General features: G+C 44.7%; 1 protein-coding gene across 1 annotated transcript; it reads right to left on the bottom strand.

Annotated features, from left to right (window-relative positions):
* Nucleotides 1-12,587: 12,587 nt before the first annotated feature.
* Nucleotides 12,588-44,617, bottom strand: LOC130472630 (flavin-containing monooxygenase 5-like). Its single transcript, XM_056844006.1, has 8 exons — nucleotides 44,461-44,617; nucleotides 29,893-30,081; nucleotides 25,475-25,637; nucleotides 20,253-20,395; nucleotides 18,369-18,568; nucleotides 16,279-16,631; nucleotides 13,716-13,788; nucleotides 12,588-12,936 (listed from the first exon to the last, which is right to left on the bottom strand). Exons 1-8 carry the CDS (start codon nucleotides 44,593-44,595, stop codon nucleotides 12,588-12,590), a joined length of 1,605 nt encoding a protein of 534 aa, XP_056699984.1. The 5' UTR covers nucleotides 44,596-44,617.
* Nucleotides 44,618-72,089: the final 27,472 nt, after the last annotated feature.

Here is a 72,089-nt window from a genome sequence, read left to right as displayed (position 1 = left end):
AATTCCCAAGAGGAAAAGATAAGCTCCGGCTGTCTCCAGCTACCCTGACCGTCCCCCGAGCGAAGGAATTCTTATGTAAACAGGAGGAGACGAAGGAACGAGAGAGAGTGGCCAAGAGGAGACTAAAGGAGGCTTATGCTGATTTGGATGACGGGTTTTATGGCCTGCCAAAGCGATTGACTCTACCAGGAGGCAACCAAGAAATCTACACGGGTGAGAAATGGAGGGGGAGGAAGGAGATTCCCCGAGAAATTTCCCTGGGAGAATGGCACTGGAGTTTTATGGAGGGGGGAAAGCCCAGCCATAGAGTCTATGCTAGACAACGGGAAAGGGAGTGGAGCCCCCCCCCCACTGTGGAGAAAGTAGAATGCCCCGGCCCAGAGACTGCCTGACTCTTGAGGAGGAACAGTACTGTACCTTGGCCCGAGCGGAGCAGAGCCCGGAGGAGAGATGAGTGGGCAGACCGGAGCAGAGCCCGGAGGAGAGATGAGTGGGCAGACCGGGAGGAGGATTATAATTCCATGAGACGTTTGAGGCCGAGGAGGGTCCAATGGAGAGATGATTTGGTGTCTGAAGGTGAGGAAGATTTCTCCCCATATAGAGCCAGACTCCAGAGGGACTCCCTTGCCACTTGGAGAGCTAACAAAGATCTGTTGCCCTCATATCAGGACGGTATGGATATTGTGGCCTATTTTGTGCTTTTTGAGAGGGCTTGTCTGGACTTTTCAATCCCTACCAGACACTGGATGTGGGTGCTGAGAGCCCAAATATCTGGACATCTACTGGACCTTATGGGATCCCTGGAAGGGCTGGAGGAGTAGAAGAAGGGGAGGGGCCTTGGCTCAGTGGTAGAGCATCTGCTTGGCATGCAGAAGGTCCCAGGATCAATCCCTGGCATCTCCAGTTAAAGGGACCAGACAGGTAGGTGGTGTGAGAGACCTGCCTGAGACCCTGGAGAGCCGCTGCTGGTCTGAGTAGACAAGACTGACTTTTTTTTAATAGAATTTTTATTGACTTTTTAAAATAAAGAAATTACAGGGGGGGAAATAGAAAGCAAAAGGATTTTAAGCAAAGTTAAAATAAGTTAACAGAAAAAAACAAAAAATAATATAGAATTAAAAGTAAAAGTCCCCTTCCCTCCCTTGTGTTATGTGCCCACCCACCCCCCATTGTGACTTCCGGAGAAGTACCCCTTAACTTTATATCATCCACTGTATATTTAGTTTCCCTTTACTACAATATTTTATTTACAACTCTTTCACAATCTTCATAAAATCAATCTTTGCCGTGTTAGCCCAGTGTACAAAGCCCTTATGCCAGTCTTTTTTAAACTCTTCTACATCATTTCCACGTAGACTATTAGTTAATTTGGCCATTTGTACAAAATATAATACTTTGTCTCGCCAATCCTTTAAATGAAGCCTAGTTTCTCCCTTCCAGGTTTTAGCTAGTGTTATTCTTACAGCCGCAAAACTATAATGACGGATCATCTTATCTGCTTTCTCCATTTCTTTTGGTAATAGGCCTAATAGGCAGGATTCCGGTTTCCGTTTTATGTTCCCGTAAATCAAATTGTTAGTTTCTCTTATAACCTTTTTCCAAAAATTTTTAACTAAATTGCAGGCTCACCAGGCGTGGAAAAATGTGCCTTTTTGTTCTTTATATCTCCAACATTTGTCTGAAATGGATTTGTCCAGTATCTCTGGAGTTATATACCATCTGTAAAACATCTTATACATATTCTCTCTTATACTACTAGCAATTGTAAATTTAAATTCTTTTTTCCAAAGTCTTTCCCAATCTTCCAGATGAATATTATGTCCTATATCTACTGCCCATGTGTCAGCGAGGACATCCAGTCACCCCGGATGAAACCCTTTTTGCCAGCCCCTGAATGGCACCCCAAACCCGTGGCTGCCACCTCAATTATGGTTCAGGGGGAACAGCACTTTGAGATCTCCAAGATCTTAGATTCCCGGGTACAGAGGAGTCAGCTGGAGTACCTCGTGTACTGGAAACACCTGAACTCCAGCCACGACGAATGGGTATCTGCTGTGCACGTGAACCCTGGTAGCTGAATTCCATAGGAATTGCCCCGTCAAACCGAGGGCCCTGGGGGGAGGTCTTAAGGGAGGCGAGGTGTCAGCGAGGACATCCAGTCACCCCGGATGAACAAGATAGTCCCTTGCCAGAACAGAATGGAGTGTAGGCGAGCTCTGTCCCCCCCCCCCCGTTTTCGTCCAGCCATTCACTGGTTAATTTCAAATGTAGGTCTCTCAACGGGAAATTACCAACTGACGGACTTCCGGTGGTGCCGCTGGAGAGAGCACTCCATTTCCCCAGGCTGTCCTGGGAGAAATCCAAGTTTGCGTTATTTCTGGGGTACATAGATACCCCAATCCGACCCTTGCAAGTGGGTTGGAAAGCAGGAACTCCCTGCAGCCCGCAAACGCGGTTTGACCTCCTAGGTACTCTGAGGGGGCTTTTTTAAGCCCCTCGGAGTCCTGGACGCCGGTCCTGCGAGGGCACTAGGGAAGGACATCGCCAAAACGCAACTCTGGCCTCAAGCTCTACCCTCCACCACCTTATTACCAGCATAAGGACTACATAAAGAAAAGAACCTCACCTCTTGACACCCAAGTGAGTACAAAGAACTCTGCGTCTACTTACTGGAATATTTGAACAGACGGGGGGCTGATAAGAACATTTCTGAGACCCCCATTCCTCCTTAATTCGAACTGAAAAAGTTTGATCTGAGTTAGTCATCGGGATTAGCGACAGGACCTTTATCAAATTGATCAGCCTAAACCATAACAAAGAGTCGGAAGGATACCTTTTAGATTGACAAGAACTATCACCAATGAGAAGGTCCGAGGGAAGGGGAGGATGATCTTTCTTCCTGATTTTCCGGCGAAAAGAATTTCCTGCCACGTTTGTAGTAAGGGAGCGCCTGGAACGGAAGACTCTCTGTAACACCCTCTCTATCATCGGAACTAAAACAACAGGAAGTAGCTGTGGGACTGAATATGCGTCGCACTCGAGTTACATTGAAATCATTCCTGAAGGAATAACCATCGAGAAGAGGCGGTAGAAGGTCCGCAGCACTTGCAACTTCCGGTATACTTCCTGATTAACCCGACCTAGAGCGACCGAAAAAACTCACTGGTATTTTAAAACTTTAAAATGCAATTTTAAAGCCAATTTCGACTCTTTTCAACCCGAAAAAATTATTAGGCTGATGTTTGAATTATCATCTTTTAATCAGCACCTTAAAGGCCCTGTCTGTGGACATGTATTTTACCAGCTTTTTTTGAATGTAAATGTCTCGACCCCGCTCTGGCTCACTACATAGCCCTGCCTATACTAAACTAAGGGACTCTTTACAAACCTCGACCATGGAAAAAAAGCTACAGGATATGCTAACTAAACAAACTGAGGCAACAAATAAACAGTTTGAACAGATGTCTACACAGATGGCACAGCTGACTTCTATGATGACAAATCTTGGTCAAGCATCCCAAGCTATTAATCAGAAGTTGGATGTGGTCACTGGAGACTTGAAAGAAGTAAAAACTCAAATGACTGTTATGAAGACAGATATGCAAGCGATGGATGTATCAATTAAGAAAGTGATGGATGAGCACAAGGACACAAAGAAAAAATTAACAAGCCAAGAAAAACAGATTGAAACAATACAAACTGATCAGATGGCGGCAAAAAATCAAATGGCAATGATGGAGATGAGAGTGAGAGAGACCAATCTTCGTATACGCAACTTTCCAGATATGATGGGAGACAATAAAGAAACTGCAATACCAAACTTGGCCTACTTATTTCAGATAGATGAACAAGAATTAAAACAAGCCATTAATAGAATATATAGGATACCATTACCTGCTAGAATGAGAAGATCTAAGCCAAGAGATTTGATGATAGTGTTTTATGACACCAGAGTTAAAGATAAGATTATGAAGATTCATTATGAAAATCCAGTGTCAGCAGGAGACTCCTCTCTTATACTACTGAAGGATATTCCAAGGCATCTACTCTCACAGAGGAATAACTACAAAGACTTTGTGTCAACACTGAAAGCTAATGGTATCAAATACCGTTGGATTATGCCACAAGGTTTGGCTTTCACCTACAAGGAAGTGAAAACGACAATTCTATCTCAAGCAGATGTGGGGAAATTTCTGAGAAAATATAAGATGGACCTTAAAGAATTACCTGGAGAGAAGGAGGAAGAAGAAGAGGAAGAAGAAGAGGTACAGGGTGCAGAAGGAGGTACCAAATTATAGACTTTTTATTTTGCTAAAAAATACTACATTATGGCAAAAGCAATTTCTTGGAATGTAAATGGACTGAATGAGAAAACTAAAAGGGCTAGAATCTTCAAATATCTACAGAAATATAAATACTCCCTAATTTGTCTACAAGAGACCCACATAGCTTCAAAGCATAAAAAATACTTGGAGAAACAGGTGCTTGGACAAGCATTTATTGCTTCAGCCAAAACTAAAACAAAGGGAGTGGTAATCTATGCCCACCCCAATCTTTGTCCAGAATTAGTATATAAAGACAATGAAGGAAGAATTGTAATTATCAGAACTAAAATATTGGGACAAAGGACAATAGTGGTTGGAATTTATGCACCCAATGAAGGGAAAAAATCCTTCTATGAAAAATTACACGATTTGATAGTCCAGCACGCAAAAGACCAAATTTTATTGATGGGCGACTTCAATGGAATTATTCCCCCATCACTGGACAAAAAATCAAAAGCAAAAGACATCAACGATGGATGCTTGCCTAAAACTTTCTTTACCATGGCTTCAGAATTAGAATTACAAGACATTTGGAGAACAATGAATACAACAGCTAAAGAATACACCTTTTATTCAGCAAGACATGATTCACACTCCAGAATCGATATGATATGGGCCAGTAAATCAATTTTCACGCAACTACGTAAAATTCATATCTTACCTAGAACTTTTTCTGATCACAATCCTGTTACTTTTGATTGGAACAATAAACAAGCATTTAGATGGCGAATGAATGATAAACTTTTAAAAGACAACAAGATACAAAAGGAATTACAGGCCTTAATGAAAGACTTTTTTGAAATTAACCTTAATGGGGAAACTTCTTTGAATACAGTTTGGGATGCATTCAAAGCTGTTCTGAGAGGTTTTATGATACAGAAACATTCGGCCTGGAAGAAGACTCAATTGCAATTTACAAACAATATACTTTGGAACTTACAAAATTTGGAGCAGAAATTGGTAACGGTAACACAGGAAGAAGAGAAAAGAGAAATCCAAATAAAGATTTCTGCATCTAAACACCAATTAAATTTGGTAATAATGGAAGAAATGAATAAAAATCTGAAACTTGCTAAACAAAAGTATTTTGAATATGCAAATAAACCAGGAAAATTTTTAGCAACACAACTGAAGGACTCATTCCAAAAGAAGATTATAACAAAAATCCAAACTGTTAAAGGACCAGTTTACTCAACTTCAGAAATTCAGAAAGAATTTGTTTCATTCTACTCTAAGTTATATCAGAAAGAAAATACTCCAAAACAGAAAATAGATAAATTTCTAAACTCAATACAGATGAAAGCTTTGTCAATGACCCAGAGAGAATGTATTGAAGCTCCAGTAACAAGGGAAGAAATACAAGAAGCAATACTGAGACAAAAAACGGATAAAACACCTGGACCAGATGGAATTACTGCATTATTTTATAGAACATTTAGTGACAATTTAGTTGGATTTTTTGGCTCACTTTACAATGCAATTTTGGACGAGGGAACATCCCCGGAGACTTGGTCACATGCATTTATATCATTGATACCCAAAGAAGGAAGAGATCCAGAAAAAACATCTAATTACAGACCTATATCCCTGTTAAATGTGGACTACAAAATTTTTGCTTCGGTTCTGGCATGTAGGATAAAACAATTTATTAAGGATCTTATACACGAGGACCAAGCAGGTTTTATACCAGGAAGACAAATAAAAGACAATGTAAGAATTTTACTAGACTCACTGGAATATTATGACCAGAATATTCAACAAACTGCGGCTTTTGTATTTTTGGATGCAGAAAAAGCCTTTGATATGGTCTCCTGGAACTTTTTGAAACGGATTTTGGTTAAATTGAATTTTGGAGATCGTTTTCAGAAAGGTATATCGGCTATTTATACCTCCCAACAAGCTAAAATTTTGGTTAATGAATCAATGTCAGATAATTGCCAAATCACGAAAGGGACTAGACAGGGATGTCCCTTGTCTCCACTTTTATTTTTGTTGGTGTTGGAACCGCTATGTGTGAAACTAAGAAGTATGGAGGACATCCGTGGGTTAAGAATTAAAAAACATGAATTTAAGTTGAGAGCATTCGCGGATGACCTACTGCTAATTTTGGAAAATCCAACACAGTCAATGAATACACTTCAGGAGACTTTGGACGATTTTGGAAAAGTATCAGGCTTTAAAGTGAATCAAGAAAAAACAAAGAATATTTAAAAATTTACCGGAAACACAGCAACAGGAATTTATATCATATACTGGCTGGGAGAAAGCTAACAAAGTTAAATACCTGGGAATTTGGATTACTGCAAAGAATAAAGATCTGATAACCAACAATTACCTCAAGTTATGGGGTAAGATTAAAACTGATATGATTATATGGTCAAACAAAAAATTGTCACTAATGGGACGTATTTCAACGATCCAAATGAATGTCTTACCGAGGATGCTCTTCTTATTCCAAAATTTACCAATAATATCACAAACTAAATATTTTGAAACTTGGAGGAAAGACATTTCAAACTTCATCTGGCAAGGGAAAAAACCAAGGACTGCTTATAAATACTTGGTGGATCTAAAAACTAGAGGAGGTTTAGCACTGCCTAATTTTCAACTCTATGCTGAAGCGGCAGCTTTAGTATGGCTAAAAGACTGGATGAACTTGTCAAATATACGTTTGTTAGACTTGGAAGGTTATAATAATTTAAGTGGATGGCATGGTTATTTGTGGTATGATAAAATTAAATTACAAGCAACATTTCGTAATCATATAATCAGGTCCTCTTTACTTCGTATCTGGATGAGATATAAACACATTTTGGAACCAGAAACACCGATGTGGATATCGCCTCAAGAAATGCTAACTTTGCGCCCACTTAGACCAGACAAATTTATTACTTATCAAGATCTAATTAATTGGGAAGGAAAGAAATGCTCACTAAAAGACTTTCAACTTCTTAAGGATGATTTACAATGGCTCCAATACTACCAAATCAAATCAGTTTTTGTACAAGATGCTAAAAAAGGTTTTTCTAAAGAAAAATCTTCTTTTCAAAGGATTTTACTAGATAATAATACAAAACTGATCTCTAAAATGTATAATCTCCTTTTAACAATATATTGTGAGCAGGATACGATTAAACCAACTATGATCGATTGGGCTCAAAATGTGGGACATGATATTGTTTTAAATAAATGGGAAAGATTATGGTCCAAAGATCTAAAAGGAATAAAAGCACAGTCAGTGCGAGAAAACATTTATAAAATGATGTATAGATGGTATCTAACACCCAAGAAAATTGCAAAGATTTATAAAACGATGTCCCCTACTTGTTGGAAATGTAACAAAGAAATTGGTTCCTTTTATCACATGTGGTGGACCTGTGACAAAGCCAAAGACTTTTGGGACATGATTTATAATGAATTGAGATTAATACTACAAAAGAATATACCCAAAACACCAGAAATGATGCTATTGAGTATGATTCCAGACGACTTAGCAATACAAAGAACTTTTTTGATTTATGCCACAACAGCTGCGAGACTGCTTTATGCAGCGAAATGGAAAGGGCTAGAAACTCCTGAGAAAAAAGACTGGATTGTTAAAATGTTTGAAGTGGCAGAAATAGCAAAACTCACAGCCATTCTAAATGAAGAAAATGACGTTCGGTTTTTGGGGGAATGGGGGGCGTGGATGCATTATTGTGAATATGAGTTAAAAATGGGAAGAATGGAAGAATACTTTCTAATCTGATCCAGAGGATTATTTCTGATCTTTTTTATAATGATTAAGTATAAGTATATTTACTAACAGACTATGATTTTTTTTTCTATATATAGTATTGATAGTTTATTAAGATTAGATTACCTACGACGGGATGAACTTTTTATTAAGAGGCAGACAGAGGTGAAGGGGAAGTCTAAAAACTTTTCCATTTTTCTTTTTTCTTTTTTTATTATATGATATGGAATTATAACAACTTTAAGTTAGAATTGAAATTTGATATTGTTATAGATGTTGTTCAATGTAATGGAAAACTTCTAGTATAAAACCTAATAAAATTTATATATAAAAAAAAAGGAAATTACCAACTGACACTTTCTTGACTGTAACCTTGTTTCTAACAGCTCTGCTGCACCGCGTTCTTTGTGTTATGCTCTGAATGTAACCGGTGTCTCATTGTATGTATCCTATAAATGTAACCGATGTATCACATATCTGTATTCTGGCCTTAAGTTTCTATGGACCTACCGAACTCACTGGCTTTCTTAATAAAACTTTTACTCGAGGCTACGTCTGGAGAGAAGTTTCCTAATAAAGAAACGCAACGAAGTACTGAGGTCCGACACCATGCTATCATAACCTTTTTTGACTCCTTCTTTTTCTAGATTGTATTCTAATATCAGTTGATACAGTTTGGAAATCATACCTTTATTTTCCGATTCTAATATTACCTCCAAAGTTGACTTCTTATCTATAAACCCTGACCTTTGATCTTTTTGAAATATGTCATTTAATTGGAAATATTTAAAACAATCTAAAATATCTAATTCTTCCTTACTTTTTAATTTCCATTGACCATTTTCATACTGTACATATTCCCTATAAGTCTTACAGTGAGGGTCCATATTTGGACCTCTTCTTGAAAAAGCCTCCAGGGGTCTAAACCATTCTGGAGTTTTAGATTCAAAACCTCTCTTATATCTCTTCCAAACTTGTAATAAACTTGCTCTTATAATATGATGCTTAAAATCTTTATTCACCCTGTCTTTATCATACCATAAATACGCTTGCCAACCGAATCTCATATTGTGACCTTCTAAATCTAATAATCTGGGATTTTCTAATAAAATCCATTGTCTTAACCAGGCAAAACAAGTCGCTTCATAATACCATCTTAAATCAGGGAACGCCAAACCTCCTCTATCTTTGGCATCTATAAGATTTGTATAAGAGATTCTATGTATATCATTACCCCAGATGAAATTCACCAACACCTTTTTCCACTGTTGGAAAATCTTAGTTCCTTTCAAAATTGGCAAATTTTGAAACAGTGAAAAGACTGACTTTGATGGACCAAGGGTCTGAGTCAGAAGGCAGCTTCATGTGTTCAAGAAGAGTTGGTTTTTATGCCCTGCTTTTCTCTACTTTTGAGGAGTCTCAAAGCGGCTTACAATCACCTTCCCTTCCCCACAACAGACACCTTGTGAGGTAGGTGGGGCTGAGAGAGTTTGGAGAGAACTGTGACTGGCCCAAGGTCACCCAGCAGGCTGCATGTGGAGGAGTGGGGAAACCAACCTGGTCCATCAGATTAGAGTCCGCCACTCATGGGGAGGAGTGGGAAAACAAACCTGGTTCTCCAGATTAGAGCCTGCCGCTCATGTGGAGCAGTGGGGAATGAAACACGCTTCTTCAGATTAGAGTCTGCTGCTCTTAACCACTGCACCACCCCGGCTCCAGATGGGAGGGAGGAGCAAGAAAGAAAAAGCTATTACACTGTCAGCTCAGGGAGATAGAGCCTGATATAGGGTTGCCAACTCTATATATAGGGTTGATATTGGGGCCATTTTCCCAACAACATGTGCTCACCATGTCTCTGTGTCACATGTTTAGCAATAAGGTATATTTAAATTAAGGTATGTTCATGGGGTTTTTTTTAGACATAATGCTATTGTGCACTTAATAGACCCGTTTCCCTTACTCTGAGCCAAACCATGGAATGTTCTTTCTGCTGGCCAGAACTTCACACTGATCCTCGGCATTCAATATCCTTCATTTATCCTTGAAAGAAAAGCTTACCCCGTTAGAAATCATGTTTACAGCTGGCTGTACTCTGTATAGAGCAGGGGTGGGGAACGTCAGGCCCGGGGGCCATTTAAGGCCCGTGAAATCATTTGGTCTGGCCCTTCATGGGTCCTGGCAGATCTTTAACTCAGAAGGATCTAAGACTGGCCATCTGCCCCCTCCCGCGGACAGGAATAGCCTCTATTCAAGGCAGATTTTGATTTTGTTTTGCTGAGAAAAGGAACCTTTTGCTGAGAAAAGGAACCTTTTCCCCCCTTGCAGAAGAGTAGTTAGCTATGGAGCTGCTAGAACTGCCCAAGAAACTGTGTGAACCCTTTCCAACCTGGGCTGTGGAGAAACGTATTCCCTCTGTACTACAAGAGGGCTGGGGGCGGAAGTGGCGACAATGGAAGGGTTAAAGGGGGCAGGGCCAGGATGCACGGGGGCGAGTTCTTAGCCAGTGTGTCCTCATTTCATCCCTGCAGGCCAAGGTAGCAGGAGCCAGCTGTAGAATCCAGCCCCGCCCATGCGGAGCAGGAGCAACTCCGGCATGTAGCTGGACAGCTATGCCTGGCTGGTGCAACAGACCAGTCTTAGAACTGACTGCAGAGTATATTCAGTGCTTCCTCCCTGTGCAGAGAATATGCTCTGGAATATGCTCTGTTAGTGGGCTTCTTAGAGAAGCTGCATTTACATCTTGTCTGTCAGAACTAGGAAGTCTGTATATAAGACAGATCTTATGAGAAGACATAAGTCTTGTTAGAACAAATGAACTCTCAATGTCACCATATTCAAACATGGTAAGATCCATACCCTTATAGTCCTTAGAGCATAAGAGTCTTCATCACATATTCAAGATGAAGCATCTGTACAGAGTTATTCCAGACAATCAGTCTTCAGAGAGACAGACTGTGTGGCATAATAACTCTCTTTGTAAAAGTTCTCCAGAAACAGAGACAAGAATAAATGAAGTCCTGATTCACGCAAGAATCAGTTTCCTAATCCACGTAAGACTAGGCTGCCAAGGCTTTTACATCTCTTGGTAGATGGAGGAAGTCCATAGGTCAGCATGTTCAAACCATCAGGAACCTCTCTAACCTGTAGTCAGAGAGAGATCTCTATTTATACCTTTTCAGAGCCATTTATCTTGTAGATGGGCTGGTTCAGTCATCTTTTTAGTTCCAGCATCCCTTAGATAAGGCATTCTATAAATAAACCATAGCTAGTTTAGTCAGTAGTTCAATAGGCTATTCAATTATAAACGGTACTGTACACTTGACTGAGATCTGTAATGGTTAATGGATATGACCTTGTCTATCTTTGTCCAGCTGTTTGTCCAGCTGTATGTTTTGCTTAATCGGCATCCCTGCAGCTGTGACCTTTAATGATATGAAAAGATTTTAATAGCAAGTTACTAGCCTTGAGCTTAATCCAGTCAAGCAAGTTACTAGCCTTGAGCTTAATGCAGTCACAGGTGTTCCAGGTGTTCCAGTCTATGAAATGACATCATTTCTATAACATATTTCTGTCCTCATGAAGCCTAATGGGACATGCTTTCATATCAAAATCCTGTTCACATATGATAGCCCATGACAAGGCTGAGAGAGCGTGACTTGCCCAGGGTCACCCAGCTGGCTTTGTATATAGGAGTAGGGAAACAAATCCAGTTCATAAGATTAGCCTCGCCACTCATGTGAAGGAGTGGGAAATCAAACCCAGTTCTCCAGATCAGACTCCACCGCTCCAAACCACCGCTCTTAACCACTACACCACGCTGGATCTTGGAAGGGAGACTACCAAGGAAGGCTCTGCAGTGGAAGGCAAGGGCAAACCATCTCTGCTTCTCATTCGCCTTGAAAGCCCCTTGCTGGGGTCTCTGTAAGTCGGCTGCGACTTGATGGCACTTTACACACACACACACACACACACACACACAAACAGATATCCCCTGTAAGGCACCTGGAGGAGGACTTCCTTTCCCATTATGTTTGGCACTTCAAATTGTATATAGTTTATGCAAACAGGAATCTTGCATGTGCAACACCAAAAAAATGTTACTTAAACAATTATTACTTCCTGTTCCTTTCTTGCAGTTTGCCAGCACTGCTTTCCTCCACACAACCACATGTGGAACCCTTAGGTCCTACTTTGATTCACTCTCAGATGACAAGCTATTTCATCACAGTCAAGCTACTGCAGTTCAAAGTGCTATTTCCAGAGAAGTTACTTATTTGCTCAGTTGCATTTTTACAGCTATATTACCCACATTAACTCGAGATGCCGTTCAAAGGGCTTATGGTGGAGTAACACTGCTGACGTTAATGACTGTCGCTGGGAGAGCTCTGTTTGTAAAAGCACTGTGCTGTAGATTTACAGAGGGTGACTACTAAAAGGCACAAAGATTAAAAGATGAAATGGACAGGACCCGAAAATCAGGCGTAACCTAATACCCCCGCTGTCTAGCAAACGTGGAACTTCGGTGCCTAAAAAAAAGCACAGACTACAGCAAAGACAGCCACAGCCAAGCAAGCGATCTTGAACACAAAGGGTAGCAAGGCACCTCCAGCCGAGTCGTCGGTGGGCCTTGTCCTCAGGGGCTTGAGGATCCGGTCCTTCTGCGTCAGGATAGCTTTCTCGGCTCCGGCCCATTTCCCCGGCCCTTGCAGGCGATACTGAAATGGTGTGCACGGCCCAAAGAAAACCTCCCAGGCCAGCTTGGGATTTGTGAGGAGCAGTGATCGGATGTTAGGCTTCACCCCAATCAGAGAGGCCAGCTCGTCCATGTAATCAATATAATCCACTTGGATGGTGTGACGGGGGCTTTTCACATACCTGAAAGAAAAAGGGAAGCAGAGGCAGATCAGCAGGGGAGACAACAGTATCTTGTAAGGGTAGGGACATGTGGGAAACTCTCCTCCTGGAGGGGTTTTCTCTACCTCTATTAAACTCCTCATTTCAGTGGAAAAACTGGTCGACAATGCCTTGGGTAACTATAGTTTAGGTCTTATTTTACTTGTTTTACTGAGGTCTTAGTTTTACTCCAATGGATATTTCCTCAGTTTTCATCCCAACTCTTTTCAATAATCTGCTTCCCTTTCTTCTTCCATCACTCCAAATGCTGCTGCTTCTAGCCAAAAGTTTTGCATTTATGAGAACAATTTTATATTGCTCCCTTAGCCACTCATGACAGTAGTAGTAGTAGTAGTAGTAGTAGCAGAAGAAGAAGAAGCGGAGGGAGGAGGTTGGCAACCCTAGTAAGAAGCCAGTTATTTTACTCTTTCTTTATGGCATTCTAGCCACATTAGCCATTGCATGATTACTAGGGTTGCCAACCTCCAGGTGATGGCTGGAGATCTCCTGCTGTTACAACTGATCTCCATCTGATAGATATCAGTTCACCTGGAGAAAATGGCCGCTTTGGTAATTCGACTCTATGGCATTGAAGTCCCTCCCCTCTCCAAACCCTGCCCACCTGAGGCTCCGCCCCCAAAATCTCCAGATATTTCCCAGCCCAGAGCTAGCAATCCTAATGATAACAATAGTAGGAGGAAATAGCAACATTAGAATACGGGTGTGCAAAGTTAACAGTTCAGGTTCGGCCCGTTCTGTACCTTTTTTCCATGGCTTCTTTCTTGGCTGTGATATCTGATACCATTTCACTTGTTGAAGGTACCGTAACGAGCCCTACGAAACAGAAGCATAAGGTTAAGAGGCAATGCTTTGAGAAGCAGAATGAAGGCAGATGGAAAAATTGGACTGTGAGGTCAAGAGGCCTGCTTTGGAAAAATCGTGGTGCTAGCATGGTGTAGCGGTGAAAGTGTTGGACTGGGGTCTGGGAAATCCAGGTTCAAATCCCCACTTGTGCCATGAAAGCTTGCTGGGTGACCGTGGGCCAGTCACACGCTCTTGTGAGTAGGGTTGCCAGGTATCCTAAGCCTAGACGACGTCAGTGCAATGACATCACTTCCGGAAGTGATGTCGTTGCGCTGATGATATCAAGGCCTAGGCTTCATTTTATGCCTGGTAAGACCCCCAGTGGCCAGCTGGACAGCTCAGGGGGAGGGGGCCCAAAGAGTGGGATCCCCCGCCCCCAGCGAGGGTCTGGCAACCCTACTTGTGAGGATAAAACAGAGGAGAGGAGAATGATGTAAGCCACTTTGGGTCCCCACTGGGGTGAAAGATGGGATATAAATAAAGTAAAATAATTTTTAAAATAAGATAAAATAAAAATCGCAAATTCTCAGAGCCAGTGTGGTGTAGTGGTTAAGAACGGTGGCTTGGAGCAGTGCAGTCTGATCTGGAGAACTGGGTTTGATTCCCCACTCCTCCACATGAGCTGCGGAGGCTAATCTGGTGAACTGGATTTGTTTCCCCACTCCTGCACACGAAGCCAGCTGGGTGACCTTGGGCAAGTCATTCTCTCTCAGCCTCACCTACCTCACAGGGTGTCTGTTGTGGGGAAGGGAAGGTGATTGTAAGCCTGTTTGATTCTCCCTTAAGTGGCAGAGAAAGTCGGCATATAAAAACCAACTCTTCTTCTTCCTTGGCCAAAGCCAATGGGGCTGGCATTCCCTTCGCCTCTAAGCGATATGGGAGCTAGGCTCTCTGTGCTCGACTAAGCTCATCTTTATCACTTGCAGCCGATTATTTCGGAGTACTCTGGAACCAAAGGAGAAAGCCCAAGCAAATGAGGAGGATGCTCTGTTTGGCTGGGCAGACGCCATTCCCCCCAACAGGGCTGAGAACTGAATTGAATAAAGTCAGGAGAGGAAGGAGGGGGGACATCTACATGGGAGCTGAATGAGATCCAGGTTGAGCTCCCGTGTGTCCTCTGTTTGTGGGCACTTAGGACCAAAAGATCATCGAAGTAATTATTTCTCTAGCAATTTAAGGTTTTATACGAGAATAGTAACATTTGAAAATTTCCAGAAACGTTGATCTATCTATCTGTCTGTCTGTCTTCTATCATCTATATCTATCAATCTGTCACCTGTCATCTGTCTTCTATCATCTATCAATCTATCATCTATCAATCTATAATCTATCTGCCTTCTCTTCTATCATCTACCATCTATCAATATATCATCTATCAATCATCTATCAATCTATAATCTATCATCTATTTGCCTTTTATATATCTATCATCTATCAATCATCTACCATCTATCTGCCTTCTATCATCTATCAATCTATCATCTATCTATCATCTACCTATCCATCTGTGTCTATTCATATTTGAGGCCCAGTCACACACACACCCTCCGCTATTGCAGCCACTCACCCAGAACTGGAGAAGGCCAAAGAAGCTGGTGAAGGAGCTTGGAAATTGTGTGCAGCCATGCAGGCTGCAGGAGAGGAAAGTGCAGCCAGCGTTCTCATAACCTGCCCATTCAGGATGGCAGTGGGAGGGACAGTGCCTGCCAGTGAGCAAAGGAAGAAATTCCTGCCCATTCATCCTGGCGCAACAGCTGAGGTTGGGTTGGGAAGCCCAGCCCAGTGGAGACCTGAGTGGGCTTGCCTTGATGCAGCGTGTGCTTGGCCCCAGCTGTTGGGGTGTGGGGGAAAGGCCTCCTGGGAGGAATGAGGAGATGGGGCCAGAGACACAAGGACTCTTGGTCCTTGGCTTTTAGTCCATGGCTCCCTTGACTAAATGAGTAGGGTTGCCAGCCTCCAGGTAGTAGCTGGAGATCTCCTGCTATTACAACTGATCTCCAGCCGACAGAGATCAGTTCACCTGGAGAAAATGGCCACTTTGGCAATTGGACTCTATGGTACTGAAGTCCCTCCCCTTTCCAAACCCTGTCCTCCTCAAGCTCCACCCCAAAAATCTCCAGGTATTTCCCAACCCGGAGCTGGCAACCCTACAAATGAGCCAGGCCAGATGATCCAGGACTAGTCCTGGATCTGGTGGACTGTGACGCCTGCTCGTTTTTATATTAATTCATTTAAAACTCAATTTTTGTAAACTGTGTTATCATATGTCATATTCTGTAAGCCGCTTTGGGTGTCCGTTGGGGAGAAAAGCAGGATAAAAAGACCCCAAATAAATAATGGTAGAAATTAAACGGCTGTCATGTCCCGCCAAGGCCCGTTTGCATTCCTGGTTCTCTCCTAAAGCCAGTAAGAGTCACAGTCCACAAGAAACCTGTTCAGAAGAGGTATGAAAGAACTTACCTTTGAACACGCGGCTCGCCCAGCGGGCTTGCAGTTCTGAAATGGGCATGATGGCCCCCAGAGGCTGGACGAGGCCGATGATAGCCAGGGTCGGCTTCTCCAAGTGAGGAGGGAAAACAAACTTATACAGGGAAATCTGGTTCTCAGTTACTGGGAGAGTATTCCCAAGGAACGGGAAAGAGAAACTATATCCCGTGGCAAAGACGACAAAATCGATATTTTCTTCCTTTGAACCGTCCTCAAAGATGGCAGCACTTTCAGTGAATTCCTTGATGTTCGATTTTACTAGAACTTTGCCGGAAATGATGCGGTTTGGCAGCTCGTCGTTGATGGTCGGATGCTGGCTGAGAAACCTGCAGGGAGTTAAAAAAATTAGAAGGAGAAGAAGGAAAAGAAGAGTTGGTTTTTATATGCCGACTTTCTCTACCACATAAGGAAGTATCAAACCAGCTTACAATCACTTTCCCTTCCCCTCCCCACAACAGACACCCTGTAAGTTAGGTGGGGCTGAGAGAGCTCTAAGAGCTGTGACTAGCCCAAGGTCACCCAGTTGGCTTCATGTGTAGGAGTGGGAAAACAAATCCATTTCACCAGATTAGCCTCTGCCACTCATGTGGAGGAGTGGGGAATAGAACCCGGTTCTCCAGATCAGACTCCACCGCTCCAAATCACCCTTGTTAACCATCACACCACACTGGCGAGCCATGGCACCGTCTGGTCTGGCACCCGTAGTGTTAATTTCAGTCACCCTGTCATGGCAGTGGGCAGGGCCAGCTTTGTTAAAGGGAAACAGCATAGTTCTGCTTGCTGCTTTATTTAAAGGGGAAGATGCGCCCTCCAGAGCTGGGGAAAAGAAGACACACCATTCACTGAACTCAAACATTAGCCAGAGGTTGCCGAAATGGCTAGGCTTTGCTGCAGGGAAAAAAATAAATGTTCACAATTTGGCAGGAATGGGTGTAAAGATTAGATCTGGGCTCTTTGGATGCTGGGGGGTGGTCGTGCCATGCTGAGTCCCTTAAAAAAATAACATTAACCTTCAAAACCTGCTCAAAACCTGTCTCTTGTTGCATCTACTCAGATGTTTACTCAGACTGGTCATTTATGCATGGGTACTTTCACTCACGTTCCCCCCCCCCCCCCCGTCTGTCTTGGTTTTTCCTTGAGTTTTCCTTCCATTAGAGATGACCTCACTGCTAGCCCTCACAAATCCTGGACCTTCCTGTTCCTCTGTTAACCCGGTTTTTCTCTCTCCCCTGAGCTCAGCCCGGGTGAAATCCCCATGCATAAGGCAAAGTGCAGGACACACAAGCTTGGTTTCGCTCACAGTCAATTACAAAGCAGCATGTCCAGAGACGGGGATTCAAATGCTCCCTGTTTCCTGGGAGCTTTGCATTCCCTAATTTATGTGCCCAATATAAATATTCTGAAGAAGTGGAAGCAGTTGAAAAAATGAAGATGACCCTGCCAAAAATGTCTTGCAGTCTGAAAAGACAGCAGTCTCCAAGGTCAAATCAGAAAGTATTTGAATTCCCACTCCTTGAAATGCTGCTTCGTAACTGGCTGTAGTGAGAGAAAAGTTCCCTTTCCACCCAAACCCAATTGTCACATAAAAAAAGCATTTTAAGAACATAAAACAAAAATCAGAGCCATCTGAAAAGAAGGTGGGGAGAGAAATTCAAACCTGGGTTTTAAAAAGCCCAGTCCTATGCAGAGTTAACCCCTATGTAAATAGTTTAATTTTGACCTCATCCTTTCTGCAGTGAGACTCCCTCCATTCTACCCTCACAACAACTCTGTGAGGTAGATTAGGCTGAGGTAGGGTTGCCAACCTCCAGGTACTAGCTGGAGAGCTCCTCCTATTACAACTGATCTCCACTAATAGAGATCGGTTCACCTGGAGAAAATGGCTGCTTTGGCAATTGGACTCTATGGCATTGAAGTCCCTCCCCTCCCCAAACCCCACCCTCCTCAGGCTCCACCCCAAAAACCTCCCGCCAGTGGCGAAGAGGGACCTGGCTGTGTAGGTTCTTGTCAGTCAAAGGAAAACAATCCATAGCTGTTGGTACAATGCATTGCTGTGTCAATACCTGTGCTGAGGCTTCAAGCCATAGTGAGAATGGTTAAATCTTTCGTTCAGCTTGTTTTCTGCCCAGTTGTTTATTATGGATGGAATCAAAGACTGCTTCAGTAACAGATTATAACGGGTGGAAAACACCACATCTCCTGGGTAGCCTTTGTCACTAACACGATTCAAGATCCACGCCCCTCGGCGAGTACTGAGGAAGACCTGGGCAAGACAAAAAATCAAATTCTTTAAGCTGCTGATCTCAATAGATAGCCATGTCTTCTGAGGCAGGTTGAGTATCTCTTATCCGGACTGCTTGGGACCAGAAGTTGTCCATATTTTGGATCTTTCTATATTTTGAAGATTAAGAAGAAGAGTTGGTTTTTCTCTACCCTTTCTCTACCCTTAAGGAGTCTCAAAGAGGCTTACAATCACCTTCCCTTCCCCTCCCCACAACAGACACCCTGTGAGGTAAGTGGGGCTGAGAAAACTGTGACTAACCCAAGGTCACCCAGTTGGCTTCATGTGGAGTGGGGAAACAAATCCAGTTCACCAGAGTAATGTCCACCACTCATGTGGAGGAGTGAGGAATCAAATCCGGTTCTCCATATCAGAGTCCAACGCTCCAAACCACCACTCTTAACCACTACACCACTTGGCAGATGGATAGGTCTGACTAGAGAGACAGGGAGCTTCTGATGGAGGCCAGAAGATGAGCAAAGATGAGAAAAGATGGAATGGTTCCTGTCTCTCTGCATAACTAAAAGAATCTTTCCACATGTTAACAGATCATTTCAGGATACAATGTTCCACATTAACATACCACACCCTCATTAGCACATTATCTTGATAGTTACAGGACAATGATTAGCACATTACCTTTAATGCTTTGCAGGACAATGACTCAGCTCAAATCCAACCCCCTTCTGACTATATATTACTCTTCCTACACAATTGACACTGAGAGACACTGTCCTTCAGTGTTACTCCTCTGAAGATGCCTGCCACAGCTGCTGGCGAAACGTCAGGAAAGAAAATACCAAGTCCACGGTCACACAGCCCGGATAACCAAGAAGAACCGATGAACTCTGACCGTGAAAGCCTTCGACAATATTTTGAACGCCTCTACTGGGAGGAAATACTTCAACAGACCCAGAGATTGGAAACACTTCGGAACAAGAAAGCACATCTACTTTGTTCTTTAACTTTTCTACTGCGATGCAGAGACACAGGAACCATTCCACCTTTTCTCATAACTAAAAAAATCTTTCCACATGTTAACAGATCACTTCAGGATATAATGTTCCACATGAACATACCACACCCTCATTAGCACATTATCTTGATAGTTACAGGACAATGATTAGAACATTATCTTTAACGCTTTGCAGGACAATGACTCAGCTCAAATCCAACCCCCTTCTGACTATATATTACTCTTCCTACACACTTGACACTGAGAGACACTGTCCTTCAGTGTTACTCCTCTGAAAATGCCTGCCACAGCTGCTGGCGAAACGTCAGGAAAGAAAATACCAAGACCACGGTCACACAGCCCAGATAATCTACAAGAACCGATGAACTCTGACCGTGAAAGCCTTCGACAATACAAAAGGTTGCGTTAAAGGGGCTCTTTAGAAATCCGAAGTAGGTATGCACCGGCTTCGCAGTCACTTCCTGAATGACGGTTCAGCATGCAAAACTCAAAAAAAGCTGTGGGGCACTTCACCTGGAATGCACTGCTAATTACCAAGCATAAATGGCCTCTGAGACTACTACTATAGCTGCCAAGCTCCTGCTTGGAAACTCTCTGAATAATTATGAGAGGTGTCTGTAGGGGGCACTCTAGGATTTCCATTTCTCCTAAACTCCACAGATACCCCCCCCCCCGTTTCAAAAGTCAGACCTGTTCTGCCGTGTGGCTGATCTCCACAGCGAGATCTCCGCCTGAGTTCCCGATGCCGATCACAATGACTCTCTTCCCTGTGAACTCATTAGGGTCCTTGTAATTTCGGCTGTGAAGATAGCGGCCTTTGAATTTTTCTATACCTGTAAGCAAACAGCCAAATTGTTAAAGTTGTTTGGATGAATGTGTGGACATTATGGTTTATTCTTACATGCAGCTTGACACATTTGGGGTAGTGTCAAAAATGGTTTGGGCACTGCAAAATAAGTTTTTTGTTGTTGTTTTGATTTTTTGCAGTTTGGCATATGGGAGTTCTTAAATGGGGGGGAGAAAAAAAGAAACAGAAAATGAAGATGAATACTGTTTCCTTTTAGTCTTTGTAACTTTAAAATGTTATGTATAACTCACCGGATTAATTATTTGACTAGACAAGGCATTTATTGACTTGTACAGAACTCTTTGCCTTCAAAATGCCTAATGTTCAAGCTGGATTCAGAAAAAGAAGAGGCACTAGAGATCATATTGCAAAGTTGTGTTGGTTACTAGAGCATACGAGATAATTTCAGAAGAAAAACAGCTTCTGATTCATTGATTACAGCAAAGCTTTTGACTGTGTGGATCATGAAAAGCTATGGCTGGTTTTAAAGGAAATGGTTGTGCCACAGCATCTGATTGTTTTGATGTGCAACCTGTACTCTGGACAAGAGGCCACAGTTAGAACAGAATATGGAGAAAAAGAATGGTTTTCAATTGGAAAGGTGTTAGATAAGTTTGTATTTTATCTCCCTATTTCTTCAATCTATATGCAGAGCATATCATAAGGAAAGCTGGATTAGATTTAGATAGAAGTAGAGTGAAAATTGGGGGGAGGAACATTACCAATTTGAGATATGCCAATGATACCACATTACTGGCAGAAAATAGTGAAGACTTGAAACGACTGCTGCTGAAAGTTAAAGGAGAAAGTGCCAAAGCAGGAGTACAGCTGAACATCAAGAAGACAAAAATAATGACTACTGGGAATTACTCAACTTTAAGGTGGACAATGAGGAAACTGGAATTGTTCAAGACTTTCTGGTGGTTACCACACCAACAACTTGCAATGTATTATCCTCGTGGTCCATCTTAAAGGTTTGGCCACAAATTCAAAGGTTTTATCCTCACCCCATTGTATTGATTCTTCTTGAAAAAGTTTCTCCCTGACCGCACTCCCCTGGGGAGTTGCCTCATTTGTGAAGTTCTCCCCCCCCCGCCCCCATTTTTCCCCCCAGCGAAGGAACGAAGGTGCGTGGCACTTAGCTGCCATTTCATAGCCATGCAGACACCCCCCCCCCCCAGAAGCAATCAGAGAGCCACCTTCCTCTCTACTGTGAAATGTGCTCTTTATGATAAAGGAGCTTAAAGGAGAATAACCCTTGCCATGGGATCATTTGTTGTGTGAACCAGGGTCTGCTCTGTACTCAGTGAATGGAGATTCCAACTGGCCTGTAGCTGCAAATGCTAATGTGAATTATCAAAAAGTATGTAAAATCAAAAAGTTTTTGTTATCAAAAAGAATGTAAATGCAGCAAGATCCTTTCCACCTAAAGTTACCTTGAATAGTTACTGTGAGGTTCTGATTAATGGTCTGTTTTAAAGCTGGTTTTCTGGCTTTCATGTGAATGCCAGAGATCTTTGTGTCGAGATGGAAGGGGGGACAGCCAACAAAATGGAAGCTGGACAACAACTCAGTGCCTCCTGGTGGGAGCTCCCTCCTTTCTTCGTTCCCTGGCCATCTTGGAGGCTTCTATCTGGTAACGGCAGGCACGAAGTCAGCCACAAAGATGGTGGCTGCCAAGAAGACGAAAAAGTCCCTGGAGTCCATCAACTCAAGGCTTCAGCTGGTTATGAAAAGTGGTAAATATGTACTAGGGTACAAACAGACTCTGAAAATGATCTGGCAGGGCAAAGCCAAGTTGGTCATCCTTGCCAATACCTGTCCCGCTCTGAGAAAATCCAAAATTGAGTACTACGCTATGTTGGCCAAAATTGGCATGTATCACTACAGAGGCAACAATACTGAACTGGGTACAGCTTGTGGAAAGTACTAGAGAGTATGTACACTGGCCATCATTGACCCAGATGATTCTATGGTTGCCAGCTCCGGGTTTGGAAATACCTGGAGATTTTGGAGGCGGAGCCTGAGGAGGGGAGGGACTTCAATGCCATAGAGTCCAATTGCCAAAACGGCAATTGAACTGATCTCTTTCGGCTGGAGATCAGTAGTAATAGCAGATCTCCAGCTACTACCGGGAGGTTGGCAACCCTAGGTGATCCCGATATCATTAGAAGCATGCCAGAACAAACCAGTGAGAAGGAAAATTGCAGAACTCTCTTTTTTGTGTGTGTGTGTAATAAAAACTGGTTACAAATCTTTTTTTAAAAACCTCAGTGCCTCCTTAATTTTAATTTGTTTGGCCTTCAGCTGGAAAGAAAATCCAGGCCTGAGCAATGAAGCTCTATGAAGACTGACTTCTTTTGTCACAGAACAGAGACAAGGATTCACAATCTCACTTCTCCAACAAAGGGATACAAGATTGGTTGGAGCTGCCTGATGTCAAAGGAGGAGTTGACCCTTTCTTGCCCAATATCCTGACATTACGCAAGAACACATGAGCACATGAAGCTGCCTTATCCTGAATCAGACCCTTGGTCCATCGAAGTCAGTATTGTCTACTCAGAACGGCAGCAGCTCTCCAGGGTCTCCGGCAGAGGTCTTTTGCATCACCTACTTGCCTGCTCCCTTTAACTGGAGATGCCGGGGATTGAACCTAGGACCTTCTGCAAGGCAAGCAGATGCTCTACCACTGAGCTACGGCCCCTCCCCCTTTCAGGGAATGGGAAAAGAGCAGAAACTCAAAGCAAGGACGTTATATGGATTCCAGTAGCAGTATTCAGCGTCTAGATTTTAATGCCTGCAACCAGACTCTGCTGTAGGGCTGTCGATTCAGTTCGGCCCGAACCGAAAAACCGCCGAATTTTCCCTGATTCAGCGGTTTTTAGTTCGGGACGAACCGAACTAAAAAATGGCAGGAAACCGGGGGAGCCGAATTCAGCGAGTTCGGGAGTTCACGAATAAATCCAGCAAATTCGGGGCGTCAGTAAGCAGCATTATCCTCCCCCGGCCAATCGGTGGCCAAGCTGGGTCTCCTTCTGGCCAATCAGTCAGGATTGAGTACTGGAGGAATCAGCTGCTGCGCGGCCCGGCGGGGGAGAGAGAGGAAAAAAAATCCTCGTGTGTGGGGGGTGCTTGTGCACATTCGCTCCTTTCCGTGGCTGCAGGGGGCGCATTTTTGGGGGTACAGACCCCAAACTTTCAGTGGAGCTTCAGACAAGCCTTCTTAAGAGACCCCCGAAGTTTTGTAAACATTGGGTCAGGGGGTCCCGAGATATGGGCTCCCCCCTTTTCTCTTTCCGTGGCTGCAGGGGGCGCATTTTTTGGGGTACAGACCCCAAACTTTCAGCGGAGCTTTAGATGAGCCCTGTTAAGAGACCCCCCACGTTTTGTAGACTTTGGGTCAGGGGGTCCCGAGATATGGGCTCCACCCCTTTTCCCTCCCCCCCTTTTCCATTTCTGTGGCTGCAGGGGGCGCTTTTTTGGGGATACAGCCCCCAAACCTTCAGGATATCTTCAGATGAGCCTTCTTAAGAGACCCCCCCAAGTTTTGTAAAGATGGGTTCAGTGGGGGCAGAAATATCGGCTCCCCCCTTTTCTCTTTCCGTGGCTGCAGGGGGTGCATTTTTGGGGGTACAGACCCCAAACCTTCAGCGGAGCTTCAGACAAGCTTTCTTAAGAGACCCCCCCCAAGTTTTGTAAGCATTGGATCGGGGACCCCGAGATATGGGCTTTCCCCTTTCCCCTATTGGGATGAATGGATCACCCGATCCTATATGCATCTCCAGAGCAAAACGTCCCGTGCTTAAATGGAATCGTCTTGGATTACCCAGTCCTCCTCCCAGCCCCTCTTGGTGGAACAGAAGACAGCCACAGTAAGACCCCTTTGGGGGCTTTAATCTACACTTTTTCTCGTCTGCGTGTGGGGGGGCGGAAGCAGAGTCTGTGTGTGTGTGGGGAGGGAGCAGTTTCTGTAAGTGGGGGGGAGCCAAAGGGGGCTTTCGCCCATTCTGCCTGGGGGGGTGTGCCCCCTCGAGTCTCTCCCTGGTTTGAGGGGGGGCTTCAGTTGTATGTCCTCAGGTTTTCCCTCATTCATACGACGGTTAGGTCTATTTTGATGCTTGCTAAAACTGGTTTTCAAATGGTGACTTAAAGAATGTATTTGCCTGGACCCGAGTCCCATGCAAAAGGGGAAATTCCACCCCCTCCTGCTCATTATGCATAGCTAGCTGCCTCTGTCCCTTTCCATGGTTTGCAAACTCCCAAGTGTCAGGTGTTGCTTTGCATGTTTGCAAAGGTGTTTCTTTGCAATTGTGTTGCTTTGCAGTGTTGCTTTGCAGTTGTGTTGCTTTGCAAACTTCTTAGCACCTGCCCCGCCCTTTGCATGCTTGCAAAGGTGTTGCTTTGCAGTTGTGTTGCTTTGCAGTGTTGCTTTGCAGTTGTGTTGCTTTGCAAACTTCTTAGCACCTGCCCCGCCCTTTGCATGTTTGCAAAGGTGTTGCTTTGCAGTTGTGTTGCTTTGCAGTTGTGTTGCTTTGCAGTGTTGCTTTGCAGTTGTGTTGCTTTGCAAACTTCTTTGCACCTGCCCTGCCCTTGCTCTCATCAGCTGTTTGTCGGGGCTGGGAGCTTTGTGCGTGGGCGGCAAGCTCTGCTCAGAGATGGACATTAAGGGTGGGGGACCCCTTTTGGGGCCCATATCTCAGCCCCCCCTGACCCAATCTTTACAAAACTGGGGGGGGGGTCTTGCAAGAAGGGTCCTTTGAAGCTCCGCTGAAAGTTTGGGACCTCTACCCCCAAAAATGCCCCCCCAGAGCCACGGAAAGGCGCGGTTGTGTTTTAATGGCTTTATTCAGCCGAATTTCTTTCCCGAACTTTGAATTCCCGCCGAATTGCACGGACCCGAAGTGGGGGAGTTTGGACTTCGGCATATCCTGAATCTAAACAGGCCGAATTCAGCCGAATCCGAACTATACCGAATTTTTTTAATTCAACAGCCCTACTCTGCTGTGTTGTCCCACTCTGTGGGGCTTCTGGGACTATTCGCTTCCTTGGCAAGTGCATACCATACCTGGGAAAGTATTGAGAGGCAGGTGCGGGTGGGTGTGGTGGCCAGTGCAAACCATGACTGCATCAAAAACCAACGATTCCTGTTTTCCATCAGTTTCTACAACGACATCCCACTGGCCACTGCTAGCGAAATCTGGACGCTTAGTTGCGCTGCACACTTTAGTCTGAAAGCAGGCAGGCAGGAAGGAAGAAGAAGAAGAGTTGGTTTTTATATGCCAACTTTCTCTACCACTTCAGGAAGAATCAAACCGGCTTACAAACCTTCCCTTTCCCTCCCCACAACAGACACCCTGTGAGGTAGGTGGGGCTGAGAGAGTGGTGACTAGCCCAAGGTCACCCAGCTGGCTTCATGTGTAGGAGCAGGGAAACAAACCCAGTTCACCAGATTAGGCTCCGCCACTCATGTGGAGGGGTGGGGAATCAAACCCGGTTCTCCAGATCAGACTCCACCACTCCAAACCACCACTCTTAACCACTACACCACACTGCCAGAGGCAGTACTCAGAAGAACAAGTATTTGTGTCTTATCTTAGTGTCCACCTCAGAACAAGGAACAAACATGCTTCTACGATACTTCTAAGGAAACAGGGCTAGTCATCGGATCATTGCTTCTTGAGCGAATCGTTCTGGAGCTAATATCAAGAGAGGCAAACCCGGATGTTACCCAAGGAAGTGCAAATGCTGGTCTATTCTTTTCAACTCCTAGGAAACAATGGTCTTTTATGCATGGCTGTTTCCCTCACCGTCACCCCTCCGATGACTTCAGGTCTTTGTCTTGATTATGCAAGCCGTTTCCGACCGTCAGAGGTCGCCCTGCCTTTCCCCGCATTTTGCCCATGTTTTCAGAAACCTGTTTTATCTCCAGTTTGAAAAACATGGACAAAACGCGGGGAAAGGCAGGGGGAGAGCAGGGCGACCTCTGACGGTCGGAAACAGCATTCATAATCAAGACAAAGACCCTAAGTCATCGAAGGGGTGACCATCAGAGGCTAGATGGCCATCTGTCAGCAATGCTGATTCTATGACCTTAGACAGATCATGAGAGGGAGAGCATCTTGGCCATCTTCTGGGCATGGAGTAAGGGTCAATGTAGGTGTAGGGGGGAGGTAGTTGTGAATGTCCTACATTGTGCAGGGGGTTGGACAAGATGACCCTGTTGGTACTTCCAACTCTATGGTTCTTTGATTCTATATGTCTGGTTTGTTCCCAAGGCAGTACTCAGCATGAGTGGCTCATTTCCAGTGATTGGTTCTGATGGTGCAAGATCTCAGCTGCACCAGGAATTCCTTCTAAGCCTGCCTGGTACATAGCCGCAAGCCGGGTTTGAGCTGAGGATGCTGTGCCATTACACCTCCCTCTGCATTCTTCCCTGCCCTGGGATATATCTGCCCACTTTAGACACCAGGGCCAACAGGAGATTCCAAATGCCACATAATATATTCTTTCCTTCTTTGCCCAACTGGCGGTGTGGATAGAAGAATGCTCTGCACTGCAAGTAGTGTGAGTTTTCTTCCTGCCTCCTCCTCCTCCTGTTTTGCTGCAGTTGGGATTGGGGTTGCCATAGGATTGCCAACCTCCAGGTACTCAGGAAATTTTTTTTTAACCTGTGCTGATATAGTATAGACTGAAGATGAGGGCAGCACGAGGTTCCAAATAACTTAAAATACAAATAAGCCTTAGCCAATTTAAAGAAATATTTCATTCATCAAACAAACTAAAAAACAAACAAACTGAGGAACCTTTTAAAGAGAGAAATATGTGTTAAATCACACCAGTATGCCTCGCAGGGCTTAAAACATATAAAGCATGTATGCCTCACCAGGCAAATAGATAGTACATAGGAGTTCAGCCTCTAAGGGCTACAATATTTCAACAGGCCACTCAGGGCTTTAAATCGTCAAAATGTGACAAACACACATTTTAAAGTCCAACTGGAAAGTCTGTGCCATCACATAGATCAATCACTGAAACACAGAGATCAAAAAATAGCTACGGTAGCAAGGACTCGTTTCGAAATCTTCATCAGCTTGCCAACCAGATTATTCTTGTAAGTTTCACTGCGAATTGCTTGCTGCTGTTGAGCGAAAGAATGTTGCAATTTTCTGGAGTACAAGGGACAGAACAACAATGTAACAAATATATTTACAGGCTAAACTAGAAGAAGTCAGAACAATATATACCAAAAAACCCCGCAAGTCACGGTCTGAATGATCATGGCTAATGAAATGGCTGACAACCGAAGCGTCTTTCACTTTAGCCCTGATCCTAGCACGATGTTCACCAATCCGGAGTCTCATTCAGACCGTGACTTGCGGTTTTTCGTCCTATGGCTATGTCATCCAAACCCCTTTCAAGCTCAGGACGTAAGAAAAATCCTTAACTGTCAAGAGAGAAGGTTCATATTTCTGTTTAAAACTCTAGCTCCTAGTGGATTGAATACAGACTTTGATCTCTCCTGCTTTTTATAATTTTTATAATTTTTGACTGTCCCTTTAATGAGATGTAGTCTGCTGCAGAAAAAATCATGCAGCTGCCTGTATTTGAGTAAGTGCTTTGCAACATTCTACCACACAGAAAACCTTGAGAGCCATGCTGGCAGTTCTTTAAGTTGGGTAAGCAGTTTTTGCTACTTTGTATGTATATTGTTCTGACTTCTTCTAGTTTAGCCTGTAAATATATTTGTTACATTGTTGTTCTGTCCCTTGTACTCCAGAAAATTGCAACATTCTTTCGCTCAACAGCAGCAAGCAATTCGCAGTGAAACTTACAAGAATAACCTGGTTGGCAAGCTGATGAAGATTTCGAAACGCGTCCTTGCTACCGTAGCTATTTTTTGATCTCTGTGTTTCAGTGATTGATCTATGTGACGGCACCGACACTCCAGTTGGACTTTAAAATGTGTTTGTCACATTTTGACGATTTAAAGCCCTGAGTGGCCTGTTGAAATATTGTAGCCCTTAGAGGCTGAACTCCTATGTACTATCCATTTGCCTGGTGAGGCATACATGCTTTATATGTTTTAAGCCGTGCGAGGCATACTGGTGTGATTTAACACATATTTCTCTCTTTAAGAGGTTCCTCAGTTTGTTTGTTTTTTAGTTTGTTTGATGAATGAAATATTTCTTTAAATTGGCTAAGGCTTATTTGTATTTTAAGTTATTTGGAGCCTCGTGCTGCCCTCATCTTCAACTTCCAGGTACTAGCTGGAGATCTCCTGCTATTACAACTGATCTCCAGCCGATAAAGATCAGTTCACCTGGAGAAAATGGCCACTTTAGCAATTGGACTCTATGGCATTGAAGTCCCTCCCCTCCCCGAACCTCGCCCTCCTCGGGCTCCGCTCCAAAAACCTCCTGCCGGTGGCAAAGAGGCACCTGGCAACCCTAGGTTGCCAATAGCTAGGGTTGCCAACCTCCAGGTACTGACACAAAGTATCATAACATACAACATGTGCCAAAATTATCAGTTTCAATGCATATACAATCAGCAAGCGTGCTATGTATACCAAAACATTATAATGAGTCCAAATATTTATATGATGGTGCTTGTTGTTCCTATATACACAAACAACCTCTTATGATCGATTCCAGCACATATGAAAAATGCGAAAGGGGAGTCCGGTTGCTACTCCCTTTCAGAAATCTTCATCAGTCACATGTAATTGTGTGCGGAGTTGAAATTGACCAATATAACACTCAGTGTTCCTTCCTTCCTTCAAAACGATCTTGTACAATTGTTTTGGCACTCAATGCCAAGAACATATTAACTTGAGACTCTACCTAGCATCCTTCCTTTATCATGAGAGGTTGTTTGTGTATATAGGAACAACAAGCACCATCATATAAATATTTGGACTCATGACGTTTTGGTATATGCAGAACGTTTGCTAATTGTATATGCGTTGAAACTGAAAATTTTGGCACATGTTGTATGTTATATGATACTTTGTCTGCTTGTGTAATAGAGTTCATTAGTACTTACATATCCGTTTGGCCACTGAGCTGTTTGTATTTTTTTCCTTAGCTCATTTGGCATGAATATTGCTTTCATTAACCTCCAGGTACTAGCTAGAGCCCCATGGCACAGAGTGGTAAGCTGCAGTACTGCAGTCAAAAGCTCTGCTCACAACCTGAGTTCGATCCTGACGGAAGTCGGTTTCAGGTAGCTGGCTCAAGGTTGACTCAGCCTTCCATCCTTCCGAGGTCGGTAAAATGAGGACCCAGCTTGTTGGGGATAAAGGGAAGACGACTGGGGAAGGCACTGGCAAACCACCCCGTAAACAAAGTATGCCTAGGAAATGTCGGGATGTGACATCACCCCATGGGTCAGTAATGACCTGGTGCTTGCACAGGGGACTACCTTTACCCTAATTCCTCTTTGCTGCAATGGACTCAGGGCTACCCTATGAGAACCTCTTACCCTGAAGCGGATGTGCTTTAGAAGGTCAAAATGCTTGGCATATATCCGGAAGTACTCCATGATCTTGAAGTTGGGCATATAGTTGGGGTAGTCATCTGGGATGAGGAAGTCGCTGAAGCACATCATCTCTTTGGAGGTGTTGATGATCACAGATTTGTAAATGCTGGCCCTGTCTTCTTCAGGATTCTCCTGCAAAAGATCTCTTTTCAGGGTTCCTCCCGCCAGTAACCCCCCACTTCCCACGGCCACTTCTTCAGCTTGGCAGACAAAAATTAATTTAAAAATTAATCAGCTAAAAAATATGCTGTCAGCGCAACAGCATGGTATCACTTTCAGGGAAAACCCAGAAGTGGCAAATTCCACGCTGGTTGTAATTAGACAGGGAATAGAGAATAAAACTGCTGATATCATACTGCCCTTGTACAAATCTACGGTGAGACTCTTGGAAAACTGTGTACAGTACTGGTCACCACACCTGAAAAGGGATATTGAAGGTGCAGAAAAGAGCAACCAAAATGATCAGGAGGCTGGAGCAAAAACAGTGTTGCACTTACCTGTAACTGTTGTTCGTTGAGTGGTCTTCTGTGCAGGCACACATGGGACTGCACAGGCACAGGCCAGCCACGGAAAAGATTAGCAAAGCTTCTGGAAGAGTCGGCTCCCAAGGAGCGCTCCCCTCCCCCCCCCCGTCAGAGACCCAGCCTTAACGGCTTTTCCCGCCCAGGAGTCACCTGACCGGGGGGTGGGGAGCACTCTTCCCTCAGTTCTCCTAACTCTGCCGCGGGGAGTACACTCTTTTACGGTGCCAGCCCACAAAGGGGAAGGAGGGAGGGATGTGTGCCTGCACAGAAGACCACTCAACGAACAACAGTTACAGGTAAGTGCAATACTGTTTTTCATTTTCGTGGCTTCTGTGCAGTCCCACATGGGAGAATAGCAAGCTCACTTACTGTGGAGGTGGGTGTGTGATGGTCAATGAAATAACGTATTCAATACTGCTTTCCCCACAGCCGCGTCAGCTCTTGAGTCGACATCTATGGCGTAGTGCTGAATGAAGGTCGTCAGTGTAGACCACGTCGCCGCCTTGCAGATGTCTGCGATGTCGACCATCGAGACGAAGGCAGCTGAGGCTGCTTGTGCTCTTGTGGAATGTGCATACAGGTGAAGAGGGCAGTCTATCCCTGCTAATTGATAAGCCAATCTAATGGCTGATACCACCCATCTGGATAGTGTCTGCGTGGAAACTGCCTTCCCTTTATGTGTCCCCTTAAAACAAATAAACAGATTGTCATCTTGCCTGAAAGGTTTGGTTCTTTGTAAATAGAATAAAAGTGCTCTATGCACATCCAAGGTATGCAGTTGCTGTTCAGAAGGGGACTGCGGGTATGGAAAAAACACGGGTAAGGTGATGTCCCGTGAGAGGTGAAATTTTGAAACCACCTTAGGGAGGAAAGCTAAACTTGGACGTAGGACGACCCTATTAGAGAAAAAATTCGTAAAAGGAGGGTCTGCCCTTAAGGCTCTCAGATCACTGACCCTTCTGGCCGATGTAATGGCTATCAAAAAGGCAGTCTTATAAGATAGCAAGGACACATCACAAGAAGCCATGGGTTCGAAGGGCTTTGTAGTTAAATGTGACAGGACTAAGGAGAGACTCCACTGGAGAACTGGCGCTTGCACCTGGGGAAATAAATTCTGTAGGCCCTTCAGGAACCTTTTACAAAGTTTATTTGAAAACAGAGAAAAAGAATCCACTCCGTCATGGAAAGCAGAAATAGCCGCTAGGTGACATTTGATTGATGAATTAGATAAACCACCGTCCTTCAAGGACAAAAGGTACTCAAACAACTGTGGTAAACTACACCTCTGCGGTACAATGCCCTGAGACAAGGCCCAAGCAGAAAATCGTGTCCACTTAAGTGAATAAGCTCTCCTAGTGGACGGTTTGTGTGCTGAGAGGAGGACATGGGCCACCCTGTCTGACCACTGTGTCACCGAGTGACCCTCCAGGCTGTTAGGCTCAGTGCGGCCGGGTTGTGGTGCAGTACCTGTCCCCTGTTCAGTAGAGAGGGGAAATCGGGGAACCTGATATACCTCTGCCGTGACATGCTCCAGAGGGTGGCAAACCACAGCCTCTTTGGCCAAAAAGGGGTTACTATGATTAGGTTGGCACCCTCCTGGAGGGCCTTCCCTAGCACCCTGGGGATCAGAGGGATAGGAGGGAAGGCGTACAACAGAATTGTTGACCAAGGGAGACGACGCCTCCCGAGCTGCCCTCGAACAGAACTGTGGGCACCGTGCATTGTCGTGTGTAGCGAACAGGTCTATTTCTGGCCAACCCCATGTCTGGAAAATAGGGTGGAGAAACCTGAAAGGGATGGACCATTCGTGGTCCTGGGAAATGTCTCTGCTCAGGGCATCTGCCGTAATGTTGGAACAGCCTGCCACGTGAATGGCCTTGAGGGATATTTAACGTTCTATAGCCCATTCCCATATGAGAGACGCCTCCCGACATAAGGCTAGGGAATTGGTGCCCCCCCCCCTGCTTGTTAATATAAAACATAGCTGTGGTGTTGTCCATGGCGAAGAGCACAGTTTTTTGAACGAGAATATCTGCAAAAGAAAGAAGGCCAAATCTAATAGTCCTCATTTCTAACAAATTGATATGCAAGGTGGCCTGATGGGGGGTCCATCTCCCCTTAGCTGTTAGGGTCCCACAATGAGCACCTCAACCCCCCATGGAGGCATCTGTAAATAGCTGGATATCATGTGAGGTGACACCGAAATCAACACCTTTGAGAAGGTTCACCTCCTGTGCCCAACAAGCCAAAGAGCGAATAACTGTTCTGGGAATAGACAACATTTTCCCTTGAGGGTCAACATTGATTTTGAAGGCTCTCAAGAACCAATTTTGTAGAGGTCTCATGCGTAACCTCGTGTATGGGACCACCATGAGCCCCAACAATTTTTGAATCACCACCACCTTCTGATACCTCTGTGATGTGAAGTACCTCACCATTTTCTGAATGGCTCTAATTCTAGACAATGGTAGGGAGGCAGAATGTCTATCGGCATCTAGAGTCGCTCCGATGAAGCCTACCACTTTAGAAGGCGTGAGACGGGATTTCTCTAGGTTAATAACTAACCCGAGGTGAGCCAAGGTGTTGGTCACCTTAGTGAGAGAGTCGGCTAAGTCCTGACGAGACTTGGCCACCACCAGCCAGTCGTCAAGATAGGGGTAGATGGTGCAACCTTGTAACGTTAGAAATCCTAAAACCTCCGCCATCACCTTCATGAAAACTCATGGGGCAGAGGATAATCCAAACGGTAAAACCGTATACTCATAGGTAACCCCTTGGCATGTAAATCTAAGAAATTTCCTGCATTGTCTGTGGATTGCAATGTGGAAGTACACATCTTTAAGATCTACCACTGCAAACCACATGTCAGTAGAAAGAAGGGGTAAGATGTCACGTAGGGATAACATCCTGAACCTCCTGAACTGGATATATTCATTCAGATCTCTTAGGTCCATAATGGGCCTCTTACCTCCACCCTTCTTGTCAATCAAGAAATATCTGGAGTAGAAACCTATCTGTGATTCAGTGGGCGGGACAACCTGAATCGCTCCCTTTAGAAGCAGACTCTGCACCTCATGAAGGACTTCTACAGAGATCCTGTCTGCTTCTGGGCTGGGGTTGGTACACGGTGGGATATCAGTGAACTCTAAGAAGTACCCCAACCTTATGATATTCAAAACCCAGGAATCATTCGAAATTTGCAACCATTTACTAAAGAAAGGAAACAGTCATTCGAAAAACATTGGTAACACTGATACAACTGGGTCTGGCATTGGTAATGCTGATACAACTGGGGTTGGTACAACTGGGTCTGGCAATGTTACGCTGGGTAGTCAGGAAACGTTCTTTTTTCCCCCTTGGTTGTCACGTGGGGGGTATCCCCCTTTCTTACCCTGACCCTTAGGCATGAATCTCTTTTCCTGCTGGGCAGCGGGGTAATGGCGGGACTGGGATTGCTGGTAACCCCATGACTGGGGCCTGTGAAATTTCCCAGAATAATAAGACTGGGAATGTTTGCAGAAAGGTCTAGGCTTGTATGAGGGACCAGCCTGCTGGGTAACCCCTAAGGACTTCGCTGTTGCCTTCTGCTTATGGAGATTATGTAAAACCTCATCGGTTAAGTCACAAAACAGCGCCTTAACATCAAAAGGCATATCCTCGATCCTAGCCTAACATCTGGTGCCAGTGAGGATGCCCGCAACCAGAAGTGGCATCTGAGGACTATACTTGACGCCATGCTCCTACCCGAAGAGTCCGCCATATGGCGTGAGAGTGCAATTTGGTTCTTACCCAGTCTCTGGCCTTCTGACTGGAGGCCCTTCAAGAGAGCTCTCTTGTCGTCAGGCAGAGAGTCAAACACCTCTGATACCCTGTCCCGTAGAGACATTTGGTATCTTCCCATAAGGGCGCCAAAGTTAGCAATACGGATACCCAGAGCAGCCGAAGAGTAGAGCTTGCGCCCTAGACCATCTAACTAACGCCCCTCCTTATCAAGGGGAGCCGAGTGGGAACCCGATTTATACTTTGCGGCCAGCACTTCTGTAAGGATGGAATTGGGCTGTGGATGTTTATATAGAAATTCAGCCTCTTCCTCATTGATCTTGTATAAATTCTTGATCTTCTTAATCGAGGCTACTACCGAGGCAGGACTTTGCCAGGTAGCCATAGCAACTTCCTTAATGCCCTTGAGCATGGGCAACTTAACCGGACCCGTATCAGGGCTAAACAAAACCCCCATAATGGGGTCAGATGGTTTGGGGTCTGCCTGAATGGCTAACAAACCTAGGGACTTTGTCATACGAAGTAAGAGTTCAGAAAAAACCCTTAGGTCCTCCGTCGGGGAAACCAGGGTGGGATCTCCCACATTGTCATCTGGGGGTGGAAGGGAAGTGTCTTCCGAGCAAGACTCCAACCCCAGTTCGCCCTCGTTGTTGCTGACTTCAGTGTTGATGACTTGCCTGGGTCTCAACATCGAAGCCGCCGTTGAAGGTTGCTCCTCGCTGCCGACCGCTGTCGAGGTCGAGAGGAGAGGATCAGGTATGCCCAGATTCGCTCCCGAATCAGCCGAAGACGTGAGTTCCTTGTGGCGTCAAGGAGGGTTGACGACAAGCGTTGGGGGATGGACAGCTGCGCGCTGCCGCTGGCCCGAAACAGAGTCGCCTCGATGTCGATGGTAAGCCTCTGTGTCGATCTGGCGGAAGCTCTCGGCGTCAACCCGGCAGTGGTAATAGTCGACGTCAAAATGGCGCCGAGGGTCAAAATAGTTGAACTGTGGATACCATGGAGGAGGGCAGTAACCCCATGGACCCCAGTCTTGGTTTTGTAATACAATCCCGACAATACGTCTCCAACGTCAGGGATTCCTCCGGGTTGGAGATAATGACCTCGGGAATTTCCAAGACGTCCTCCTCCGATGAGGAGGATTGAGCCTCCAACCCCGAAAGCGATGGGGTGTGAGGGCGCCTTAAGGCAGGTCCAACAGCACTCTGCAGGCGATGGTGCGGGCTCCGGCCCCGTTCCACAGGAGGCGTCGAGCCTCTACTCGGTGGAGAATGGCGTCGAGGCGAGGCAGAGGTATGCCTCGGAGACCCAGATCCCTTACGAGAAGGAGCTCGGTGCCTCAGTGATGTTCGACCGCTGTCGACCGATCTCCCAGGTGCACATGGAGTCAATGCACTCGATGCCGACGGGGCAATCGTCAAGGAGGAAGTCTCTGGGGTGGACCGAACAGACTCTCCCCCTTTCTTCGTTTTGGGAGACGCTGGGTTCTTTTTCTTATCCTTGTGCTTTTTAGTTGGTGGTTCGGACATGGCCCTAGCGTCCCTAGTGTGGGAGGTCCCCCTCTTAGACGAGGTAGTGGGGGAGTCTAGGGAACTTGGCCTCGGAGCCTGATCTGGACGGAGAGATTTCTCATACAGAGCTGCCATTAATTTTTTTGCTCTGTGTTGGCGGCACTTGTGCGTAAATAGCGCGCAGGCCTTACACGCCGCCACTACATGCCCTTCGCCCAAATATAGGAGACAGTCTGGTGCTCATCTGACGAAGCCATTTTAGTACTGCACGTGCGGCACTTTTTAAATAAGGCCATGTCCATACACTCCTAAATCTTCGAGGTAAAATAACTAAGAATTTTTTACCTCAGCCAGTAGACTACTGCGAAGCTCAAAAAATCGCTGTTCTCTCCGCGGCAGCAGAATGAGAACTGAGGGAAGAGTGCTCACCACCCCCCGGTCAGGTGACTCTTGGGTGGGAAAAGCCGTTAAGGCTGGGTCTCTGACGGGGGGGAGGGGAGCGCTCCTTGGGAGCCGACTCTTCCAGAAGCTTTGCTAATCTTTTCCGTGGCTGGCCTGCGCCTGCGCAGTCCCATGTGGGACTGCACAGAAGCCACGAAAACGAACTACCCTATGATGAAAGGTTACGCTTAGGGCTGTTTAGCTTAGAAAGAGGACAGTTAAGAGGAGATATGATAGATGTCTATAAAATTATGCATAGTATGGAGAGAGTGGACAGGGAGAAACTTTTCTCCCTCTCTCATAATACCAGAACGTGGGGTCATCTGTTGAAGCTGGAGGGTGAGAGATTCAAAACAGATAAAAGGAAGTATTTCTTCACACAGCGCATGGTTAAATGGTGGAACTCACTGCCCCAGAATGTGGTGATGGCTGCCAACTTGGAAGGCTTGAAGAGGGGAGTGGACATGTTCATGGAGGAGAGGGCTATCCATGGCTACTAGTCAAAATGGATACTAGTCATGAGATGCATACCCATTCGCTCCAGTCTCAGAGGAGCATGCCTATAATACTAGGTGCTGTGGAACACAGGCAGGATAATGCTGCTGCACTCATCTTGCTTGTGGGCTTCCTAGAGGCGCCTGATTGGCCACTGTGTGAACAGACTGCTGGAACTGATGGGCCTTGGTCTGATTCAGCATGGGTGTTCTTATGTGATGCTATGCCACTCTAGGAATCACCAGAAACTCTATGGCTTTCCTATCTATACAGTCTCCAGCAATCCCTAGAGTGGTGAGATCTCACTTCCAGGTTTTCATGCCGCCATGACAACAAAGCCCCCCATGTCCCCGCCCCCTGTATCCTGCTGGGGGTACCCCTACCTCCCTTTAAATCTAGCAGCCAGGATACAGAGCAATGTGTCATCTTACTGGTAGGACCAGGAAACCAAATCAGATTTCCTTGGACTGAAGCTCAGCAGTCAGAGATTGAAGGCCCCCTGCTTGGTAAGTTATTGGGACCCTTTTGGCTTATTTGATATTCCTTACGAGCAATGAACAAGAAACTGAATTCTGATTTGTTCTAACACACAACTAGTTTTGATATGCATTAAAATAATGTTAGGATCTATAATTGTATTCACCTGCATGTTCACATTTTGTGTAAGCTCAATAATCTTAGGGCGAAAACGCATGGTCGCTTTAGCCTCCTTTATTCCCTGTTTCAGCCAGGATTCAGCCAGGATCGAATGCATGTTTGGCGAAATGCATGCGTTCGATCCTGGCTGAATCCTGGCTGAAACAGGGAATAAAGGAGGCTAAAGAAACATGCGTTTTTGCCCTTAGTTATCTATTGTATACTGTCTTGTTTAATTAAAAGAACCTTTTTCAATAAAGGATAGAAAGATTCATACAGGTGTCAATTCATTTGCTGGTTACCTAATTAGAGAAACAGAGGACCTGCGGTCCTGGAAATAACATTGTATTATCAAAAGCTGGAAGAGGTGAAAGCCTTTTCTCATTTGATAAAGCAGGGAGAGTTGTGATACTATGGATCCCAGCCAAGAGCAAAGCCTTGGAGTATTTTCAGTTCATATATCTCTAAATGTTACGAGTCAGAAAAACTGACCGTTACAGGAGCAGGGGTGGCCACCATCGCTGCTATAAATCACAAAAAAGAAAGAAGGAGGATCTGTCTGCTGCAAAGAAGAAAGGGCTGCAGGAAAGTGTGTGGGGAGGGGGACAGAGAGAGGGGGGGCAAAAATGCACAGTCGCTTTAGCCTCTTTTATTCCCTGTTTCAGCCAGGATTCAGCCAGGATCGACGCATGTTTGGCGAAATGCATTCGTTCGATCCTGGCTGAATCCTGGCTAAAACAGGGAATAAAAGAGGCTAAAGCAACCATGCGTTTTCGCCCAGAGAGATAGGTGGGAGAGGGTGGGAGAGAGATGAGTCTTCCGGTTCCGTCGCCGACCACCACGGCAGCGCGAACCTTGCGCCCCGAATAAAGCGGCGTGGCTGGGGGGAAATACCCCCCCTCAATTGACATCCGTGGCTCCCCTTGGAGAAGAGGGGATGCAGATCGGGCTGTCGGCTCGCGGCTCGTCCTAGATGCGCTCGCTGCCTTGGAATCGGTGGCGAGCGCCCGGGCGGGCTAGCGGAGAAGCCGGAGCCATTAACTTCACAGAGTTCGGGAAGGCGGCGCAGAGGCACGGAACAATCTAAAAGTTTTTAAACATCTTGAAAATAATAATAAATTAATAACTCACAGGGGTGTCTGGTAGTAATCGAAACAAGGAGAAGCAAGCCGGTTTTCCTTTCTATACCCACTAACGATTTCAAAACAAAACTTGGCTTTTTGCCAAGCTGTGGCGCAGTTTGAATCTCTTTGCCTAGCTGACTTTAACATACTTTGAGAGACATTGAGCAGACTTGCAGACGATGAGTTGGAAATGGAAAACTGAGTGACAGCATTTTTCATGCGCTAACTGCTCTCCAGGATTGATCTGTCTATGCAAATAGTTTCAATGAGGAGATTCTCTGAACTGATGGTGTAAAGACTGCTATTTCCCCACCCCTCTCATCTCTCTCTTGGATTATAAATGCAGCTATTTTGAGTGTCTTAATGGGAGAAAAAGAAGAAAAAAATAAGAAACTAAAATATTGGTTAAAATATCACATCCCTGCAGCAGCAAGAATTGGCGGGAACCACTGGTTTTCTTATTGAACACAAAGTAAAATATTTGGGAATATGGTTAACTTCTAATAACTTTAATTTATTTAAAAATAATTATGATAAAATATGGCAGCAAATAAATATAGATTTGAAAAATTGGGGGAAAATACCCTTATTGTTATGGGGTAGAATATCGGTAGTCAAAATGATGGTATTACCTAAGATGCTTTTTTTATTCCAAAATTTACCGATCATCAAGGAAAAAAGATATTTTGAAATTTCTGTGGGGAAAAGGAAAACACAGAATAGCTTATAACAATTTGATTCAATTAAGAGAAACAGGAGGATTAGGATTACCAGATTTACAACAATATTATGAGGCCTCCTGTTTTCTTTGGTTAAAAACTTGGATTAAGTTAGAAAATCCTCTATTATTAGAAGGTTATAATCTTCGTTTCTGTTGGCATGCATATTTATGGTATGAGAAGGAAAAGGTAAATAAGGATTTTAAAATTCATATTGTCAGAGCTGGATTATTCCAAATTTGGAGAAAATATAAGAAGATTTTAGAAAATAGGACTCCGGGATGGATTAACCCAACAGAAGCTTTAATGAAAAGTGGAATACAGTCAAATTTAGATATAGAGATGTATAGAAATATTATTGAGTGGAAAGATATTAAATGGGTTTAAAAGTAGGGAAGAACTAAATATAAAAGATTGGTTTGTATATTATAGGCTACAAGATATTTTCAATAAAGATAATCAACTCGGATTTAATAAAAATAAATCCAAGTTAGAAAAAATATTAGATAAAGGAAATAAGGGAATGATAGGTAGAATGTATAAATTATTAATCACAATTAATTTAGAACAAGAAAGAATTAAACCAGTCATGATTAAATGGATGCAGGACTTAGGATTTAATATAGATCTGGATAAATGGGAAAACTTATGGAAGAGGGAATATAAATTTACAATAACCAATGAAATTAGAGAAAAACTATACAAAATGTTTTATAGATGGCATATAACCCCAATTATGGTATTTAAGATGAATAGTCGAGATAAAGGAATATGTTGGAAATGTGGTAAAGAAAGAGGAACATATATGCATGTATGGTGGACGTGTAAAAAAATTAAAAAAATTTGGGAATCCCACCAAATAATATTTATGACCGGGACAGGATTATTTGCCAATACAGTTTTGCTGCTGCAAGAATTGTGATAGCTAAAGTATGGAAACAAGTAAATAAACCTTCAATTATAGACTGGAGAGAGAAATTATGGTTGTATATGAGGATGGCCAGATTGATGGAATTTCTGCATGGAAATGATATGGAAGAATTTAAAGAAACATGGTCTAAGGCCACCTCATATTGGGATAAGATGGCAAAAATGGATTTTACGATATTATTTAGTGAGTTATAGAAAAATAATTTTTTAAATAAAATTAAGTTTTAGACAATTGGTAAATAAAACTACCAGACACTTCTTCGGAAGTCGGGTGATGGGTCACTTTTTCGGTGGGTGTGGGGGAAAGGGTATTATTGGATACTTAAATTGATTATGATTGTATTGAATATGTTGTATAAATACCCTTGTATAATTTTTTCTTTTTTCTTTTAATATTATTGTATTTTATATTTCTTTTTTCTTTTTTATATTGTATGTTTTGTTAAAAATTTAATAAAAATTATAAAAAAAAAAGGAGAGATGAGTCCTTCAAATCCACCAATCCACGGGATCCTGGGTGTAGCATCTCCTTTCAACATGATGGTAGGAGGCGCCACTGCTCTTCTCTCTCATCCAGGGGTTTTCTGTTTGCTATAGAAGGCTGGGGCAGACAGGTGGGGTGAAAGTGGCAATAGGCAGCAGAAGATGCCAATTAGAAATGCAGAGAGCTGGAAGAAGGATGACGGAAGCTGACAGCATTCTGGTATGCCAACTTGCGGGGGGGGGGGAGGGACCAGCCACGGTGCATTGCAAACTCAAAGGTTATGATAGCCCCGACATAGGAGGAAAGCAATATTTCACTGGCTCCAATGTGCAAAGGAAAGCTCAGCTCAAAAACGTAGAAAAGCTGGTGGGGGGGACTCATGGAATTGGCTTCTGAAATCGCTTCAGCTGAAAGCGAAGCAGAAACTGATGAAATACAGAGCAAAGAGTTCAGTGTGGAAGTGCCCAAAGGTCTAGTATGGCTTGTCCATGTGCTCTCCTTGCTGTTAATACTGGACCCCACATCCCAACATCTATCTGACAGGGGCAAGCTGAACCCTCTGCCCTAGAATCGATCCTCGGCTATTTTATCTTAGTTTGGCCCTTGTGTAAACAGACTGCTATCAAATACATGGAGGGATGTATAAGTACACAGGACAATGGTCCAAGTGCAACATTTATTTAAGGCAAGTTCTTTTTTTAAAAAGTCTGCAAAGGGCATGTCTGGGAAGGAGGAGGAGGAGAAGGAGGTAGAGAAGGAGGAGGAGAAGGAGAAAAAGAAGGAGGAGGAGGAGGAAGAAGAGCAGGAGGAGGAAGAGGAGGAGGGTTTTTATCTGCCGACTTTCTCTACCTTTTAAGGAGAATCAAACCGGCTTACAATCGCTTTCCCTCTCCCCACAACAGACACGTGAGGTAGGCAGGATTGAGAGAGCTCTGCGAAAACTGTGACTAGCCCAAGGTCACCCAGCTGGCTTCATGTGGAGGAGTGGGGAATCAAACCTGGTTCTCCAGATTAGAGTCCACCGCTCTTAACCACTACACCATGCTGGCTCTCAAGCAGTATAACAGGGCACTGTTGAGCACAAATGAAGTTCTGTCACTCCACAAATTGAGTAAAAGAATTGTCCTGGAGGCCGTTGCTATAAAAGGCAATAAGGCTGTAGTGTAATGAAATGGGAGTTGCTTTTATGAAAGGAACAGGACTGTCGTCTATTGCACTGTTTATTGTATGGATTATCTTGCTTTCACCGCATTACTTTCTACTTTTGTAATTCCAGGTTTTTTTGGGGGGCATTATTTTTATTTTTTAATAAATATTTTTATTGCTTTTCGATAATAAGTAGGGGTACAGAAGGAAAAAAGGGAAAGGGATAAAAGAGGAAAAGAAAAAAAATACATAATTATTACTGCCCCCTTATGAAGTATCGTATTGTATTAGCTTTCTAACAGAATTGATTTGATCTCCTATTTAAGTCTGCTATATCTCATGGGATTTATTTGTTGTTTTTGGTTTTAATATAGTCATAGAAGGATTTCCATTTGTCTCTATTTTGTTTTTGAGTATCCTTTTGTAATGTTTCAGTTAGTTGTGCCATTGTTATGTGTTCGTAAGCTTTATCAATCCAGGTAGCAATTTTTGGTATTCTGTTTGTTTTCCATAGAGATGCTAATACTACTCTTGCAGCTGTAGTTAAATACTTTAATATATCCTGTTGGTCCTTGTCAATGGTATCCGGAGTTTTACTCAGTAGGAATAGTTTAGGGTCATATGTTATATTTTGACCGATAATGCCTTCTATGTTCTTGTGTAATTTCTTCCAAAATTTCTGGACGGATTTACATGTCCACCAGCAATGATAAAATGTGCCTCGGGCTTTGCCACATTTCCAACATAAACCAGATGTCGAGCTATTCATATTTTGAATATCGCTGGGCGTACGTACCACCTATGTAGCATTTTCAACCAATTTTCATGTATTCCTTGACATAAAGTGAATTTAAGATTTCTACGAAATAGCTGTTCCCACTCATCAATTGTTATGATCTCGTTTAGATTTTCCATCCATTTGACTTGGCATGATTTCACTTGTTCTTCTTCTGTATCATAAGTCACCAAAAGCTTATAGATTTTACCTAGTAGATGTTGAGATGGTTTGCTTATCATTTGTTCAAATTCTATTTTTACCTTCATTACTCGGGGGGGGGCATTATTTATGACATTTTCTATCTCCGGCACTTTTTTTTTTTTGCACCGTTTCTAATTTTTGCATCCTAGTCCCACGGCACTGTTCGTTGGATGCCTCGTGCTATTTAATTGCATTGTCTTACACTGTGTAATCCACCTCGCATCTCAGCAAGAAAGGCAGGCTAAAGAGCAAAGAAATAAACAAATGCCAAAAAACAACAACACCAGAATGCACACACCCTGCCTTATGGTGGGTGTGTATGTCTCTTTTACTAATCCCTTGCCAGAGGCAAATGGATTTGACAGAGGAGTATTGATGGTGAGCATTCCACATGGTGAGATTGTGTGCATTTCGTAACAGGAGGTAAACAGAAATCTTATCTTTGGAATCTTAACCACTCTTGTGGAGTCTTAAGGGATTGCCATAAGGCACTCTTGACAGATAGTGGGAGGGGAAAGCTTCAGCTTTCTTAGGGCAGGGAAACAAATCTACAAGGAATGGCTAGTGTAATATTTGCACACACTCCTTTTTTTTATTATAAATTTTATTGGTTTTTATAATAGAAATTTTCCATAACAATCAAGAACATATACACATTACAAAGAAAAAGAAAAAACAAGGGAAATTTCTCAGACTTCCCCGTCACCTCTATCCACCTCTTAATAAAGTATTGTTATCCCAACGTGATATGTTCTGATCTTAATTGTTCTTAAATCCATTTAAAATTCATTTAACTTTCATATAACATACTCTATTAATATAAATGGTTATAGCTCTTAATATTAAAAGTATCATCTAGATCAGATTGAAAGATATTCTTGGATTTTTCCCAGTTTTAATTCATGTTCACAATATTTCATCCAAGCCTCCCATTCCCCCATAAATTGAGCATTGTCTTTTTGGTTTAAAGTAGCTGTAAGTTTTGCCATTTCCACCAGTTATATTTGCACACACTCCTAACCCCTTGGCAAAGTGGTCATAAGGACATAAGAGAAGCCATGCTGGGTCAGACCAAGGCCCATGAAGTCCAGCAGTCTGTTCACACAGTGGCCAACCAGGTGCCTCTAGGAAGCCCACAAACAAGACAACTGCAGCAGCATCCTGCCTGTGTTCCACAGCACGTAATATAATAGGCATGCTCTTAAGAACATAAGAAAAGCCATGCTGGGTCAGGCCAAGGCCCATCAAGTCCAGCAGTCTGTTCACACAGTGGCCAACCAAGTGCCTTCAGGAAGTCCACCAACAAGATGACTGCAGCAGCATCCTGCCTGTGTTCCACAGCACGTAATATAATAGGCATGCTCATAAGAACATAAGAAAAGCCATGCTGGGTCAGACCAAGGCCCATCAAGTCCAGCAGTCTGCTCACCAGTGGCCAGCCAGGTGCCTCCAGAAAGCCCACAAGCAAGACGAGAGCAGCAGCATTATCCTGCCTGTGTTCCACAGTGCCTAATATAATAGTCATGCTCCTCTGATCCTGGAGATAATAGGTATGCATCATGACTAGTATCCATTTTCACTAGTAGCCATGAATAGCCCCTATCCTTCATGAACATGTCCACTCCCCGCTTAAAGCCTTCCTAGTTGGTCCTCAGCTGTGTAATATCCGGATCTCTTTAAGGGCTAGAATCCACAATCTGCTTCTGACAACTCAGAATCACACACGGGTCCATCAGACTTACCTTGAACCTCCAGAGTCCCCCGATATCTTCACTGCTCTCAAAGCACACAGGATCCAGGCCTTCGTCCAAGCAGCATTTGATGCTGCAAAGTCCGCTGGAGCCACCTCCTATAACGGCCACTCTCTTCTTTGCCATGGCCTTTCTGAAATTTCAGGACTGGTCTAGAAAGATTTAAAAAAGGGGGGGTTGCTTCTCCACACAAGTGATCTCTTTGGAACATGAAAGAAGCTGCCACATCTAAAGCATCTTGGCCTCGCTTTAGCAGATGCTCTACCACCGAGCCACGTTCAGACACTTTTTGGCCCTGGGGCTGCGACGCTTCGTGGCTCAGTTCCCTCATGCTGCCCAGTCACTTACTCTATGAGTGCTGCTGCCCTAGCAAATTCTGTTTGAAAATAACACCCACACACACACACTGCATAGAAATATCAGCCCCATTCCTTGACCCTCTCTGCAGGGCAAAATTCGAACAGCCTGTAAACTGGGGCCGCTGACATATGGCTGGAATTTCATTGCTTTGTCCCTGTTTTAAATCGGAACAATAGTGGGATTGGAAAACGAGGTAAAATATCGCAATGGGAGTGAGTTGTTGCCGCAGGAGGGAAGCGTCCATGCGTTTGGACAAGGGAGGTTTGCTATATTCGCAGGAGAATTGCAAGACAAAACAGCCATGCGTTTTCGCCCCGGGGGGTGCTTTCTCCTCTCTCCTTTCTTTCCTTTTATTTTCTTCTCTTCTCTGTCTTCAGTTGGGCAGAGAGGTTTACCATCGGTGATCCTGGCAAATTTCATCTGAAGGGGGAGAAAGGGTGGCAGTAGGGTTGCCAGGTCCCCAGCAGAGGGGTGGGGGACCTAGGGTTGCCAGCTTCAGGCTGGGAAATTCCTGCAGATTTGGGGGCACAGCCTGGGGAAGGCAGAGGCCTTAGTGGGATAGAATGCCATATAGTCCACCTTCCAACTCTGTAGTCTAGAGATGAGCTGTAATTCTAGGAGATCCCCTGGCCCCACCTGGAAGCTAGCATCCCTAGTAACGGCAGCCACAGGTAAGAGTTCTAAGTGGCAATATGTTTCCACCGAAACCAGTTACCCGGTGGATTAAATGTCCCCCAAACAAAGGAGACAACAACATTAAAGAAATCTGAATGAAACCTGCCTCTAGAAAGACACCTTATGATTAAGAGGAAAGTACCAGAAGCAGGATACAAGCCAACTCCCTTACTGGGGGTTGCCAGTAGCCGCCAACACCTCCTCAGCCTCAGTATTGCATTGGCAAAACCACAACCGATCGTTGGTGTGAGCATTTTGTAACACGACATGCGCTGCTGGAAAGAAATAATGAGGCAAACCGCGCCCATGCTTTTTGGCAAGCGCTGGAGTTGCGAGGCAGGAGATTATTGTGCTCAGGGTCACGGACGTACACTGTTTCTTTTTTTAAAATAGAATTTTTATTGACAGGAAAATGTTTAACAATTGAGAAATTACAAGAAAAAGAAAAAAAAGATTTTGAACAAAATAAGTTAACAGAAAAAAACGAAAGGTATAGAGTTGAAAGTGAAAGTCCCTTTCCACCCCTCGTGCTATGTGCCCCACCCACCACCCGTTGTGACTTCCAGGGAAGTACCCCTTAGCTTTATATAAGCCACTATTTATTTAGTTTCCCTTTACTACAATATTTTATTTACAACTCTTTCACAATCTTCGTAAAATCAATCTTTGCCGTGTTCGCCCAATGTACAAAGGCCTTATGCCAGTCTCTTTTAAACTCTTCTACATCATTTCCATGTAGAGTATTAGTTAATTTGGCCATTTGTACAAAATAAAATATTTTATCTCTCCAGTCCTTTAAAAGATGCCTAGTTTTTCCCTTCCAGGTTTTAGCTATTATTATTCTTGCAGCCACAAAACTATAATGACAAGTTATCTTATCTGCCTTCTCCATACCTTTTGGTAATAGGCCTATTAGGCAGGGTTCCGGTTCCAGTTTTATGTTCCCATAATTCAAATTGTTAGTTTCTCTTATAACCTTTTTCCAAAATTTTTAAAACTAAATTACAGGTCCACCAAGCATGGAAAAATATGCCTTTTTGTTCTTTACATCTCCAACATTTATCAGAAATAGATTTGTCAATTTTGGCCAATATCTCTGGGGTTGTATACCATCTGTAAAACATCTTATACATATTCTCTCTTATACTACTAGCAATTGTAAATTTAAATTCTTTTTTTCCAAAGTATTTTCCAGTCTTCCAGATGAATATTATGTCCTAAATCTGTTGCCCACGCTATCATAACCTTTTTAACTCTCTCTTGTTCTAAGTTATAGCCTAATATCAGTTGATACATTTTGGAGATCAAACCTTTATTTTCCGATTCTAATATTACCTCCAAAGTTGATTTCTTTTCTATAAACTCTAACCCTTGATCTTTTTGAAATATATCATTTAATTGGAAATATTTAAACCAATCTAAAATACCTAATTCTTCCTTACTCTTTAATTTCTATTGACCGTTTTCATGCTGTACATATTCCCTATAAGTCTTACAACGAGGGTCCATATTTGGACCTCTTCTTGAAAAAGCCTCCAGGGGTCTAAGCCATCCTGGAGTTTTAGATTCAAAACCTCTCTTATATCTCTTCCAAACTTGTAATAAACTCGCTCTTATAATATGATGCTTAAAATCTTTATTCACCCTATCTTTATCATACCATATATACGTAACTGTTTCGAGCCCAGCTTTCTCCCAAAGGACTCGAGGCAGGCTACCTTCTCGATGAAAAACCAGAATTTAAAAATATGGTAAAATGACAATCATGCTACCAGATTAAAAATTAATCCACGTTTCAAATTACTGCACTCCCCCCAAAGAGATTCACATAGAAATGGATTTTAAATGCTCCGCTTCACAAAGCTTCCTAAACAAAACCGATAAAGTGGGAGCCCTCCAGTAGTAACTGGCAAACTATTCCACCAGATTTTATGAGGATGAAGATGAGGGTGAAGGTGAAGAAGATGATGATGAAGAAGAAGATGAAAAAGATGAAGAGTTTATGCATGGATACTTTCGCTCACATTCATCCCCAGTCTGTCTTGATTGTTCTGAGTTATGCATGAGTTTTCCATCTATTAGATATGACCTTGCTGCCAACCCTCACACCGTCTGGGTCTTCCCATTCCTCTGTTAACCCGATTCTTCCCTCTCCCCTGAGCAAAGGCTGGGTGAAATCTCCGGGCATATGGCAAAGTGCGGGACACACAAGCTTGGTTTTGCTCACGGCCAGTTACAAAGCAGCATGTCCAGAGGGGGGATTCAAATACTTCCTGCCTCTTTCTGAGCAAAAGAAAGGCTTCTTAAAATCGAGGCTTGGATTTCTCTCCCCCCCCCCCCTTTTAAGATTGCTCAATTTTTTTGTTGTGGTAGTTCTTAAAATGCTTTTTTATGTGGCAATTGGGTTTGGGGGGCATTATCTCTCACAGTAAGCACAGTAATAATTAAAAAGCAGCATTTTAAGGGGCAGGCACTTGATTTGAACTTGGAAACTGCTGGTGCATAGATTCCCAACAGGAAAGTGTGAATCCAGCCAGCAATCAATCTCGGGTAAAACTCCCATGCATAAATGACCTAAGAGAGCTGTGACTAGCCCAAGTTCACCCAGCTGGCTTCATGTGTAGGAGTGGGGAAACCAACCCGGTTCACCAGATTACAGTCCGCCACTCTTGTGGAGGAGAGGGGAATCAAACCCTGTTCTCCAGATTAGAGTCTTCCACTCCAAGCCACCGTACTTAACCACTACACCAAGCTGGTATTGTTATATACTTCATTGGTACCCCACCTTTCTCCCGAATGGGGATCCAAAGCAGCATCATTCATAATTAATAGGGTCTCCTTAAATCAGAAGTGACTTGACAGCACTTAACAGACAATATGTGTATGGCCATGTTCTTATAGCTTTACAGGCCCCTGTGTGCTAAAACTACAAGATATCAAAAGGAAGGGAAGCAGGCAGGTGTATTTAGTTAACCTAATAGTAAAAGAAAAATAGGTCTAACCTAGCAACATGCCAGCAAACCAAAAAAAAGGGGGGGGGAGTTTCCAGGTGACAGCTTTATCGTTTTGTAAGGGCCCTACGCATTTTGGTATACAACCTTCATCAGGGGGATTTTATAGTAAGTACAACTAGTAAAAGCACCACACTAAAAAAACAAACACATTACCAACTTTTGAAATTAATATTAATTGAAAAGGCAGGATAAAATAAGCTCAAAATAAGCACATTGATCGGAATACAGAATGAGATAAATAATCCATATACTGGACATGAAGAAAGACTAGGCAAATATAGAAATATATAAAATAACTACTGATCAGACTTCCTTTGTGCTAAACCCTCTCCACAGCAATTCAGTTGTATTGTTGAGTAAAGGATAATGCAATTATTTTCTAAATATTAGTTGAGTAACATCTGGAGTCCCAGATCAGAATTTATCCCACGAGGGGCCAAATACTAGCTGCATTTATTATAAAATTATGCTTTTCTAGATCCCCCTGACGAAGCTTGTACAGCGAAACGGGCAGGGGCTTTGCAGAACAATAAAGCTGTCACCTGTCATCTAGTTAATCTAACCCAGGTGCCTTTTAGGACTCTCTGATCCCATTGGAATCATCTGCACATAATCCCCCTGAACGTTTTTGAAATCCCCTGGCTTTCACTTGAAAGGAAAGCTGTGCTTAACGGGGACTATGAAAACCAACATCTAAAGCTAACAACTCAACCCTGAAGTCAACTCGATACCTGCAAATTTAAAAGCTGCGCAGCAAACCGCAAAACACCCCAGAGGCTTTCACCACGGCACGCAGAAAGGAGCTCTTTATCCTTTTCTGAAGGGATGTGCTACCTTCTCTTATCTCTCCCACACTGAAACTTGTCTCTAGGGCTAAATAGTCCTTCCAAAGGGCAGCATTCGGCACTAGCTCCTCCCAGCTACCGTATTTGCTCCACTTAACGCTGACTAAATAGCAATTTGGGGAAGGATTGACAGCAAAGCCCAGAGATCCAAATGCATCTTGGGATGCGGAGGAGTGGCGTGAACAATGCCGCACCCAGGCAGAAAATTACGCCTTACGGCTGCAGCAGGAAAAAAAATATCCCTGCTTAATTTATTCCAGGTTCAAAAGGACTTGCAAAAGTGCGGCTGAAATCCAGTGGCATTTCTGCGTGGGAGGTTTTGCCTTGGATTTGCCACTCTCTAGATCAGGGGTGTCCAATCTTTTGGCTTCCCTGGGCCACACTGGAAGAAGAATTGTCTGATGTTTTACGTAAGTTTTACGTAAGTTTACTATTTTGTGTTGGGCCACATTCATAGCCGTCCTGGGCCGCAGTTTTGGACAACCCTGCTCTAGATGCACACTTTCCCCATCTGAGTTCTCAAAACTCAAAAAATTAACCCCCATGGAGAGTTTTGAGACATTGGATGGGGGAAATGGGTATCTAGAAAGGCAAATCCAAGGCAAAACCTCCTAGGCCTCAAGAGGAAGCTTTCACCCAATTTTATTTAGCTGCACAGGACAAAAAATATATGGCTCCATGCTTCGAGAACATCAGTCTCAACTAAGGTTGCCAACCTCCAGGTGGTGGCTGGAGATGTCCCGCTATTACAATTGATCTGCAGGCGACAGAGATCAGTTCCCCTGGAGAAAATGGCCGCTTTGGATATTGGACTGTATGGCATTGAAGGCCCTCCTCTCTCCAAACCCCACCCCTCCTGGTATTGCCCCCACATCTCCTAGCATTTGCCGAGGCAGTGTTGGGAACCCTAACCTGAAAGCCAATTCTCCAATTTATGAAATCTGAAAGGGGATAAAATATTTAAAAGATGATTTTAAAGTGCATTTTAAGCAACAGCCAAGATTTTCATTACATTCTGTCACAGTAACACTGGTACAACATACAACACATATATGCAGAAAGCTAACTGATAATTGTCCATAAATTGCAGCCAAATTTGTGGCCGGCATAAAGAACAAGTAAATCACACCCACAGAGACTGAGATACTGCACTGATCATAAGTACCACCCAAAGTTCAAAATTTTGAATATATCGACAGCAGGGTTGCCAGGTCCTCTTTGCCACCGGCGGGAGGTTTTTGGGGTGGAGCCTGAGGAGAGCGGGGGTTTGGGGAGGGGAGGGACTTCAATGCCATAGAGTCCAATGGGCAAAGCGGCCATTTTCTCCAGGGGAACTGATCTCTATGGGCTGGGGATCAGGTGTAATAGCAGGAGATCTCCAGCTAGTACCTGGAGTACCTGTATCCCGTTTGGGAACGTGGAAACTGTAAATTTGTCTGTGCAACCTTGTTTCAATGGATATCCTGATGTTGGAATAGATAAGCTAAAAAATACACATGGTTGCTATTTTGTCCCTAAAAGGGTGATGCTTAAAAGTCTATCAGAATTTTGAAGCTACAGAAGCTTATATGGAAATGAGTACATTTTGAAATCAATATATTAACAGGACTGAGGAAGAATTGAAATGATCGTATCCCTTTCTACCCTTCTTCACTTGAAGACATCGACCTCGGATTAATTGTTACTGTTCCAGGACTGAGAAATACTTTGTTGTACATATACAATTGGCTTGTTAGCACATTGTTATACACCCAGAACTGGGAAATACTTTGTTGTATATATGTAATTGGCTTGGTAGCACATTGTTACATTCAATATACTTTTGTCATTACATATTGTTACCAGCCTGTTTCAGTACCTGGAGGTTGGCAGCCCTAATCGACAGTGCCTTCCTCTCTTCATTTGATCTTCATGGGCTACTCTTTGGACATCCCAAGATGTTGGTTTTATCACACACCCCGTGCACAATATTTCCTGCTGGGCCACTGTCCTGTTAAAAACATTATCTCGTTGTTAAAAAAGCAATCCCTGACCTACACTGTAAAAGCAAAAACATGTAAAAAAGGATCCCTGACCTACACTCATTGGGACTTATCTTATGAAACCCTGTCTCTTGATAGTAGCTCTGCAGTTTCAGTCAGCTCACACATGGGCGTCATTTCTTCAGCAGGCACGAAGCTCCCCGATTAAATCAGCAGAAACTCCGTAGCCTGTGTAAGAGCCAGCAAGTGACTCACTGAGGAAAATGCACAGAAGCTTCTAAGCATGCTTCACACTTGTTCCCATCATGGGGAACGAGTTGTAGAGATGACTCAAGCAGAAATTAATTCCACCTCTATGTCGCCAGTGATTTTGGATGCCTCGCCTCTTCTGTCCCGTCCCCCCCGCCGAGACATTTGCCAAACATGAAGCTATAATAACAATAATAATAACCGAGTGCAGTGACTTATGCAAAACACCCTCATGGGGTTTTCATGGCAAGACTAGCAGAGGTGGTTTGCCATTGTCTTCCTCTTCTTTGGTTATGGTTACCAACCTCCAGGTACTACCCAAAGATACACAGAATATTGACTCATATAAACATAGCCCAAAATGTAATGGGATTTTGGTTCCCATTTCATTTTGGGTTATGTTTATATGAGTCAATATTCTCTGAGTCCTTGGGTTGAACTTGTTTGTACACAGAAGTGTCTATTTTGATATAACCTCCAGTTACTAGCTGGAGATATCCTGCTATTACAACGGATCTCCAGCCGATAGAGGTCAGTTCACCTGGAGAAAATGGCCGCTTTGGCAATTGGACTCTATGACATCAAAGACCCTCCCCAAACCCTGCCCTCCTCAGGCTCTGTCCCCAAAACCTCCTGCCAGTGGCAAAGAGGGTCCTGGCAACCCTATCTCTGGTGGTCTCCCATTCAAGTACGGACTAAGACTGACCCTGCTTAGCTTCCAAACTCCAACCAATTCAGGCTACTCTGGGCTATCCAGAGCACTACAGACCCTGGAGCTTATACAAGGGGAATATAATGTACCTTTCATTGAGTGAGGGTAGCACGAATAAGTTGTGAATGTATCAAGTGATAGGAGGAGCTCAACTCAGAGATGCTCAGAAGGCCTGCCTCCATGTTATATGGTCCTTATGTCCTTCCCAAGTCCCGGCAATCAGATGTGCAGCGCAGCATCTGTGCTTGGAACTCAATTCAAGGGGGATAATTCGGATGGGGACTGCAGCATGCAAAGAAAGGAGGAGAGGAAGAGGAGGAAGAAGAGTTGGTTTTTATATGCCGACTTTCTGTACCACTTAAGGGGGAATCAAACTGGCTTACAATCACCTTCCCTTCCCCTCCCCACAACAGACACCCTGCGAGGTAGGTGGGGCTGAGAGAGCTCTTAATAGAACTATGACTTGCCCAAGGTCACCCAGCTGGCTTCATGTGAAGGAGTGGGGAAACAAATCCAGTTCACCAGATTAGCCTCCACCGCTCATGTAGAGGAGTGGGGAATCAAACCCGGTTCTCCAGATCAGAGTCCACCGCTCCAAACCACCACTCTTAACCACTACAACTCACTGGGCTTGAAACCTATATAGGGTGGACTTGAGTCCTGTACAGCATTTTCCTGACCTGACGTGGCCTGAGGGGCTATTTGCCTCATTAGGGAAAGGTCTTTTATGCATGGCTGTTTCACTCGCTGTCACCCCTCCGACCGTCAGAGGTTGCCTCCCCCCTCTCCCCCGCATTTTCCGCATTTTGTTTTGCCCGCATTTTCAGGGACCTGTTTTATCTCGGATTGGAAAACACGGGGAAAGGCAGGGGGAGAGCGAGGCGACCTCTGATGGTGGAAGACGGCATACATAATCCAAACAAAGACCTGAAATCATCAGAGGGGTGACGGCAAGTGAAACAGCCATGCATAAAAGACCCAAGAGTATTGTTGGCTGCATGTAAGCTTTCTTACCAGGGCAAGCTGCATGGTTTCAGGTCAGGAAAACAGTGCAGGGGAGAGACTGAAGCACCCTCTTTCCATGCACCATGGCCCCAACCTGTAGTGGCAATATGTGGAAGAATATTGTACGAGGAGTTTTAGGTTGACATGTCACATATCCCTCCATATTCCCTATATGAAAGTATAGTTTTCTGTAATGAATGCTGGTTTCTGTAGTGTTACTTTAAGGGGAGTGTTGTGTTGCCAGATGTACTCACTAGTTGATTAGGCAGTCTATGCTGACTCATGCAGCAGCTGGTGTGCATGATCAGGAAGGCAGGGCTGTGGGCCAGGTGCCCTGAATCAACCCAAAGTACCTGGCCTAAGTGAAAAACCCAAGAAAGGAGACGAACGTGGGGCTTCTACACAGATCAGCCTGGCTGCTGTGTGACTGGACTGTTGACCCTGGGATCTCTCCAGATGCTGCACACGGAGCCCCCTGCAGCCAAGGAGGAGAAAGAGACTCATGTAAAGTGTTATTACTTTGTGTTATTTTGTATTGTGGATTATGAGCTGATAAACTGAATGTTGTGTTACTTTATAAGTAAAGCATTGCCTTTTCTTCACCTACTAGTATTTTCATTGCCTCCAAATCTTAAAGAACCTCTGCCTTGGCAGAACACAACCTGAATCCTCTCCCCCCCCCACCCCCAAGAACTTGGGAATCAAATTCCAAGCATTGAATTCACAGCTGACGTCTGATCACCAGGACCTGGGTATGATATGAGGAAAACATACTGTGTAGTTGGGCCTTCAGGGAGGATGATGAAATGTGAATACCTGAACACATGAAGCTGCTGTATACTGAATCAGTCCCTTGGTCTTTCAAAGTCAGTATCGTCTACTCAGACCGGCAGTGGCTCTCCAGGGTCTCAGGCAGAGGTCTTTCACATCCCCTACTTGCCTAGTCCCTTGAACTGGAGGTGCCGGGGATTGAACCTGGGACATTCTACATGCCAAGCAGAGGCTCTTCCACTGAGCCACAGCCCTCCCATAGGGAAGGTGGAACTACTCAATTCCATTTTTGCCTTTCCCAAATGCCAGGGTACATGGCATGGGGCTACATCTCTCTGGCCTCATGTTTGGCATACTTTGAACTAGTAAGGGGGGCTTTGGTGATGAGAACCCTGCAGAAGGAGCACTATAGACCATTTGTACACCTATGTGTTCACAGGATAGTTAGAAGGTGGTATAAATGCCATTTTGTTTTTCACGTTTGACCTTCTTTGAAGTTGTATGACTTGAGTCCTGCAATCAAAGCTATAACCTTTTATGAACACAAAAAGCTGTTCGCTTTTATAACATAAAAAAGCCACCATTATACATTTTACCTATATGGTTTCCCATCCTCTGCAACATTCCAGCCAGAGTGGTGTAGTGGTTAGGGAGTTGGACTAAAATCTGGGAGGCTGAGGTTTACGTGCCACCTCTGCCGTGAAACGGGCTGGCTAATTTTGTCCCAGTTTCTTTCTCTTCTCTCTCTCTCTCTCTCTCTCTCTCTCTACCTAACCTAACCAGCTTAGTGTAGTGGTTAAGAGTGGCGGTTTGGAGCGGTGGTCTCTGACCTGGGTTTGATTCCCCACTCCTACACATGAGAGGCGGATTCTAATCTGGTGAACTGGATTTGTTTCCCAACTCGTCCGCATGAAGCCAGCTGGGTGACTAGGGTTAGTCACAGTCTCTCTGCTCCACCTACCTCACAGGGTTTCTGTTGTGAAGAGGGGAAGGGAAGGTGATTGTAAGCCGGTTAGATTCCCCCTTAAGTGGTGGAGAAAGTCAGCATGTAAAAACCAACTCTTTTTCTTCTGACTCAGGGAATTTATTTTTTAAATTTTATCTATTGTGTAATTTATAGCCCGCCCTCACTGGCCAAAGCAGGCTCAGGGCGGGTAACATCATAGAAAAACATTAATACATCAATAATAAAATTAACCACAAAATCTAAATTTAAAACAATAAAACTCCAATTTAAAACTTAAAAACTACAAAACTACAGATGGTGCCTAAACACTACTCGTGTTGCCGGATATTCACAGCAGGTTACCCCTCAGTTGAATTGTGGTGAGGATAAACCACATATACCACTCTGAGCTAGGGTTGCCAACCTCCAGGTACTAGCTGGAGATCTGCTATTACAACTGAGCTCCAGCCGATGGAGATCAGTTACCCTGGAGAAAATTGCTTTGGCAATTGGACTCCAAGGCATTGAAGTCCCTCCTCTCCCCAAACCCCACCCTCCGCCCCCAAAACCTCCTGCTGGTAGTGAAGAGGGACCTGACAACCCTACTCTGAGCTGCTAGGAGGAAGGCCAGTATTAAAATGTGTTTGCTACAGAGATGGATACTGTACTTACCCAAAAGGAATACATCGGCTTTGGATCCTACGAAAGTGTTCCCCTCATGCTTCTCTCTCTGCAGACTTTCCTCGGCTATGGGCCCACTTCCTCTACCACTAGCACCCCTGTGTGTTCAACAGCCAAGTTCTCTCAAGGAGCCTTTATGCACACAGGAGTGCCCGCAGCAGAGGAAGCAACTGCTGCAGCAGAGGAAATCCTTTGCTGCAGCCTGCGAGAAGCGCAATGGGAATAGTGTCATAGGATCCATGCCGAGTTGTTTTGTCAGGAGTGTCATCAATAAGGTTGCCAACCTCCAGGTAGTAGCTGGAAATCTCCTGCTATTACAACTGATCTCCAGCCGACAGAGATCAGTTCCCCCGGAGAAAATGGTCGCTTTGGCAATTGGACTCTATGGCATTGAAGTTCCCTCCCCAAACCCTCAGGCTCCACCCCAAAAACCTCCCACCGGTGGCAAAGAGGGACCTGGCAAGCCTAGTCATCAAGAAAACAAGAGTGGCAGGGGTTAATCTGGTGAACTGGATTTGTTTCCTCACTCCTATACATGAAGCTAATTGGGTGACTTTGGGCTAGTCACAGCACTTTAGACCTCACAGGGCATCTGTTGGGGGGAGGGGAGGGGAAGGGAAGGTGATTGTAAGCCACTTTGATTCTCCCTTAAGCGGTAGAGAAAGTTGGCATATAAAAATAACTCTTCTTCTAAATTGGAGGCACTTGAAAAAAAACTCTTAAACTATTAACTTTGGAACATTGAGAAATCTTTGGAATAATTTCTATAGCAAGACAGACTTTGGTTCCCTTCCCTTCTATTCATTAACCACTCCAGGGTCAGAGTTCCCAGACACACCAGAATTGGCTATCAGCTGGGATTGTTCTCTGATAATAGAGCAGGTAGTAGAGTGTGCCCCATGGCGCAGAGTGGTAAGCTGCAGGACTGCAGTCAAAAGCTCTGCTCATGACCTGAGTTCGATCCTGATGGAAGTCGGTTTCAGGTAGCTGGCTCAAGGTTGACTCAGCCTTCCATCCTTCCGAGGTCGGTAAAATGGGTACCCAGCTTGCTGGGGGTAAAGTGTAGAGGACTGGGGAAGGCACTGGCAAACCACCCCGCAAACAAAGTCTGCCTAGGAAACGTCGGAATGTGATGTCACCCCATGGGTCACTAATGACCGGTACTTGCACAGGGGACTACCTTTACCTTTAGGTTGCTATCCTAAATCAATGTTGGCATCATTCTGGGGAATGCAAAGGCTACCACATGTAGATTGGACCCCAGCGCATCCTGGCTGGTAATGTCTTGCCAGAGAAAAGGGAATAATTTACACATAGTATCAATACTTCCATGTACCAGGATTCTGGTTTCCCCCCCCCCCCAGATTATTCACTTTTTAGTAAATAAACCCTCATCCTATGACTCTTGCCAAAATTGATAGATAATTGATAATTGATCTAGCCTCAATAACAGGCATAAGCAAGAATCCTATAAATGAGTCAGATAGGAGGGAGTGGAGGGAGTGGATCCTCTGGGAGATATGAGGCTTAAGGAATTTCAGGCCCACAAAGTCTATAAAGAAAAATCTCATGGATTCGGCCCAAAACATTGCTGGCATAAGTTTAGGGCTCTGACCAAACAGGCAGATGAATACTACGTACAAGCGGATCACTGGTTATATTGCTACATGATATGGGGGCTGGAATCAGAAAAGCTATCTTTGAGCGCAATCCTGAAGGGGGAGTAAATCCGCGGCTTCCTTCTGATTATGCATGCCTTTTCCGCCCGTCAGAGGTCACCTCACTCTGCCCGTGCGTTTGGCCCTCATTTTCCAGATTCTGGCTAAAACAGCATCTGGAAAACATGGGTAAAATGCGTGGGGGGAGCGAGGCGACCTCTGACGGGCAGAAAAGGCATGCATAATCAAAAGAAAGCCCCAAAGCAGTCGGCGGGGGTGACTGCAGGGAAACAGCCCTGAATAAATGGGCTAGGATTCTGGGAGACCCAGGTTTGAATCCCTACTTCTACTATGGAGACTCACTAGGTGACACTGGGCCCAACACAGACTCTCAGCCTAGACCACCTCACAGGGTTGTTATGAGAGGATGTATAACGGACCCTGATCTCCAGTGATCCGTTCCATGGTGATATTTAGAGATGCAATGGAAGGAGTTCCAAAGACTGAACTGTAAAGATAGGCAAAAATAGGGACCCATCCTGTGCACTCATGTTCTGGAGGAATTAGACCTTCAGGAAGCAGGAGAGCAAGCATGCGATGATGGTCTCTATTTTCACCATCAGGTAGATATGCACTGAACGCTGGAATTTTAGATGCAAACCAAAATTGAATTTTAGTCTTATCTGTGGGAACTGGGCCCGCCACAGATTTGACTGTTCGTGGCGTAGTGACTTGAGGAAGCGGAGCTTGGGCAGCAGGAGGTACTCCTGGAACCCTAGCCGCTTGCAAAAGGGCATGTTGACGTAACCTGAGATAATGACTTTAAAATGTGCAATTCTGTTTTAGTATCTGCTACGTTAAAGGCAGTTATCTGTGCTGGTGTTGGTGGCAAATATTGAAGACCCGCTGGCCATACATATGTGTCAGCAGCGCCAAATGGACCATGATGGGATAAGCCCGTGGGCATGTGGAGATTGCCTTCAAACCAAGCAGTTCCTTGTGCATGGGTGAAAGGAATTTCTGACTCCCTGAATGCTACATAATCTGCAGCAGGAGGGAAAGTCATGTTTTGGATCTGTTGGTGGGCACTAAGAGCACCTAATGTAATGTAATGTAATGTAATGTAAGTGTATTGAACTCCAGGCTGATCATCAGCATGGGGGATCAATAGGGTGACATCTTGGCCTCCCCCCCCCCCAATACTGGGTTACATGAGCAAGGAAAAGTGCTCTTGCAGCATCTTGGACAGTGACGACCTGAGCCATTAGATTAGAAAGCCAAATGGTCTTGGAACAAAAATAACTCTTTTAAGAACAATAGGCCTATTGAAACCCCATAGCTGGAAGCGAAGTGGGGAGAGTTGTATATATAGGTGCTATCTTTTTGCTGGTATACAGAAAGAGAAAACACGTTGGGCGCCAACTGTAACGGACTGGATTTCAGCCCGTAACTTCAGAGAACTATGAACTGAAAATAGCTCAAGGCTTTGCTCTTGGCCGCTATTCACAGCATCACAATCCTCCCCGTTTTATTTTTATTCTAATTTATCAAATTAGAAAAGGCTTAATACCTGTTCTAACCTTTTTGATAGTACAATGTTTTTCTCAGGACATAGGTCCTTTGTTTCTCTGTTTAGGTAACCAGCAAATGAATTGACACCTGTGTGAATCTTTCTAACTTTTATTAACAAAAGGAAAGGTTCTTTTTAATAACATATAGTTCTAATATTATTGAACTTATACAGAAAGCAGGCAAGTATAATCAATTCTAACATTATTTTAATGCATATTAAAACTAGTTGTCTGTTAGAATAAATCAGAATTCAGTTTCTTATTCATTGCTCTTAAGGAATATCAATTAAGCCAGAAGGATCCTAATATCTTACCAAGCAAGAGTCCTTCAATCTCTGAGCTTCAGTCCAAGGAAATCTGATTTGGTCCTCCAATTCATGCACAGTTATAGCAAAATGTATCTATCTGATCAATCTCTGATCAAGTCACTTATGTGAGGGTTCCCAACCTTCCTGTGCAAACTCCATAAAATCACCTGCTCAGACTGTCATGCAGAAACAAGGAACTTTATTGGAAGCTTCAGGTAGTATAGGCCTTACACTGGTAAAGTTGCAAGTGAATACAGTTTCACAAAGACAGAATTATAACCCCTACAGGGAAGCAGATGTCAAACGTATGTTATGGGAATCTACGAGATAATTGTGCATGGTACAAAACATCAAAGAACTCAGAGCTTGTTAGTACTATCTACCCACCAAGGCCACAGTGGTGGAAGGGAGTCAGTGAGAGCAAGGGAGGGACGTGGGAAGAGGGAAGAGACATTCCAACCTGGGGCCCGTCAGACGCTGCGCCCGAACCAAGGAAAGTCAAGAGGCCTGGACTGCTTTTACGAGTCCAGGGAGGGGGGGGGAAACATACAAGGCAAAGGCCTACCCAAGGCAAGGCGTACAACTTATCACAATCACTTATCACTTATCACTTATCACTTATCACAATCATGTGACTATTGCTAAATACCTGGTTGGCTATCGTAATAAGCAAGTCAGCATTAACACATCTGTTCACTTTATCGCATGATCAATACATATCTGAAATAGCTAGATAGAAGAACAGAAACTATCTCATCAAAATAACCTTTTAAAATTGGTTCTTGTAGGTTATCCGGGCTGTGTAACCGTGGTCTTGGTATTTTCTTTCCTGACGTTTCGCCAGCAGTTGTGGCAGGCATCTTCAGAGGAGTAACACTCATGCCTGCCATAGCTGCTGGTGAAATGTCAGGAAAGAAAATACCAAGACCACGGTCACACAGCCTGGATAACCTACAAGAACCAATGAACTCTGACCGTGAAAGCCTTCGACAACCTTTTAAAACTTTCCCAAACTTTCCCTGATTATATCAGCTAAAAACTAAAACTGCAAGCAAAGGATGACATAGCAAACAGGTGTCTCCTTGTACTGGGGATGAGATCATTACTATTGCGACAGATGGAGGAAGAAGAAGAAGAGTTAGTTTTTATATGCTCACTTTCTCTACCACTTAAGGGAGAATCAAACCGTCTTACAATCACCTTCCCTTCCCCTCCCCACAACAGACACCCTGTGAGGTAGGTAGGGCTGAGAGAGCTCTAAGAGAGCTGTGACTAGCCCAAGGTCACCCAGCTGGATTCATGTGGAGGAGTGGGGAAATCAACCCGGTTCGCTAGATTAGCCTCCATCGCTCATGTGGAGGAGCGGGGAATCAAACCTGGTTCTCCAGATTAGCGTCCGCCGGTCATGTGGAAGAGTGGGGAATCAAACCTGGTTCTCCAGATCAGAGTCCACCGCTCCAAGGGGAGGAGGGGAGAGGAGTATTCTAAGCCCCTTTGAGTCCCAGCTGGGGAGAAAAGTGGGGCAGAAATAAATAAATGCAAATACATAAATCATGAGGCTGACATGACAACATTCACCCCCCTCCCTCTAACCTACCTCACATATTGTTCTGAAGACAAAAGTGATTGTAGGGGAAACTGAGGATCAGAGGAAGGCTGAACTTAAAAAAAAATCCTTAAAAGAAGGGAATAGTGTGTTTATTGACAGAAGCCTGACCTGGGCTATGATGGATTATCTCAGAGGTGTGCTGCCTTGTTGGAGATAAGAAGCTGTTGCAGCGTGTGTATGATATTGTCACCACACCCCAAAAAAGATTACTTTTGTAATTACAGGGTAGAGATACTTACAAGATGTTCCCCTTCCTTTGTAACCAACCAAGGCTCACCAATCGCTGGCACCGCCAGCTGGGAGCCACCCTGGCTTCAGCAGGAACAGATAGATGGGTGTAATTGATAATCTTGTGATTCTGCATGGGTATGCATGCCATTTGCTTAGATCTGGCTCACTTGCTACTGTTTTCAATGTCCGCACCCCACACACTCCTCTTGAGAAGCTCCATGATTGAAGGACAGTTTCACTTACATTGAGAAAAGGTTTCACATACCTTGAGAAACAGTTTCACATCCATAAGGTGACTGAAACAGTATAAATACAGGCACAGAAAGGCTAGTACTTCAGACCTCTCTCAGAGGGTCTCAAGAAGAGGCTGTTGATATGTATGGCTTTACAAATATATTATTCTAGAGTGTGAATTAGATACTTTGAATTAAATCAGACTTATTTGACTGTTATATTTTAAGTGTTGGATTTTAAAACTGAATAGTTTGTAGAACTTGCTTGCTTTACAGTATACATTGTAACCATACATTGTTACTGAACATTAAGACTTTGTAACTTGCATATACACATATTTACTGGAAGTACATCAATAAAAAGATTTGCTTTTTTAAGTGAGTAAAGTAGTTGAGTCCTGCTTAGTAGGTGACTAGCTGAATAAGATAACATACCACTTCTCAGGGAGGCGTCAATTCTAAGAGCTTAGTCACTCGAAAGGCACTGACCCGCTTCAGCTCCATGGTCATTCATCACTAGCATAGCCACGAAAACAACTCAGTCCAGGGGTCCCCAACCTTTTTGAGCCTGCGAACACATCTGGAATTCTGACATGGCCGGGTGGACGCAGCAACAAAATGTCTGCAACGGGAGGCAGTGCCAGTAGGATTGCCAACCTCCAGGTACTAGCTGGAGATCTCCTGCTATTACAACTGATCTCCAGCCGATAGAGATCAGTTCACCTGGGGAAAATAGCCGCTTTGGCCATTGGACTCTATGGCATTGAAGCCCCTCCCCTCATCGGGCTCTGCCCCAAAACCCTCCCATGGTGGCAAAGAGGGACCTGGCAGCCCTACTCCAGGTACTAGCTAGAAATCTCCTGCTATTACAACTGATCTCCAGCAGATAGAGATCAGTTCACCAGAAGAAAATGGCTGCTTTGGCAATTGGACTCTATGGCATTGAAGTCCCTCCCCTCCCCAAACCACGCCCTCATCAGGCTCCGCCCCAAAAACCTCCAGCCTGGCAACCCTGGGCACCAGCCACAAAATGATTGCCACGGCTTTACTTCAGGAACACAGTGTTAGATCCTTGTGCTGTGGTGGCAGCAGCTGCCAGAGCAACATTTTTACAAATTTTCACGGCCAATCACATCTCCAGTAGTCAATCAGAAGTCTTGCTGGGCAAATGCCCTACCTGGCCCTACCCACTTCCTACAAACACTTAGGAGGCACCAGAAAAGATCCTCATTGCTCTATGGGTAACGCAGGCAAGTCAAGCAAGGACCAGCCATCTCCCTGCTCACTGGGAGGTAGTCAGCCTTCCTAGCTGGGACCAGTGGGATGCCGGAGCTTTCCATGCCAGAATGCTCAGGGCTGTTTAGCTTGGAAAGAAGGTGGCTGAGGGGAGACATGATAGAGGTCTATAAAACTATGCATGGTTTGGAGAGAATGGACAGGGAGACGTTTTTCTCCCTCTCCCATAATACTAGAACACGGGGTCATCTGCTAAAGCTGGAGAGCGAGAGATTCAAAACAGATAAAAGGAAGTATTTTTTAACACAACGCATAGTTAAACTGTGGAGCTCCCTGCCCCAGGATGTGGTGATGGCTGCTAACTTGGAAGGCTTTAAGAGGGGAGTGGACATATTCATGGAGGAAAGAGGTATTCATGGCTATTAGTTAAAATAGATACTAGTCATGATGCATACCTATTCTCTCTAGTATCAGAGGAGCATGCCTATTATATTAGGTGCTGTGGAAAACAGACAGGATGGTGCTGCTGCACTCGTCTTGCTTGTGGGCTTCCTGGAGGCACCTGGTTGGCCACTGTGTGAACAGACAGCATAACAGTTCTTCATATAAGAGAATCTGGACATAAGATCATACATGAGGAAAAACAGTTTTACACCAATATGAGTTTCAAAGCTCAGCAGCTATTGGAGTTTACAGTCCCAACAGTTCATTAAAGCAACTTGTCTGGTAAGGAGAGTGCACAGAAGAATCTGGAAGACGGTTTTCTTGAGTTACTCCATTTCGATGTCCTCCTTCAGTTCTATTTTACAAGGCTCTTCTTAATCATATAATTTCTTGTATTTTCCCATAATCATTGCATTTACAATTCCTCCATTCCTCCGTGGGATACAGGTCCCTCCATCACCCAAACCCCGCCCTCCTCAGGCTCCACCCCAAAAACCTCCCGCCGGCTGTGAAAAGGGACCTGGCAACCCTACCCCAGGTACTAGCTGGAGAGCTCCTGTTATTACAACTGATCTCCAGCTGATAGAGATCAGTTCCCCTGGAGAAAATGGCTGCTTTGGCAATTGGACTCTATGGCATTGAAGTCCCTCCCCTTCCCAAACTCTGCCCTCCTCCATCCTAAAAACCTCATGCCAGTGGCAAAGGGGGGCTGGCAACCCTGTCTATGGCACTGAAGTCCCTCCCCTCTCCAAACCCCTGCCCTCCTCAGACTCTACCCCCAAAAGCTCCAGGTATTTCCCAACCCAGAGGTGGCACCCCTAGGAATATAGGAGCAGTTTTCCAGACTCACCCCAAATAAAAATATAGACCTCATTAAATACTTGAATTTTATCTATAGGGCGTTCATGGATTATCTTGGCCTGAGTATGATGGCACTTTCAGAATGTGGCTGTCAAAGAGCTCCAACCAGCCTCCACCAGTTGGGCTGCTTTGGTTTGGTCAAAAGTTTCCCAAAGAGACAAAACATTAAACTCAGTGCTTCAACCCCAAGATTAATGGATAGCTGCCACCAACTCTGGACCAAAATTTAAGCCTCCAGGCACGGGGTACAGAGTAACCCCTGCCAAGCTTCAAATTCAGTGTGACACTTTTCCTGCCAGGCTGAGACCTAACCAAGACTGTTCACACTTCCCAAAACTGTCTTAGGTTTTTGGTAGGTGGTTTTACATTCACACAAGTCACTTAGAATTTAGGCTTGGAATCCCAAAATCAAAAGACACAATCTATTTAAAGGCTAACAATTTATTTATAAGATTTATGCTGGTTTACAGGAAAGAAAAAAGGTTTCATGAAGTGATAGGCAATAAAATAATAAACCATTTAGCATAGCTAACTAATACATTCAAAAGCCTTTTTGATTCAAAAGGATTGGCAAAGGTTTCTTGCATCAGATTTATAGTTACCAACTTCCAAAGATGCTTCCAGCATTCAAGAGTTTCAAAAGGTTGTCCAAAGGTTTCTCCAAAAGGTCAGCTTGACCAGAGTTTCCCCCTCAAGGGCCAAAATCAAATGGGTTCTAATGCCGCCTGCACAGCTCTCCTGCTGTACCCCAAAGCGTACATACCGTATATACCCATGTATAAGCCGACCCGCGTATAAGCCGAGGTGCCTAATTTCTCCCCCTAAATGGGGAAAAATTAGGCACCCGCGTATAAGCCGAGGGTCGGCTTATAACCCCTCCCCCCCCCCAGCAGGCTTACCTTCACTCCAGGCCCAGCGAAGGCGATGGCGGCGGTGGGTCCCCCGCAGGAGGCTCCCCCAGGCCGGTCCTGGGCAGAGGGAGGCAGGCGCGCCCGGCAGCAGCGGCGGCATGGCCTTCCGGCGGCCGCAGGAGGCTCCCCCAGGCCCGTCCTGGGCGGAGGGAGCCGGGCGTGCCCGGTGGTGGCGGCGCGGCCTTCCCGCGGCCGCAGGAGACCCTCACAGGACGCTCCTGGCCGGGGGAAGCCTCGCGGGCCCAGCGGCGATGGTGGCGGCAATGGCGGCGGCAGTAAGTTCCCCCCTCCTCTCCCTCCTCCCCCCTCCCTCCTCTACCGTATTGACCCGCGTATAAGCCGAGGCCGGCTTTTTCAGCCCTTTTTTGGGGCTGAAAAACGCGGCTTATACGCGAGTATATACGGTAGTTAGGCTCAGGACTGGTCTGTCCTTATATTCGTTTTCTCAGTGGCATGAGCTCATAGAAGCCAATTGAGAAAACGAAAGCAATTAGCTGTTAATTAATCGCTTGGTCAGAATGCTGACTCACTAAGAGGTGTTCAGGTGATGAAGTCTGCAGAACCCCCGGCGCCTGAACATCGTCATGATGGCTGACCGATTAGTTACTATGGCAATGAACGGCCTTGCATTCCAGAAAGGGGAGAGAAGGCTTTAACGAGCACCAGCTGGGGCTTACCTTGCTCCCTCCACAGAAGCAGTTTTCAAAAGCAAACTATTTTACTGTTCACAATATCACAAAAATCATAGGCCTCCAGGCCTGAACCAAGGAAATTATGAACCCCAAGAAACTGAGGGACCTCAGCTTCTTGACAGTGGCAACCCAGAATGACAACTGACTTTGATTAAATGTCAGCCTGAGTTTTGGCTACAGTTCATGACCTGACACCCAAGGCCATGGGTGGGGTAAAGAACTGACACCTACCACCTTCCCACACAAATTCAAGGGAGCACGCAGACAGGAAAGGTTGTGCAAGGTATTTCCAGCAGCCAAGCAAGTTCTGATAGGACTTTTCCATCTGCATAGCCTTTTGTCTCAGCCTTGGGGTTGTACTGTTGGAATATGCAAGGCTGTCATATTAGCTGTGACAGGCAGACTTAGATGGAAGGGATCTAACTGTCAACCATAGGTTGATGCAATGGCCTGGAAAGCCCCTAGGAGGCCTGATTATACTGGCCAGGTCCAGTTGAGGCTAGAGGTTGAGGTGTGGTGTTGCACCTAGATAGTGACTAAGCATGTACTACTAATTGATGCCTGGTGGTGGCATTATGTATATAAGTGTAAGACTGTGAGTCTGTGTCGGGAGTTAAGGTGGAGAGAGTGTGTGTATAGCACTGTAAATAAACAACTGCATTTCTATAAGCTCTAGTGGTTCTGGTGATCATTCCTGGACATTGGCACAATCTGCCAGCTCTTGCGTCATGTACTTGGGGTTGCCAACCTCCAGGTACTAGCTGGAGATCTCCCTCTACTACAACTGATCTCCAGCCGATAGAGATCAGTTCACCTGGAGAAAATGGCCGCTTTGGCAATTGGACTCTGTGGCATTGAAGTCCCTCCCCTCCCCAAGCCCAGCCCTCCTCAAGCTCCACCCCAAAAACCTCCCGCCGGCTGCAAAGAGGGACCTGGCAACCTTAGGTTGTACATAATTTTTCTTTTTGGAGATGCAGAGCACTGAAATTATGCACTAGTCCACCCTATCCCACATCCCTCAGTGGAATATTTTTTCCCCTGAGTCAAGCAAAAAGGCAAAATCAGCACAGTTGAATTTTCTTTAATTAACTTTTAAAGATAGGGAGCATATATTGTTGAAATAATATAAATATATGGAAACACTGGCATTTCACCCAAAATTTAGCATAGATTTTACTGCATCAATTTGTATGCTAAAATGCACTGCCCTTACCTGGATGGCTCAGTTTAGCCCAATCTTGTCATATCCTAGAAGCTAAGCAGGGTCAGCCTCGGTTAGTACTTCGATGCAGGGGCTTAAACTATGACGGGGGAGTTGGACTCAAGCCCCCCCCCAATTTTCTGGTGGGGGCAATGCCCCCAGGCTGTCAGGCCCTCTGGGATTTCCCTACAGGGACATTCCCCCCCCCCCGACTGCCAGGTAGTATCATGAAGGTGCTCAGGGGTCATTTATGCATGGGAGTTTGTTGCTCACTGGACCCACACTTTCCTGTTGCAAGTCAATGCACCAGCAGTCTCCAAGCCCAAATCAAGAAGTATTGGAGTCCACACCCTTTGAAACGCTGCTTTGTAATTGGCTGTAGTTCTTACTGTGAGAGAAAAGTAATTGTTTCCCCCCCAAAACCCAAGTACCATATCAAAAAGCAATTTAAAAAATGGAGCTCTCTAAAAGAAATTGGGGTGGGGGAGAGAAACCCAAGCCTCATTTCTAAAATCCTTTCTTCTGCTCAGAAAGAACTCAGAGGAAACAGGAAGCATTTGAAACCCCGTCCCTTGACACGCTGCTTTATAATTGGCTGTAGTGATATCTGTGAGAGAAACGTCCCACCCCCAAGCTTCCATGTCCCATTCTTTGCCTTTGCATGGGGATTTCACCTTGGCTGATCTCAGGGGAGATCGAAGAATTGGGTTAATAGAGTCCTGGGATTTGCGAGGGCTGGAAGCGAAGTCATCTCTAATGGATGGAAAACTCATGCATAACTCCAAGGAACAACCGAGTCAGACCAGGGGCGAACATGAGTGAAAGTACCCTTGCATAAACAACCAGGTTCTCAAGTTCAGTCAGTCCTTTTTGTCTTTGTAGCAACTTAACAAGTTCCTAGGAGGCACAAGGCTGGTTTTGCTTGCTTGCTTGTTTTTGTGATTATAAGAGGGGGAGAGGACATTTGGTGGCTAATACCCTCTGTGAAGACGCAACATGGAAAGAGAAAGAGCCTGGAAGTGGGAAGGGGAAGATCGATCCATCTTGCAATCAAAAGACCTCAGTGGTTGGACTGAAGTATATATTTCCTATAGCATGCAACACAAACTCTGATGTAAGTAATGGACCAAGAGAATTATGGTTTGCCTTAACATCTGGGATACAAATAATTGCAATATTACTGTGTCCTTGGGGGGGGGGGCTGCCTTAGAGAAAGAAATGGTTCCACCTCTATTTCATCTTTAGCTATGGATCGTAGGGATGCCAGCCTCCAGGTGGGACCTGGGGATCCCCCAGAAATACACCTCATTTTCAGATAACAGAGATCAGTTCCCCTGGAGAAAATGGATATTTGGAGGGTGGCCTGTGTGGCACTGTACCCCACTGAAGCCCCTGGCCTCTCCAGGCTCCATCCCCCAAATCTCTAGGAGTTTCCCAACCTGGATCCGGCAAACCTTTCCCCCATCCTCCACCGGTGGCTGGGGGGACCTAGCAACCCTATATTGTGTAGGGGAGTGTAATCAAAGAACCCCTTCCCACCTAGATGTGTGCTCTCTGCCCTGATTCCATCCTGGCTAAATTCAGCTTGGCAGCCATTTTAGGAGCTAGGAGAAGGTGAGATCAAAGCTCTCCTGAGGCTATGCTAATGAGTGCCCAAAACCTTGGGTGGTGGACTGATTCACTGAGAGGATCTATGCGTGCCTAACGATAGCCACAGGGTCTTGCCAAGCCAGGTAGCAATGTAATTTCATCAGCAAATGCAAATCTTCCTGAGTGCTAAATCTAATGACTATCAAATAGGCAGGTAACTGATTGCCTTTAGCTGACCTTGTCTGAATGTTTCCCAGCCTACCAGCCTATTCCCGGCATGGGAGACATTTCTCCCATCAGCCCTTTTATCCACCTTGCCTGGATGCAATCTCCTTTTGTCACAATGTCCCCTTAACTCAGTCAGACCCAGGAAATCCATAGATTCTCATCCTGGTGTGTGTGTGGCCATTTATGCTTGGTAATTAGCAGCAAGTTCCAGGCTGAAGTGCCCCGCATATTTTTTTGAGTTTTTCAAGCTGAATGTCATTCAGGAAGTGACTGCGACGCCGGCGCATACCTGCTTCGCATTTCTTAAGAGCCCCTTTAATGCGACCTTTTGTGTTTGCTCTGCCCCCACCGCGAAGAATCCCCTCAAGGAACCATGCAAAATTACAGCAGTGTGTTAGCTATGCACACAGCGGTTGCTAATGGGTATGCAAACAGGAACGAAGGAGCAGGTGAGTTGGGGGGGTGGGATTTCTCCTTTTGCTCTGGGACTGTGAATAGGCATTTTAAAGGTTGCATTTAAAAGAAAAGCTTTGAGTGAGCATCAAAATTGACCCTGCCCAAATGGGTTTTGTGTGTAAAGTGCTGTTATGTCACAGTTGACTTATGGCGACCATGTAGGGTTTTCAAGGTAAGAAACTAACAGAGGTGGTTTGCCATTGCCTTCCTGCCGGTGGAGAAGAGGGACCTGGCAACCCGAATCAGTACCCGTACAGCCCCGTTGGACAGGCTGGAACCTGCCTGGGCCACTCGCACGTCCCCCGGAGCCCCTGGGAGGTCCAAAGAAGGCAGGACTGAACCCTAAGCCCCCTTTTCTGTAACCCCCCCGACCCTCCTCCTCTTCTTCCTCCCTCGGCCAGCCCGAAGAAAGTCCTTCTCTCCCCCCGCCCCGAGTCCCTAAGTAGAGCTGGACTTTGCAGAGCCTCCCGGCCCCGCTTGCCGCGCCAAGGAGGGAGACCAGGAAGAGCCACCCGCCCGGATCCGGTCCACGCTGGCCGCCGAGGAGGAGGCGAGGCTGATGTCCTTTCCCGCTCCAGGCTCCCCCAGCCCTGCGCCACGCCGTCCCGGAGGAGCTGTGCCACGAGGCGGTGGAGGAAGAGGCCGGCTCTGGGCCCATCCGGGCCCCGCAGGGCGCTTGGGCAGGGGGCGGCCCATCAAGGAAGGGGCTTAAGAGGTGGCGAGGGCGGCCACTGGCTTTGGCCGCGCCAGCGGGGCCAAGCAGAGAGGCCCGAGGAAGCAGCGGCCGGCGGCTGAGAGCAGCGCCCCCGTCCGCCCACGTCCATGCTGCCTCCTTGCTAGCTCGGCGCACACCCCTCCCCTCGCCACCCCTTCCCAATGGCTTCGTTCCTCGAGTCGGATTTCCAGATCTGCCAGCTGGGCGGCGGGGAGTGCAGGGAAGGCGGCGGGGGCTTTGAACCACTCCAGCCCCTGCCGCCCAGCTGAGCCGCGCGTGCCGGCAGAGAGGGCTACGCGTGCCGGAGTTGACACGCGTGCCATAGGTTCGCCAACATGGCTATATAAATACATAGGCAAGGGAGTGAGTTTTGGAATGTGCTGGATGCTCGTGATGTTATTTGACTCAGAGAAAAGGGTGTATAAGAATAGGTCCTAGAGACCCTTCCCCAGTTTGAGCTGATCATATACCATCCTGATGGTCCAGGATAATAGGTCCTCTTTTTCAAGACAAGTGGATCGTGACCCAAGCCATTTATGCAGGGGTATTTACCTTACGATCCCTGCAGGACTGCTTTGAGGCTTCCTTTGCATTATTCATGATTTTACCAATCTTTAGAAGTCACTTCGCTCCTGCCTCGTGCTTCCCCCGCAGTTCTAGGACTCTGTTTTATAACAAATTTAAATTCTGCTTTGAGGCAAGAGTGAGGCAAATTCCCTCCATTTCCGTGCATAGTCCTAACTTTGAGTTTCTCTTCCTAGGCCCACTCTGGCTTTTCCCTCCCACCTGTCTGTCCTTCCCATCCAACTGCTTCCCTCAAAGCAAAGCACAAAAGAAGGAGTGAAACCTTCATGAAATGTGCAGGAAGACACCAACCAAAGAGAGGCTGGAAGGCAGCTCCAGGCAGGGAGCTGTTGAAGAAAGGAGGGGAGGAATACCCAGTTTTGCAAAAGCACACACACAGGTAAGGAGCACTCCCTTTAAGAGTTGACCCACCCCCTCCAAGTAAACTGCAACACGGCTGCGTTTTCAGGGGGAGGGACTCAGAAGCCCCAGTGATTCACTGGGGATCCATAATTAATCACAAGGTAATCCTGGAATTTCTTGGGTGGGGAAGCCCTAATGCATATGATGTTTGAGAATTCGGATCAGAAAACTGTGCAGCAAACCAAACACAAACTTCCCCTGCATAAATTACCCCAGTCTCTCCCTTTCTACTTTGCCTCTCTCAACTTCACATCTTTTCGTTCTCCCATTTTACTTTATCAAATTCCCATCCCAACCTCTGGCCCACTGGTTTCACTGATCTTTGGCTTCTGATAGTCTCCTGCTTCCCTTTCTTCAGAAATTCCCTTCTCTTCACTTCTGCCTCCTTCCCTCTCCCTCACCACCTTCATATTATTATTATTTTGCATTTCTTTGGGGGTCTTTCTATGCCCCCTGGGTGTTCTCTTAGAATAGCCACATTGATGAGCTACAACTGGGTGCTATGATTTTGCAAAGGGAATGTTTTATTGGATTGCTACAAGTGAATTGCTACTGTATTTTATTGTTGAACAATTTTATTGCTGAACAATTTTAAGCAGATGCTAGATGGCTATCTGTCAGCAATGCTGATTCTATGAACTTAGACAGTTCATGAGAAGGAGAGCATCTTGGCCATCTTTTGGGCACAGGGGTGTGTGTGGGGGAGGTAGTTGTGAATTTCCTGCATTGTGCAGGGGGTTGGACTAGATGACCCTGGTGGTCACTTCCAACTCTATGATTTTATGAACATAGAATTGGTGTTGTATATTGCTGCATAACCGAGTTCTCATTTTATTTTTCTTGGCTGCGCTCTATTTTTATTAGGTCAATAAAGTCAGTCTCTGTTTAAGCATCTATCTCTCACACTGCCATTCACCTCTGGAGGGATACTTAACTCAGCCATAAACGGTGAATACAAAGGCTTAAAGATCCTTTGAAACCAAGGTTCAGATCCCATGGGAGGACACTCATATCACCTGACATGGATACCCTTTCTGGGTAACCACTCCTTACAAGTGATAGCTAGTTTGCTGGTTTTCAGTGACTCAATCAGTTTCCCCCCATCACAATGATATTCCAGTAACAGTAAGATGAACTTAGCAGGCAAACTACTATTAAAATTATCAAATAAAACTTGTTCTAGAATTCTCAATTGTCAATCTGATCTAGAGGGTGCCTTGACTTATCTCTCATCCAAAGGATTCAGTATAGTAGATTTATTCTGTGTTCTAATTTCTGCATTTGATCCCTTTATTAACTATGAGATATTACCACATGAGTGTGGTAACCATCAACCCATTCATTCATATGTTCAGATAAGGCCTGGTGACAATTGTCAGCTTAGAGAGCCAATCAGTATAGATCTTCCTTGTACTTATCAAGCTAAATGCTTATGTTGGGATGGTCCAT

Source organism: Euleptes europaea, chromosome 2 (assembly GCF_029931775.1).
Source record: "Euleptes europaea isolate rEulEur1 chromosome 2, rEulEur1.hap1, whole genome shotgun sequence".
Lineage (NCBI taxonomy): Eukaryota > Metazoa > Chordata > Lepidosauria > Squamata > Sphaerodactylidae > Euleptes > Euleptes europaea.
The sequence above is the reverse complement of the archived record's forward strand: the minus strand, read 5'-3'. Positions and strand labels throughout refer to the sequence as shown.

Excerpts from the sequence above, each read along its gene's own strand:
- LOC130472630 (XM_056844006.1), bottom strand. The coding sequence starts at position 44,595 with ATGGCAAAGAAGAGAGTGGCCGTTATAGGAGGTGGCTCCAGCGGACTT. Across the intron at positions 25,638-29,892 it reads TAAAGCACATCCGCTTCAGG|ACTAAAGTGTGCAGCGCAAC; the intron begins GTAAGAGGTTCT and ends GCCTGCTTTCAG. Across the intron at positions 12,937-13,715 it reads AAAGAAGCCATGGAAAAAAG|GTATGTGAAAAGCCCCCGTC; the intron begins GTACAGAACGGG and ends TTTTTCTTTCAG.